The 72,089-nt window shown below is 32.8% G+C and overlaps 3 protein-coding genes across 5 annotated transcripts; 1 reads left to right on the top strand and 2 right to left on the bottom strand.

The window, feature by feature from the left end:
- Positions 1-3,456: 3,456 nt before the first annotated feature.
- LOC114395938 lies at positions 3,457-6,718 on the bottom strand. Its single transcript, XM_028357807.1, has 3 exons — positions 6,495-6,718; positions 5,412-5,610; positions 3,457-5,075 (listed from the first exon to the last, which is right to left on the bottom strand). The coding sequence occupies exons 1-3, from the start codon at positions 6,691-6,693 to the stop codon at positions 3,743-3,745; spliced, it is 1,731 nt and encodes a 576-aa protein (XP_028213608.1). The 5' UTR covers positions 6,694-6,718; the 3' UTR covers positions 3,457-3,742.
- A 3,140-nt stretch (positions 6,719-9,858) lies between these two features.
- Positions 9,859-11,039, top strand: LOC114395794 (NDR1/HIN1-like protein 2). Its single transcript, XM_028357637.1, has one exon. The coding sequence runs from the start codon at positions 10,088-10,090 to the stop codon at positions 10,862-10,864; it is 777 nt and encodes a 258-aa protein (XP_028213438.1). The 5' UTR covers positions 9,859-10,087; the 3' UTR covers positions 10,865-11,039.
- Positions 11,040-21,134: 10,095 nt separating this feature from the next.
- Positions 21,135-28,942, bottom strand: LOC114397557 (uridine kinase-like protein 4). Of its 3 annotated transcripts, XM_028359646.1 has the most exons (15): positions 28,789-28,942; positions 27,405-27,565; positions 26,840-26,931; positions 26,231-26,300; positions 25,812-25,927; positions 25,455-25,551; positions 24,282-24,361; positions 23,548-23,742; positions 23,362-23,445; positions 23,207-23,267; positions 22,442-22,502; positions 22,063-22,156; positions 21,906-21,978; positions 21,664-21,746; positions 21,147-21,533 (listed from the first exon to the last, which is right to left on the bottom strand). In XM_028359646.1, the coding sequence occupies exons 2-15, from the start codon at positions 27,553-27,555 to the stop codon at positions 21,357-21,359; spliced, it is 1,434 nt and encodes a 477-aa protein (XP_028215447.1). In that variant the 5' UTR covers positions 27,556-27,565; positions 28,789-28,942; the 3' UTR covers positions 21,147-21,356. The 3 variants fall into 3 exon arrangements, with proteins under 3 accessions (XP_028215446.1, XP_028215448.1, XP_028215447.1); XM_028359645.1 differs by having other exon boundaries at positions 21,135-21,533; positions 21,906-22,156; positions 28,789-28,916; XM_028359647.1 differs by lacking the exons at positions 27,405-27,565; positions 28,789-28,942 and adding an exon at positions 27,255-27,380 and having other exon boundaries at positions 21,135-21,533.
- Between the last annotated feature and the right edge of the window lie 43,147 nt (positions 28,943-72,089).

Consider the following 72,089-nt stretch of genomic DNA (forward strand, 5'->3'; position numbering starts at 1 on the left):
TTACACAACTTTGTTTTAGCTGAATACTGAATTTGTTGATTTAGGTGAACCATGAACATAAAATTTTATTAGCATTGACGTTTCTATAAATTATTATTTTTTTGACATTCAGAATTTTGCTTTCAGTCAGTATTTTTAAAAGCTACAAAATAATTAAAAGCTTTAAAAATAATAATCATACGATTTCATTTGCTAATGGACACGAATTCAAACATTACATTAACTTGAACATAGTGGAAACAAATAAAATTTGCATGAAAACCTACAATTAAGTAATACTAATTTTGTATTGAATCATGTTGCGACCGAGACACGTCGTCTTCCATTTTCATTACCTGTTAACTAAAAACAACTAAAATTTCTATTGGCCCAAATTATTTCCAGTATTTAGATTGTACTAAGACCTTTAGCATGTCATCGTTAGTTTTCAGCTCAATAATTTCAAATTTGATAACTTTATCTGAATACTCAGTGGTTCGGTTGTAAAAAAAACAACTGTCTTACCATTTGTGATTCATGAATACCATAAGGTGGAATCCCATAAGGTGCAACTTGCTTGATCAAATTCTTCAGTTCATTGATGGTACATCCAGAAGGAATGTCAAACTTTTTTGAATTTTTTTCTGTGAACAAATGACCGACAAAGTCATTTTGGCATGACATGTTCCACCTCCCGTTGTAATATAACAGAGCATCATGAGTAAATGTCATAGTGGCTTGAAGTAAGTTAAATTTGAGAAATCTAATCTAATCTTACTAGTCTAATCTTACTCTTAATTTGAGAAATCTAATCTAAACTTACTCTTCGTATGGGATATCTAATCTAATCTTACTAATCTAATCAAATGTAATGTTATATTACCAAACATAATTAAATAAAAAAAAAAACTAGCCAAATAATATAAAAAATGGAGACTAAAGAAAAATAATCAACAACACTAACCAAATGAGTCCATACATAATAAAATTTCAATAATGATTAAATTTCACAAATGACTACAATACTACAAAAAATAATTACACTAAATTTTATTAACAAAATCACTAAACTAAAAAACATTTCAAAATAAATACAACAAAATGCAAGAAAATTAAATTAAAAAAATGATTTTAAAATTAATTAATAAAAATTTCAAAAAATTCAGCCTTCTTTTTTAAATTTAAAAAAAAACCATACGGATCAGTGATCCCGTATGGTTCATACGGATTGACAATCCGTGTGAACCATTGATCTGTATGACAAAGTTTTTTTTAAAAACATTTACCTGTCATTTTTAAATTTATAAAAAAAAAACATATGAATCAGTGATCCGTATGAACCATATGGATCCGTATAACAAAGTTTTAAAAAAAAATCCAGCCTTCTTCTTTAAATTTTTTTTTAAAAAAATTAAAAATTATACGGATTGACAATCCGTATCAACCACCATGTGACAGTTTTTTTTAAAAAATTGACTGTCCTTTTTAAAATTTTTTAAAAAATTATAAAATATATCATACGGATTGTCAATCCGTATGAACTACTGATCTGTATGACAGTTTTTTTTACATAAAATTTTAGTGTATCTTTTAAATTTTAAAAAAACCATACAGAACAACTTTTACAAATAAAATTGCAACAAAAAATAATTCAAACAAAAATAAATTTCAAATAAATATTTTTAAAAAAACATACGATCAAGCGAATATTATAAAATTATTTTTTTTAAAAAATCAATTAACTTTAAATCCATATGGGTCATACGGATTACTGATCCGTATGGGATTTGACTTGCAAAATGCTTCCGACAAAGCTTAAAAAACAAAACACCACCACCAACGACCACCCAAAACCAATTACAAACAAGCATAATAGCAAAAAAAAAAAACATTGAACAACGGAAGAGGAACAAGCAAAAATATCATTGAACAACTTCAAAGGGAATGAACAACTTACCTAAAAGATGAAGAGGTGCACAACGGAAGACGAACAACAACAAAGGAGATGATAGAGGTTGTTTGAAGGTTGTTTAATGGTCAAGCGGAAGACGAACAACAACAACAGTGAAACCGGAAGAGGAAGACGAAGATGGCAGAGGAAGAGGAACACGAAGAAGCGACGTAGGAGGATACAATGGCACTGTACGAACAAAAAACCTATGCGTTTTTATAGTATTATGATGAAGGACAATTTTGTCATTTCATCATGGGTACTTGGTGCCCCAGCAAAAATGTTGGGTGCACCAAGTAACACCCAATTGTTAATCAATATTTGTCCATTTATTTATACAATTAGGAGCTATTTTGGGCTTCATCGTCACAACAGCCCATTAGGTTGCTAGTAGCATAGTTTTCACGTCAATGATAAAGGACTCTGCCAGTGTGCCCCATGTGGTGGAACTATCACATACCGATGAGGGTAGTTTGTAATTATTTTTTTTCCATCTTCAATAATAGGATTGTTTATGATTCTGGATTTACCCTGTCATCTAATCTGATTCAATTATATTAATTTATATTTTTTTAAGTGTTTGGATGTAACTCAACATAATCCAATTAAGATTGAATCATAAACAAGTTGAATAATAAGTTTTATCTTTTTAAGTCCAACTTACATATCATATAATTAAATTTTTTATAATATATAAATTAATTATTAAATACAAAATATATTAATTTGTAATTTAATTTATTAAATTAAACTATTCATGATTTTTATTCTTTTATAATTTTTTTTATCTATGTCTTGATTTTGTTCATATTTTCTCATATTAATACAATACTTTATTTCTATCTAAAATAAAAAATATCATTTAGCATTAAAATCACTAATTTTATTAGTCAAATATTATCACAATTTGATCTTTCTTAAATATATTTAGTTATTATATATTTACAAAACTTTAGGCAAAAATAATTTATTTTTCTAAAAAATGTTATCTTTACAAAATAAAAAATATTTTAAAAATATTCATCCAATTAACCAAATCCAACTCAATATTATCGAATTAGTTTGGATTGGTCTATAAAAAAATTACAGAGACCTGATCCATTAAAATTTGGTTAAGATTGGATGACAGATTTACTATCGAATTAGTTTGGATTGGTCTATAAAAAAATTACAGAGACCTGATCCATTAAAATTTGGTTAAGATTGGATGACAGATTTAACCAAACATGATCCATGAACACCCTTAAATAATAATAATACATTACATTGAAAAAAAAAATGGTTGCATTGCGCGCATATGATTACTAGATTTAACAATTTTTCTTGGTCTATATACTAGTTCTAACAATAATAAAACTGTAGACCACTAACGTATTCTTCGTAAAAGAAGGGCGAGAATAAAAATTATTATCCCCTATTATCATTTTACAAATGGAAAAAAGGAAAGGCTAGTATAAAGACGAAGATAAATTTCTATTGATTTAACAAAAGCATGCAGCAAAATATCAACATAAGCTAAATGTTGATGGTCACAAAATTATACCAGTTTCACAAGCTTTTGAATATAACAAACAGGCTTCAGAACAGAAGTTTGATTTCTATGTATTGTAAATGTAAAAAAGTTTACACACTTAACCCAAAAAAGCATGCTCTAGGTAAGACCATTTTTTTATGACAGTATGAAAAAACTTTTTCACAATGCCACCCCATATAGACTAATTATCCTAAGAAAGCCCAAAACCAAAACCAAAACATCAGTGTTCACTGGTATTAAAGTTCCTCTATTTCAGTTTCCATTCAAGGTATGAATGATCAGGACTCAACAAACACCCTTCTCTCTTGCATCAAAATATTCATTCGGTGAAGCTCACTCTGAACAAACAACCTCCCAGGCACTTGGGCAATGTATCTCTCAAAGTCAGACCTTACTCCTTCAAAAGAATAACTTGCCCTTGCCCTTGCCCTGAGAGCTGTTGTTCTACCAAGTTCTTCTTGCCAATAATTTGAGCTGCCACCATAGACATTGCTGAAATAGCCTTCATTTCTAGCACCAAGTGATGAAGGAGCAGTATCCATTGATCTAACATGATCTCTCATAGGATATCCAGCATTAGTTGATGTTGACCATTTCAGCAATGTATCTCTCAGATTGTGACCTTCCTCAAAAGGATAACTTGCTCTATGAGTTGTTGTTCTAGCAAGTTCTTCTTGAAAACAATTTGACCTGCCACCATAGACTAGATAACCTTCATTCCTAACACCAAGTGATAAGGGAACAGTTCGCATTGTTCCGCCAAGTTCTTCTTGCAAATATTTTGACCTGCCACCATAGACCTGATAGCCTTCATTTCTAGCACCAAGCGATAAGGGAACAGTATGCATTGTTCTGCCAAGTTCTTCTTGCAAATATTTTGACCTGCCCCCGTAGACCTGATAGCCTTCATTTCTAGCTTCAAGTGATATGGGAACAGTATTATCAATTGTTCTAACATAATCTGTCAGAGAGTATCTAACATTAGTTGATGTTGGCCATGGTTGCAAAGATTGCAATGGCTCCATTGGTTGAAATGTTCTTGTAGGGCCTAGACTCATACCAGGAGCAGAATAGCCACCAGAAGGAGTAACTCTTCCATGTACTTCAGCCATGGTACTTAAGGGACACCCAGTGATTGAAGTGCATCTATTTGTTAAGCCAAATATTGACGTTACTTCCTCTATTTTTGGAAAGTGACTTGTTTGAGGATAATAATTGAGATGAGCTGAAGTTGGTAATTGCTCCACAGCAACCTCAATCTCTTGTAATGGGAGACATGTTTGTTGTCTAGAAACCACCATTTGATTTCTCTTCACATGGTTTTGCCGTTTTGCTTTAGGATTGTAGATAAACTTGAATGTGCAGCACTTACCAAGTGGAAAGGGTTCATCACATCTATAGCTATCACCTCTCTTATTGTTGTAACCTGGGTAATCCTCTCTCTTGAAGTCAGCACACTCAATCAATTTCAAAAAGCATTGTGCAGCAAGTTTCTCTATGTTCCAGTTGTTAAAAGGAGCTGTAGTTTTATGACTAACATGAATTTCACCATTGGCTCGAAGCATGCCACTTGCATTCTTGAAGAATCCAAGTACAAGGGCTTTATGCTTCCTGTAAATTCATGAGGAAAAACAACAAATGTCACATACAATCACATAGAAGGTTGATAAGAATTTCATAATTAAAAACCTTGAGTATGATAAACATAAAAACTTAACATAATAGAATATACAAACTAGCAATTCTGTAAATACTAGCAATGTGCAGAATATAACGTGAGAGTCTTCCACAAACTCCGGAAGACAGAACCAAGTTAAACTTTTACTTCCTATTTTAGCCTAAGAGCATCAAAGCAAAATCAAGAACATTCCAAATTATATCTTTGTTCCTTATAAAGTACTGAAGACCTTAATCAGTCATCTAACTGATTTGTAAAAGAAAACTCACTTAATCAGTAATGTGTTATCTTCCTTCCCGTGAAAGCCGGCATGAGGAAAATTGAATATAACTTGGTCAAACCTCCGCATTTTTAAATCTGAATGAAGCTTCATTTTGGTTGCATCCACTCCATGTAATAAACATGCTCCAAGCTTGTGTAAGTCATCTAAATTTGACTTTGCATTCTTGTACATCTTGATAACATCATCTACATGTGAGAAAGCATTTGGATTTTGAACACAAGGAGCAATCAATGGAGGAAATAATTAAAAAATAATTTATGTGGAGTCATTGACACAGACTGTCCTGTGTATGCAGTAAAAAACACATCATAGTTAATCAGAATCATTTCTCCAAATTGTGGAAATCAGAACTAGGTCGAAAGCTACAAAAAAAAGCAGCTCAATTGTAAAGCTTAAAACAACTTAAAATACCAAAAAAAAGTATTTAAATCACGTTAACTAATCCAACACAAATTTGAAAGTTGCTACACATACCAAATAAAAGGCAAAATATTTACTTTTTACTAGAAACGTTAAAAGTTCACAAGTCACTGACTTCTCACTGATAAAAATTTAACAGTATATTCAGCTGCAACAGTTTTGTTTGATTGGTATGCTTAGAAAGTGTGGACAAAAAAGGTTTCAAAAAATGGTTCAAAACTACAATTTCTAGGGTTTTGGGATACTGTACTATTAAAGATCGCCACGAAAATGCTTCCAGTACCGCAAGGGCAATTTAACACATTGTTAAGAAATTTAAAATGTTCCAGCAAGAAGATACCTTTCATGATATTCAGAACAACCAAGTAAAAATAACAAAATTTTAGAAGAAAAATAAGGAAAACAAAAAAAACATTATTGGGGTTTTTTGTGAATAATAAATTAATCATACTGAAAGAAGAATCACACACATGATCAAACCCCAAAGAACATTATATTTTAACGATCAAAGCAAAAAAAGCAAGAACAATTTTCTCATGCACATTCTTTACCACCCCATGTACCAAGGTCGAAACTTTCAAGACGAAACGTGCTGCACAAGCCAAAATCACAATCACAAAGCTAAAGGGTAAGAGAGAGAGAGAGAGACCGTAGGAGTTGAGAGAAGAAGCGACCATGTTGGAAGCAGAGCCAAAAGATTTGGCTAGGGAAAGGGAGAAAGAGAAATCACCCTCTCCCACCAACAGTATTTGGTGATAACTAGAATAATGGGTCACCCATTTTGCATTGTCTTCTCGTTCTTGTTGCTGAATAGTGTGATATTGGTTCTTCTTGGTTTCTTCTTCCATGTTGAAATGAGTGTGTGAGAGAGCAACGACCACAATGCACCCTTTTTATTGCAAATGATTTGAACTTGATACCGTTGGGTAATACTGGAAGGATTAGAAAGGAATTGCAAGGGTCTCGCGTACCATAAATGTCATTTTAAGAGTCATTTTTATTCTTTTTTCACAAATGCACAATAATTTTTTTAATAAAAAAAATAAATGTAGCTTAGGGATATATATATATATATATATATATATATATATATATATATATATAGTATATTATTTTTACAGTGACGATAAGATTAAAATTTAAGATTTTGTGTAAATTATTCGAAGCTTTCACTACTAAGCGGGCTATAGACTATAGTAGGTTGGGGATATAAGTGTTCTAAAAAAATATACACAAGTTGAGAAAATTGTGAGTATGTATTCATGCAAAAGTTATGAGGATAAGTGTGGTTATATTTTACTACTCCACCCGTATTTATAATTGTAGATTATATAATTTAATATATTAATTTTAATGTTACACATATTATTATTATTATGTATAACTAATCACGTTATTTTAAAGAATATTCTTTAAAGTATTGTTCGGTATATATTTTTTTGTTTTTGTTTATAGATAATGAGTGTTTCCAAGGTTATATACTAATCTCACACGAGATTTGGGGACTATTGTTAGTTCAAGAAATTTCTTATACATAATAAAAATTGAACATAAGTTTTCCGTAAAACAAATTTTTTTACTCATGAAAATATAACGATTTTTTTAATGTATTATATATGACAAGTACTATTTAAATTATTATATACTAAAAAATGATTTGCATTATTGTGTGTTATTAGCTCATATATAACTGATCAGTATTCAATATTGATATTATTTTCATGTAAGCAATGGACTTTTATGTTTAGAAAAGTTACTTTATAAGTTTGTAACTTAAATTTAAATTATTTTATTTGTTATGAATATCAGATGTACATTATATTTTGTAATTAATTTAAAATAATTTTATTGATCAATAGCATAATATAAGTCTTAAATGTAATAACGACAAACTCTGGAAAGGAAAATCAGTTTCAGACTTGACTGTTATCCACCGTGGGGATTCATCTACCAGGATTAGGAGCATGATTCGGATTCAAATCATTCTCATATGCTTCCAGAATTTACTACACAGAGGCCTCCCGAATCAGGAAAGTGAAATTAATTGTTAGATTGTTAGTTTTTGTTAATGAGAGAATTGAACCTGTGATTGTTTTTAATCATTTAATTAATCTTATATCTCATACAAGGAAAATTAAAGTGCAATGTAAACACAGGTTTTTTTTATTTATTTTATTTTTGCACAAGTTTTGGTATGTGCATCAGAGATTATCGTGGAAATTTTATTGCTGCTGCAAGCACTGACTGGAAGCGTCCTTGCCTTGACACCACAGAAGGAGAAGCATTGGTCTCATCTCTTTGGCTTGAATGATGTTTCATTTTGAGATTCATAACAAACCAGTGGTTGATAAAATGAAGAGAGCTAGCGCTGATGAATCTGAACTAGGCGTTTTAATTTGGAATTGTCAACAAAAAGTTGATGTCTATTAATCAATTAATCCTTTAGGGGATGCTTATTTAGCTGATAATTTTTTTAATCTTGAATTGTGTTTGATTAACTAATAAAATTGGTTGAAATTATTTTTTATATTCCCACGGAATAATTAAATGGGTTTAGTTGAGTTATTTTTTCTTTAAAATATATATTATAATTATTAAAATATTCTTGTTACAAAAGCTTTCCTTATACCAATCATTGTTTAATTTCTTCCCATGTGTTCCATGAATATGATAATTGAAAGAGGAACAACAAAAATTACCTATTAAAAAAGGAACGTTAGAGGAAAAGGAAAAACTAACATATAAATTGTAGGAATGAAATTGACGGTAAATTAAATTTTGAGGACATTAATTAGAAAAAAATGAAATTTTTATGAGATTGGAAAAAATTGAAGTATCATGGAGTAACAATGAGAAAGTAATATGATAATGATTAATATAAATTTTTACTCATGACAAAGTATTCCATGTGAACAATTTTTTCCGCCTCCTCCGTGGACTAAATATTATTAAAACTTGAAGTTATGTCCTTCTTGGAAATAAAATATATCATATAATTAATTTTTTTATTATCTTATAATAAAATGTGGAATAATTTGTTCGGATCCTCTATTCTTCATAATAACTAAATAATTCATAAAACAAACACTCTTTTGTTATTAGTTTTACTAAGAAACAAATCAATGATGTTACTCATGCTCTTGTTAGAACCACTCCATCTTTTTTCTGGCCTCTAATTTTATCATCATGTTCCACCGTTAGTATCTGATTTTCTTATGAATGAAATAATATAAGTTTCTCTCCGTAAAAAAAAAAATGTAGTGTTAGGAATTTGGGGTGCTGCAAGTGCATTTTATTAAGGAAACTACTAACAATTCGAAAGTAATATTGGTAAGGAGAACAATGTATACATTCACTTAACATTTTATCCCACGTTTTGGCCACGGCTACAATATTAAAAAAGTACTATACTAGCTTTTATATAGTAAGTTAGCAATATCATAAAAGGCATTGCAAATTAGAAAATACCTGAGTGCAAAAATAATTCTGATTATATGTCAATTGTATATGATATTATTAGTCATAATGCTGTACATCTTGCCATTAGCTAAAAGTGCATTGAAAACTAATTAGAAAGGTTATTAATGTGAATGCAAACCAGCCCTTAAGCACTATATTTCAGCTACTGGATCATATATGTCATATTCTGTCATTGAAATCTATTTTAAAACAATGATAATGAAATCTATCAAACTTATTCAATAATTGAAAATATAAAAAAAAATGGAAGAAAAGTTTTACAACACCTGGTTTATATCTATTTTTTTAATAAAATCTTAAAGAAAAATAGGTAATTTTTTTCTCTTGAAAAATGAGGTCATCCATCCAAACATACTATGCAGTCTGACAATCATCATATCATACTACAGTTCTTACAGCCTTAAGGGTTAAACAAAGAATGTGTGGGCTCTGTTCAACTCATTCTTTAGAACTTTCTCAAACATTACCACGTACGAATACCACCAACATTCAAAATCCAAATCTCAATGTAGCTCAACTTTAGCTCCTCATATTCCTCCCTTTCGTCAATACCCAGAAAAAACATATTGTCCCCACTACTAAATTAAAAGCTTCTTTATCCCTTCTTCACTTTCCTTATCCCATCACTCCACTTAGAATAAATAAATAAATATCATTCATAATCTTAATCTCTACATACATATCTCCCTCATTGTTTTTTGTTTGAGTGAATTAAGTGTAACCTTTCTTCTAGCATCATCTACTCATCCTCAATTCTCAAACATGCTTACCCTTCCACCCCCACCTCCTCCCCGACTCCTAACCACAAGGCAAACCAAACAAGTCTCTCCTGACCAAATTGTCATATCAAAACTACCAATCAAACAACATTCTCAAGAATCTGATGCACCAAATTATGTTACAACAAAGTCAATTAGGCCGCCGCCACCGCCACCACCACCACCACCAATACTCAGGCAACCTCCATTTCAAAGGACTAATCCAATCATATGGTTTGCTGCAGTGTTGTGCCTCATATTCAGCCTTCTACTCATCTTCTTTGGAGTTATAACTTTGATCATCTTCCTAGGAATCAAGCCAAGAAACCCCTACTTTGACATCCCCAATGCAAACCTCAATGCAGTGTACTTCGACTCACCAGAATACTTCAATGGTGACTTCACCCTCGTTGCAAACATCACCAACCCCAACAAGAAGATTGATGTGAAGTTTGAATCTTTTGATGTCGAGCTTTTCTTCTCAGACAGGATCATATCAACACAGTCCATTGAACCCTTTACACAGAGGAGAAGGGAGAGCAGGTTGGAGTCCTTGCACTTCATATCCAGCTTGGTGTTTTTGCCTAAGGATCTTGGTGTGAACCTTAAAGGACAGATGCAAGGGAACAGGGTTAAGTACAATGTAAGAGGAACCTTTAAAGTGAGAGTAAGTATGGGGTTTTTCCATTTGTCTTACTGGTTGCATAGCAGATGCCAGATAGAGATGACTGGTCCACCAACTGGTGTCTTGGTGGCTAGGAAGTGTATCACAAAGAGATGAAGGTGAAGGGGGTAGAATTTTTCATACCTGTTTGTTGCTTTCTATGTTTGGATTAATATACAGCTTGTTTGTAGCAGCAGTGTAAAAGAATTCTGGAAACTACTTGATGCACCACACAGTCAATATGATGATGGTCAAAGAGCAAAAAAATAAAAATAGAAATCACTTTCCTTTATGATTTTTAAAGTAATTATTATAAAATTCAACAATCTAATTGTACATGTAATTTATTATTGGATTACAATGAAAATAAATTTGATTCGGTGAGATTGTAGATGAAGATAGAGAAAATGTTTTGGTGGATTCCTGTCTAGCCTCAGTAAAGCAAGAATTGAATTCACTCTACTGTTTTTGTTTTTTTGTTAATTGCATAGTGTTTCTTGAACGGCAATTAGATTTGGGAGACTTTTTGACTGTCTACAAAATAGTAAAAGTCAAAATGTATAAAAAACTGGGGAAAGATTAATGCGGTATCAACTAGGATTTCAAAATTATACATGCATAATTTATTGTATCTCGAAGTCATGATAGACAATCTTCAAAGCAGACACTCATATTATTTTAACCGCAGATATAGTATTAGCTGAATATCCTGGTCCTACTAGTGACCCAACAAATTGACTTTAGCCTTAGGTTACCTCCACTTACGGCTTAGACAAGTGAAAAGAACTCACAAAGATACAGGTATTTGCTTCAAATAAGCAATTCAATAATATCATCAACAGAGAGGAAAGATTAATATGCAGGAGCCTGGGTGGAAGGAGCAGAAGCAAGAACCTCAGGCTGAGGGGAAGAATCTTGAGAGGCACTAAGAACCTTCAAGAACTCATCTAACTCTTTTGTTCTCCGTGCTGAAGTCGTCGTCATTGCTGTAGCATGCAATCTCTGCGGCTGCTCACTCCTCCTCATCGTAGTAGAAAGAGTGATCATCATGGAACTCTGGCATTCTTTCTTTTTCCTTTGTGGTTTTCTGGACTTCTATTAGTGATCATCATCCACCTGACTCCAGCTTTGGACTTGACTAATACACTACAACACTTCTTAAAATAATTAACAGCAGTACACGCAGAAACTGTGTTTGAGGACAACACTTCTTAAAAAAGCATGGTAACGTTTGCATGTTCCCTTGGCAAATAAGTAAGCTTGATGAGCCATCACAAATTAATCAAAATTAACCACTTGTGTAACCCATTGAATAACTCTCACTCAATAATGCTGCAGTATATCATATTAGAATGTTCACTCATATTTCTAACACCACTACCCCCGAATGAACCTCTTGCCAATAGGTTAATCACCATGTAAAGCTAATCTTAAACAGAAGTGGAAAGGCTAACATAACCACAAGTCCACTCAGAAGACAAAAGTCAGAATGCCTTTTCAAAAAAGAATTGAATCAGGCTCTAAATATCAGAAGCTGCTGATTGAGGACTAAGGTCTACTATAGCCTCTGGATTACCTGCATCAGTGCTACTATCAACAGGTTGCTGCTCCTTTTGTTCAGTTCTCAAAAAGTCATTATTGTTTTAGAAAAAGGATGGGTGAGGAATCGAAATAAAGCTAAGCATCCCAAGTATGTTGGCACCCAAAGCCAATTTATCCCCTTCCACACCAATCCCAATTTATTGCCAAAAGACCAATAACAAAACGTCATGGGAGATTAGGCCAAAACCCATGTCAATTAAAAATGAACCTATTGATGAGAATCATGAAACAGGCCAAATACAGTCTAAAGGCCCAAGTGGAGAAGGACAAAGGCCCAAGTGGAGAAGGACAAAGCCCCCGAGTGGAGAAGGATGAAGGCCCAAGTGGAGAAGGATGAAGGCCCAGAGGCAGAGACACTATCAAGACTATTAATTGATGCTGAAGGTCAAGATTAATTTGAAGGCCCATAATAAATATGTTCTATTTAGTTATAATTTTTATTTATTGTAATTTTGGCCCAAACTGTTTAGAAGGTCCATGTCTATTTTTATCTTTTTGCTTAGCTACACTATAAGTATGGGTTTTTGTTTTGAATAAAAAAAAACTTTTGGCATTTGATAAAATTTGGTGAGAGTTTCTCTCCGGGTTCCTTGTTGAACCAATTATCAGACTTATCAAGGTAATCCTTGTGGCGTCTACCCTGACTTATCTTCCTTCATTGGAAGTGGCGTCTACCCTGACTTATCTTCCCTCTTTGGAAGTGGCGTCATCCAAATCTCTATAACCTGTATCAAACGATCCGCTCCTAGTCAGGTTCACATCATTTGGTATCAGAGCTTCGGCTCTTGATACAGGTTCTATCCTATCCTATTATTTTCTTTGTAATTTGTCCAGGTTCGTGTTTTGTCCTTGTTCTGTTATTTGCGTTTTTGTTTACGCCTTGTTTCGTTTTTGTTTGCGTCTTGTGTTCTGTTATTTGCGTTCTTGTTCTTGTCACGTCCTTGTTCTTGTTTCTTGTGTCTTTCACACTGTCAAAAAAAAATTGCAAAAAAAAATTTGAAAAAAAAAGTGGGTGTTTGATCTTTGAACACGAAATTGAGGCATTTAGAGGTGTTTTTTTTGAAAGAAAATCGTGGAACAAATCCCCTTATCTAGATTCTCCTCTGAATTCTGAGCGTTTTGATATATAGTGGGCCTCAAACAGACAACCGTAGCAAAAGTTATGAGCATTTGAAGTTTAGTTGTCATATCTGTTATCTATCTGTTATCCTATCTGTTATCTTATTTGTTATCATATCTGTTATCCAAATTAAATCTAATTTGTTATCCCAAATCTGATCTATTTATCCAAATCAAATCAAATCAAAATTTTTTATCCAAATCTAATCTGTTATCCAAATCAAATCCAATTTGCTATCCAAATCAAGTCCAAGTTGTTATCCCAAATCAAATCTGTTACTCTGATAATTATATTGTCTTTCCTTTTATTTTATATTACCTTGTGTGTCTAATTCGATCCATCCAGGAACTTAAGAGGGAGTGAGTGGTAAAAGGCAAGAGTGAAAACATCACACAAAAGCCTATATTGAGAGCATCAAACACGAGTGAACTACCATTAAAGAGAGAAACACGTGAGTAGAGTGTGGTGAGGTCCTGAATTTTTTTTTAATTTACTGCAAAATTCTTTGTTCCTTAATCATGGCAAGAGCTGGTGACAATGGTGGTGTATATCATCAACTGGATGAATCTCAACGCTTATTTCTGGACGCGTGGACTACACAAATGCAACGTTTGTTGACCAAATCTTGCCCCAAAAAATTATGGGCATAATGATGAGAGCAAAAAGAGGGAACATCTACATATATTGTACTGCTAGGTCTAAACAAAAAAAATCATTTCTTGTGCTCATTGTAGTGAGGTCAATCATTAGAATATTCATATCCGCCCATTTGATGAGGCATATTGTATAGAAACGGTTGCACAACAAGATCAAGCTCATTCAGGTGATGGTCCCGTTAAAATTTTTGAATCCACCCATTTGATGAGATGGGTTATACGAGTTGAATTGCTGCATATGTTGTGCTTGTTGCATTTCATGTAACTACACTGCCAAGTTTGGAAGAGGAGGGAGAATACAATTATGCTGATCAATGTGGGGAGTAACAATCATGTCAATGCCTTCTAAGGTTCTGTCATGATGCTTCTTCTTTTCCTTTCTGTGGGACATTCTTGCGTTTGAAGTATTTTTGAGTATGACTTGCAATTTGACTTGGAGTTTTTAATGGAACAAAATTCTTTGAAATGTTTATCCATTTGTTGTCACATTTCTCAAGCCCAAGGAGAAATGACTTATCACAAAAGAGCATATGTAATATGAATATGTTAAGCTTGATATACTAAGTTATGCATATGGAAATGAGAAAATCAAATTTTAAAAGTGCCATTGTTAAGCACTTGTGTTCTTCTTTTGTCCAACGCGTGTATTCGTTGTGACGAACTGACCAGGATGAATCTTGAGATTAAGGGAAAGAATCTTGAGAGGCAGTAATAATGTCCAAGAGCTCATCGTAGAAGGATGCAATCTTTCATCTTTGTCCTTCAACCACTCTTGTATCTCCTCATCGCAGTAGAAAGAGTGATCATCATGGAACTCTGACATTCTTTCTTTTCGTTTTGTGGCTTTCTGGAATTCTATTAGTGATCACTCCCAATACTCCTTCACATTGTTGTAGCTCTGTTTCCTTTTTCTCATTATTTTCTTTCTCTCTTCAAGATCACTATAATCCTTAGCAGTGGAAATGGCCATGTAAATTTAATTCTATCTAAATTTATTGACTTTAAGTAATAGTTTTTGGGAGTCATTTGAATAAAGAAAAAAAAAATAGAAACCTAAAGGAAATGGTTTGAAAATGGTATAGCTCAAGAGTAAAGAGACAAATTTACACCATCAAATAGACCCAACTAATTAACATTATTAGCATGGTGAATTTTTAAATTTATAATTTTATTTTTGAAAATTCTTAAAATTTTGAGAGAGAGAATGTCATTGTTTGAATTTTTATGATAAAAAGGATTTAGGTAATAAATCTTCATCAAATACCCTTTATTAAAATAAATGATTTTTTAAGGTGCACTTTGGTAAAAAAAAAAAAAAGAAGGATGGCTATTACAGTATTATGTGAGAGCTGAGTTTGAATGAACATGTCAATACGCTAGATAGATTTGTCTGTGATTATTGCTTGAACCTATTTACACACCCGTGTAATACTCCCTTATGATTCCAACAAATGTTGGAGGCAACAATTAGCATCTCCATTCAAACAAATAATTTTTTATTATTTTTAAATTGTAATTTTAGTCTCTTCTAATTTTTAGTTTATAATATATTAGTTTTCCTATTTTTAAATTTTGGTCTTTCAATTTTTTTAAAATTACACAATTTTAATCCCTCCACATGTTAACCATTAGTTGATCATCAAATGAGATTAGAACCCAAGTTCCTTGCTTTCTTTTTCACCACCCAAATTACTAAACCAATTTTCTTACATGAGTTACAATGTAGAAACCATATATATATATATATATATATATATATATATAAAATAAGTTTTGTCTTTCGTATTTGTTATCATTTTTTTTATCACATCACTAATTTATATAACTTACCTTAATATTATGATATTCATTTAATAAATTTCAAAAATTATAACATTTACAGATATAGAACTATATTATTAATAATATTATAATTTTATATGCTTAAATGTATAAGAATATTATAAAATTATAATTTAAATTTTCAGATTTTATAATTTATATTTGAAATATTATAACATTAAATTTTAGAAATTAATAACATAAATATTATAATATTGAAATGAATTGTATAAATTACTGATGTAGTTAAAAAATGAAAAAAAAAACATGAAAGTCAAAATTGATTGTATGAAAAATATAATAAATAATATAGTTTTTTTCCATAGAGAAATTTATTGTTTATAAACTAGGTTTATCTTAAAAGAAATTGATTTAACATTTAAATAAATATTTTTTAAAAAATTAACACATATGGTAATGTATATATTATATAGTGTTTACAATATAATTCAAGTAAGCGAAATATTTAGTGTTTTAGGTGATCAACTTAAAATAAAGGAACTTCGATTCCGGTCCCATATCTACCTTTATGATTGTTTATTATTGTTCTCTTTGTGTTCCCTCATATGTGTGATTCCATTATCAATGGCCTTTTTCCTAAAATATATCTCATGCCTTGAATTTTTTTTTGTCACAAGTTTATATTTGAAACTTTAATTTAAACTTCCCGTGCGTGTAGTTTATGCTTCACACTAAACTAGGATTAGTTTTCCTTTTAATGCAATGCACGGGTTTGGAGGTATCTAAATGTATTGGCATTTCATTTCATGGAGGTATCTAAATGTATTCGCCTTTTACTGTGATGTGATGTAAGTTCTAACCTTGTTTTGTGGACATTAATTCTATCATAATGGCCTATTTCCATGATTCTGGCAAAGCATTGCAACATATAGGTGCTTCTGGCAACAATTTTCTCCAAGTGGTCGACAAGAACTTTGATGTTCTTGCTCTGTATTGTTGGGGCCATGTATTTAGACCTTGTACAATGGCATGAATTTAACTCTTGTTTAGAAATAAAATTCATTGGATTCCACCTTCTTGCCTCTTTTGTAATGAATTTTACTTTTGCTTTTAAAAAAATATTTTTTCTATGATTATTTTGTTTGTATAACAATTTTGTAACTAATTTATTATTAATTCTTTTTACTAGAGATTAGCTACAAATTAGATACTTATTTTGTGTCAACTAATTTAAAAAATCTTTTAGCAAAGGTTAAAAAATCTTCAACTAGTCAATCAATTAGATAGTTACCGGATGGTCAAGTATGTTGATGGTGGTGGTGCAGGTGCAATGCTTATAGTGTGATGTTGATCTCAATGGTAATGGTGTTGTCAATAATAGTGGTGATAGTGTTGGTGGCAATAATAATGTTAGTGATGGTGTGTGCTAATGGTCACAGTGATGATGTAGTGATAGTGATAACCGTGTCAGGAGTGCAATGTTAGCGGTGGTGTCAATATCAATGCAGTTGATGATGGTTGATTGGTATTGGTGATCGATTGTGGTGCTAATGATGATAGCATACGAGTTATTGTCAAATGTAAGGAGAATGTTTTATAAAACTAAAAAAATCAAATTCCAATTTTTAAATTTTTTTGAAAATGAATATAAAAATATTTTAAAATTGAGTTAAAAATCATTTTTGCTCAATTTTTATGATATATGTTTTTTTAAATAATACATTTGAAAACCAAAAATAAAAAACTTTAAATAACATTAAGCGACCCTTAATTAATGGGAATATTTTAAAAATGTCATTGACTAAGAGTAAAGACTCAAACTTACAATAAATAAATAAAAAAGTTCAGGTAAAAAAGAAAAACTTACATTATAAAATAGACTAAAAGAATTAACATAATTAATTTGATGAATTTTTAAATTTACAATTTTAATATAAAAACATTAAAGGTTTGGAAAAATCATGTCATGGTGTAAACTTTTGTGAAAAGAAGAAAACATATCCTTAGTAAAAAAGTTCAGGTAAAAAAGAAAAACTTACATTATAAAATAGACTAAAAGAATTAACATGATTAATTTGGTAAAATTTTAAATTTATAATTTTAATATAAAAACATTAAAATTTTGGAAAAATCATGTCATGGTGTAAACTTTTGTGAAAAGAAGAAAACAAATCCTAAGTAAATATTTTGGTGAAAAAAATATTGCAATCAACCATTTTGATAAAACTTGTTAATTAAGTTCTTTTATAATTTTTTTAAATTTAAAAATGTGAAAATTATAAATGATGTAACAACAAGAAATAATGTGTTATCATTGTTATGCATGGAAGTAGCTTGTAGGCATCACTATTTTACAGCAAGAGCTAAAAAGTAATGCATCCGTTTGAGCTCAGATAGCCAAAGAGACGTATGTCTTCTGATTAGAACTTAGGAGGACATGGTCGCTGATATGAATTATAAAATATGAACATGTTATTATAAAGTATCCTAATCCAATTCATGAATCATGTGATCACATTGTTTGGTGGTTAAACTCCAACATATATTGTCTAGAAAATAAACCAGTTCTTGTGCTCAATATGATGAGGGCCATTAGAATATCTAAGTCTGCCCATTTAATATTGATGAGACATATTGTTGAGGAGGTCGAATTGCAACATATTATGTGCATGTTGCATTTCATGTGACTGCATTGCAAAATTTTGAGCATCAGAAACCCAATTATGTTGATCAACCTAGAGAGGAATCATGTCATGGATGCTTCTTCTCCTCCTTCCTTTCTCTGGAACATTCTTGCGTAGGAAGTATTTTTGAACATGACTTACAATTTGGGTCAGAGTTTTTGATGTAAGAAAATATGTTGAAATTTTTTTCCATTTTTCCTCTCCTTGGCCACATTTCTCAAGCCCAAGGAGAAAAGACCTGTTGTCACAAAAGAGCACATGTAATATGAACATGTTAAGCTTGATATACAAAATTAAGAACATGTAAACAGAAAAATCAAATATAAAAAGTTTCATTGAAAAGAACATGTGGTGTTCTTTAGTCCAATGGGTGTATTTCTGGCAACAAAGGGACACTGATGAGTCATCAGAGCCACCAGATAACATGATGCAATTGGCCTCTTCTATATTCTGCGACGGCAAGTGGTGTGGGTAGCTGTTCGACACCTGGACCTGATCAAATGCAATGTTGTTGAATAGTCACACGTTTGAGCCATCTATAGTAGGGGTCAAAACTCCTAGGCTAGGTTCCCAAATTGGAAGGCATAGATAGGCATGGCAACGGGGCGGGTCGGGGTCGGGTTTTGCTTACTCTACCCCCGCCCTCGACTCCCCAATTCCCTCCCCGCCCCCGAAATTCAATGGGGGTGTATATTTACTCCATTCTCGTCCTTGATGGGATCAGATTTTTTTCGTTCCGCCCTGGCCCCGACATATTTATAAAATTTTATTAGAAAATATAATTTTTCATACAATGAAAAATATAATTTTAAATAACAACCCTAACATATTTTTAGATTGTACATGATAACATAAAATTCAATCCAACACTAGCCTAAAATTCAATCTAATAGTTTCATGTTTTAATGTGTTATATATATGTAATGATATTTTTGTAAATGAATTATTAACGGGACAGGTCAATTCGGGTTTTCCTAGACAAAATTGGGGCAAGTCCGGGACGGAACCCACAGGTTCGGGCCCGTTGCCATGTCTAGGCATAGAGCTAATTCAACATCAAGACTTAATTGGAATTACATAGCTGTCATGTGTCTTAAGAGGATTGGAGAAGCCACCAGGGACTAAGGGTTCTTCTTGGTCTTCTTGGTTATTAGAAAAGCTAGGGGTAGAAGAGGATGACTCATCATTGGAGCCATTATCGTATTTGGGGGCCTCCATTGGAAAGTGTTAGTGGTAGACATGGTGAAATCAGAGAAAAGATTATCAAAGGTAAAGAAAACAAGGATTAGGATAAATGGGATGACTTAGCAAACAGTGAAGTAAATCTATTTAAAGTGAAGACCCCATAATCTAGAAGATGGTTTAAGAAAAATCTAAACGTCGGAAGCATGTTTTTCAAGTGTATGTACCTTTAATATAAAAAACAACCAATATATGTAATTATATTTTCAATTATCTTTCAGTTCCCTTACGAATTTATTATTTTTCTTCTGAATCTAGCTTTTGCTTTGCTTCTTTAATATTCTGTTAAAAATCATCCCAAATCAAGTGTTTTCTGATGTAACTTGGGAGCCCACACCCAAGTCAAAGGAGAGATTTCCCTCTCAAGAACCAAATCAGTTGAGTTACTTTTAAAATTTTAGAATCCTGTTGGAACAATCATAGCCAAATACATTTTAATTATTCGCTAAAATTTCTCACAACAACAATTACCATTAAATGCTTTAATAATCTTTTAGCTCTCCTACCATATAACAATAACAATATATAAATAAATTAATTCACTTTTAACCATTTATAAAATTAAATTAATCATATTTATCTTTTTTTTTCCTTATAACAAACAGCAAAATACAACCAGAAGAATAAATTATCCATGTCAACCGATATAAAATTATTAAAAATAAAACTACAACCGAATTTCAATGATTTTCTACTCTTTTAAAACAGAATATCAGCAACCAGCTATCAACCAAAATCATTGAGAGGCCAAAGAACCTTACTATCCAATAAAAATGAAAAACTAAGCCACAGAGTGCCCTTAAAAAGTTATCATCCTTTTCAAACCAAATTTCAAAACCATTTTGTTAAAACTAACCAGCAAAGTTTACCAAAATCCTTAAATGATGCTTACAAGATCAAAGCTAGACTCTTAATGTTTTTAGAATTTTACTAATAAGGTTATGATCCTTAATATTATAAATGAATAGCCTTAGTCGTTGCTTACAAGATCAGAACTAGTTCCTAGTGTTTTTAAACTTTTATTATTAATATGGACATAATGCCTTCTTTCACTTATTATCAAAACAGATACATAACTCTTAACAATGTTATGTATTCATTTATTTTTCCACATATCAAGCGGGTCCTTATTTAATATATTCCTAACTGAGAGTGCAGTATAATTTTAGAAACTTAGCCAAACCAGATTTGGGCATCCAAAGATGCAATCTACCAAATAAACCTATACTTAATTTTATGCATGGTAGGTTTGCACTATGTACCTTCATAGGCAATGTATCCAGAAAAGAAATCAACACAAGTTTAAAGAAAAATTATGTAATTTAGTATAAGGTAATATAAATTTTCATAAACATAAGGATAATGTAATGGTGATTTAAGGTCCAATATAGTCAAAATTGATTTAAAACTAAATTCAGACCCCAACACGTAGTGATAGAACAAATTTCAACCTATTTTCCAGAGGAAGTCTCACTAGTAACGATGAACAACTGAAAATTATTTTGGATTCTGCCGTAGTATAACTACTGGGAAGAAACTACCACTTGCTCATCATCATCATCTGTTCCAAAGTACCGATCTCCAAACTCGCCCATGCCAGGTATGACACGGAAATCTTCATTCAAACCAATCTCAATCTCAGATGTTACTATCTTTATTCTTGGAAAACTTTTGCATACCACATGCACACCTTTAGGTGCCTGAAAAGGTGCAAAAATCAAATGAAAATCATAAACAACATAATAAAAAGAAAGAAGCAAGAGAGAATTAATCACATTGCAAAGGAAAAAGAGCAAGAAATATAGAGGAACCAAGACAATAGTCACTTACAGATATGAGATTAAGAAATATAATGTTGGACTCAGGTACACCCTTTTTTATGAGTAAAGAAATTGCTTGAACAGCCGAATTCCCTAAGGATGAAAATGTTCCAAGGTTAATTCAAATGAAAACCAGCAAAACCAAATATCAATTTCTTTCAAATCCACTCTTATTATTATTATGTGAGGTACTCTGTAACGGCAATTAGGCTACACAGACTTGCAACTTCAAAACAAAAAAAAATGACAAACCTGTGCCAAGTATAGGGTCCAACAGTAACACATGCCTATCAGAGATATCATTTGGCAACTTTTCATATATTAGCTGATCATTAATCAAAGCATAAGATGTCAGTATCACCAAATGAAACAGAGATTTGTACCAAACCATAGATGCAGATGAACTAACCTGCTGACCATTGTCACCTTCTCTGTGAATTAAAATTTTCCCAATCTTGATACCTTTACAGCATGCTCTCAAAGCATTCTCCATACTCTCCCCACTGAAATTAGCATATATTAATTTTTTAATTATGATAATAGTAAATGAATTTCTAAACAATAAATTATAGACTGCAAAGATACACACAAGGTTTCTTAAGGCATGCCACCAAATGCAATCTAGTGTATTTGATACTTCTAAAACTCAAATCAACAAACGATTTGTTTTTATATTTATTGAACTATTTGTGATTGATTAAGAAGACATTTTAGTCAATTCTTCGAGGCAAGGATGAAAATATTCCATGAAATGCCCAACCAACTCCAGCTTTGAATTAGACTAATACCTTCTGATAACAGAGACACCACACAACCTTTTACAAAAATCAACACCAGTGTATACAGAACCTGCATTTGAGGACAAGAATCAACCGTTACCAGAAGAAGGTTAAAAAATAAACAGACTTTTTTTAGTAAATAGAAGAACAAGAATGACAACCACAAGGAAAATATATACCAAAGCTTTTAATTCAGCATGACAATGGTTGCAATTAACATCATGGAAAACAGAATACATCTCTCAAGTACTACAACATGACAAACATTTGTTTCACAGAAAAATTCCCTCACATGGAAGCCTCCTTTCGATATGGATTCGTATACTATAATATCATGACATGATTTCATATCATGTGAAGGCATTAAAAATTGAAATTCGTGGAGGGCATATAAGAATGCTGACATTATTGTATCAACTTCAATAGCTATTGGTAGAACCTCTACCAAGACTAGAGCGTTTAACGCCAAAAAAAGAAAATAAACCAAAACTATAGCCATAGACATTTGTAAAATACAGTTTTGTAGTTTATGTACTCCTCATTTGTGACAATATGCCAGCACATAAGAAACTAGGCATCCAATATATTAACCACAATACTCTTCAATGAAAGGAGAAGAAGAATGGAGCATCTGCAATGGAAGATACAATGCAAGCTAAGGTAGTAAACATATTCAGCTAAATCCTTTAGCCGCAAGGATAAAAAAATCAAAAAATAGCACATAAAACTAGTACATCAAAGTCATCTTACAAGAAAAGTGTTGAAAAATGTTACCAGTAGGAGTGATTACTTGCTTTTCTGTAAATGGCAGATGCCCCAAACCATGTTCCACAACCTGGTCAAGTGCAGATATTATGATCAGTTATAATTAAAAGAAACTTCCATGTCAGAACCAAGTTTAGAAACAAAAAAGAAACCTGTTTACTCACCAATCGAATCAATCGATCAGAGTAAAATACAAAATCATGCTTTGTTGTCTTGGCATCACGTATCAGGGTATGCATACCCCGTATCTGCATAGTAGCAATTATCAAGATGGCTTAACTTTTATGACAAAATCAAAAGTTTGGAGTTCTCAGTGAGATAATTGAAAAGGTCCATAAATTGCAGGGTACCTGAAAAGTTGACTGAATGACATACAAATTAGGATATATTTTACACAGGTCATGCTGACCAAGCTTTGTGCGAATATGCTGTACAATCAAATCAATGGCCACATGATTATCTCCTCCACGGGGTATAATTATATCAGCATACTTCTTTGTTGGAAGAATAAAGTCATCAAAAGCTGGCTTCACAAATTTTGAATACTGCAACAAGTATTACATAAGAATCAGCCACAAAAATCCATTGAATGGTAGCTATTAACATCAAACTCTGATAAAGAATATGATAGCTTGATTAATATTACTATAAACGCAAAAAAAAATCCTTAATAACTTAATTCCATAAAAAAAATGAACGATCGTAAGTTTAAATATTAAGGACAGTGGCGGAACCAAGACCCTAAGTCAGTGGGGACAAATTATAAAAAATACAATCAGTGGGTTCAACTATATAAATATAGATGAAATAAAATACAAAAATATAAGATTTTATTTATAATTTTCAGTTTAAAAGAAAATTTATTGGTGAATTTTAAAAAATGAGGGGGTGCAAGTGCACCCCTAGCCACAATGTAGGTCCGCCAGTGATTAAGGTATTTGTATAGTAGCCAACCAGTAACATGAATCTAAAATAAGATTTCCCAAGTCTTGCAATGAAGTAAATATAACCAAGGGGAAAAAGATGCTAGAAATAGTTAAAATATGCTGACAGTAGGACAAATGGTGTAGCAGAATTTTACTACCTGATCAAGAACTGCTCCAATATCCCGACCCTTCTCAGTAGTGTCACGCCTAATCCTTCTTGCCAAACGAACATCAGCATCTGCACTGAACATTTTAAATATAAAGTGACAGCTTAACTTAACAAAGACATATAGGTAACAATTTGACCAATAGAAGTACAAATAATAATCTAAAATCAATTGAACAATTTAATAACAATTTAAAATGTAAAGTTTATATACAGGTTTATGAAATAATTAGAAGATACCCATAGGTAACAACTTAATAAAATAATAAAGAACCAACAATTATGAGGATGGATCAAAGTGTGATACACTCGTATTCAAGGTTGTTAAACTCAAGTGTTAACTCGTAAAATCGTCTGAGTTTAAAATCCAGAAATGCGCATAAGATATAATCTGCATTGTGTTATGTGTGCACTGAGTTGTAAATTATGATTAATCTCTTTTCTTTTTTAGGAAAAGAATTATGATGTAATCTCTGTCTGATATTAATTGTGATATAAATTATAAAATATGATGTGTTATGTGTGTATGAAACCATATAATTATGATAGGACCTTTGTGTGATATAATTTCTATAATTAATAGATTTTTAATATTATTTTTTGTTGACAGCTGTATGTTTATTATTGGAATTAGTAATCTAGAAGATTGGATAATTAGGATCAGGATCAGATTATTCTGATTTGATCTGATTTTAGTCACAATCAAATCTCTCTGATTTGAAAATCCTTTTTTATTTACTTTCCATTTTACATTTATTATCTAATCAGGCAGCCCTGCCTATATATGTATCCTTATTATTTCTGAAATAAAGAGTGAAAGTATATCTTCCTCTTCTAGTCTCCTATAATTTTTCCCTAGCAATCCCTAAAATCACATTTTTTATATTAGGTAAAGTTTTACGAGTTTACAAATCGTCAAGTTTATGAAATTTACATAAACTCTCCAGTTTAACAACCTTGCTCATAGTACCCCTAACCCTCAAAATTCTTAAACGATATGGAACAATATGGAGAACATGAATTTTCCTATATCATGAGGTGGATTATTGAGTACCAATTCCATGAGATAAAAGATGGACCATTTCCCTTATAAATTAACAAATACAACAACAAACTTACAATAAATAAATTCTGAGTTAAAGATGGAATAACAATAATAAAGGACCTGTGTCAACAAATATCTTCATATTCATCAACTCCCGAACACGTGGATCATGGAAAACAAGGATGCCTTCTAAAATTATAACATCTGAAGGGTTCACCTGAAAACATGATAAAGCAACACAAAATGAAATGAGAATGACAGCAACTTCATAAAACTAAGCTAAAATATGCATTTGGAATATCATGATTCTATGCTTGATTACACTATGGTATACTTGTTATTTGCACTGAAAGAAGAACGATTTTCTTTTGCAAGATATTCGCAACTTCAGAAACAGTATGTCAATCTTAAGCCATTTAGCATTTTAGGAAAGAGGGGTAAAACTGCTAATAAAATATGAAAGTTCCTGAGACGTACCCTTCTTAACATGTCATCACTCTTGTAACTCTTAAAATCATACTTTGGAATATCTACAGCTTCGCCATGCTTCAACTTGTCCATAACGCGTAGCAATTGCTCAGTATCAAAAGCATCTGATTAAACATCACAACATAAGTACAAGAACTGCCACATATTTTCATTAAGAAAATTAAAATGTCATATTTTCCCTTATCTTGCTAGCCTATCAATTTTCAGAATTTTTTTAATTTACTTAAATGTAGCTTTAGGTAATGAATTCATAACTAGTTTAATAGAATGACTAAAAAATAAGAATGGATTAAGGTTTTGGAACCTCATTCTCAAAGTGCATTTTAATAAAAACAGACAAGACAATAGAATATTTCATCTTATAAAGTCAGTAATATTGAGAGACAAAGAAGTATAATAGTACTGACCAGGATGGTCAAAGTTGTAATCTTGTACTCTTGTAAGTTCCTCCTCCGTCAAGTTATTGTAAAAAGAATCCTGTCACAAATAGTTTATATATTAATCTCGATGTATCAATATAAGTACAATAAGAAACTTGAAGCAAATTTTGAAACATGTCACTGAAAAAGAAAAACAAGACAAAAGGAAAAAAAGGAACAATTAATAGAATAAATAAATAGAGATAATCAATGGCATATCCAGAGTATATTTTGACTATACTACCCAAATAATTGAATATAATATCTTCATATTATGACATGTTGCAGGGAAGTTTAAGAAAAAAGAGGCATGCGATCTTAATACGAGAGATGGTCGGGAAGAAGCTTAGAAGAATACTAAAACTAATAAAATAAACAGAGGGTAATGTATTATGTTGTTATAAATGAGGTCAAATTTACAATAATGATAACAAAAGCTTTCATTAAAAGTCTCTGAATAGCCTGAGGAAAATAGAACCCAAGGGGATTTAGGTAATGGAGAGAATAGGATACATATGGGGCCCAAATCACAAATAGTAAATCTTAATGTAATTTCAACTTGATCATTGAGAAGTATACAAAGAAAGAATTCAGTGCCTGATTAACAAGTACAACTCGTTGATCATGAAGCTGCTGAATAATCATATCACAAACTGTTGTCTTGCCAGATGCTGCACCCCCAGCAACACCTGCATCATATGACAAAAAATAAGTGAGTAAGAATCATTAAGATAAAAGAAAAGTTGTAAGAATTGAAAACAAGGTAACCAAACTTAGGACCTCATGAAGTATGAAGTAAGCTCTACTCTATTAATATAACATGCTATTTTAATTGACAGAATTTGCAAAGCATAAAATGATCGTGTAAATTTCATATTAGGTGAAATGATATTTTGATGCTAGAACACAGATCCATACATAAGACTTTATGCAATTTAATTTCATGTTAATTTTTAATAACTCAAGCAAGATGAATTTGTGATTTCTTTTCACAGCAGACATGAATTCTGACCTGACACATATGTAGCACCCATGCGAAATTCTATTACTTCAACTAACACAAAATTTTGCTTTAACAGTAGTGATTTTATTCATGTACTCTGTAACGCAACTTGAAGGCCTCATGTGAACTTATTTGGCAGTTTGTCATAAGAAAACACACCTATGACAAAAGGTTGTTTATACATGTCAGTTTCTGAGGTTGTTGGTTGTTCTATGCTAGCCTTTCTTTGCTCAAAACCATCCATGTGAAATCCAGAAAAATGAACCTCTGCGGAAGACTCCATTAATTCTACAGCCGACTTAGTATCCATTGGCAAAGACCTGGAAAAAATAATAGTTAGCAATTACAGATAGAGAAATGAAAAATAAAAATAAAAGTCACCAAGACTAATCTGAATCTACTATGATTCTAGTACATATAGTCATCAGAACTTAGAATACTAACTAACTACCTAACTAACTTATGCCAGTGGCAGTTAGTTATGTAGCAGATTAACCACCTTTTAACCTACTTTAGAGTGTAGGTATTCGGATATACACTAATATAAATGTATTAAAGATAGGGAGAGTTTATATAGTTTCCCATCATCTAGAAAGGCATTAGTTTTAACAGCTTGTAAAAGTGTTTGATTGGATCAAGTCAACCATTTTAGCCTTTGATACTTTTGGTCACTATCCATTTCTAATAAAAAACTAGAAAAGCTTTTTATTCTTTTGCATATCATGACCTTGCATTGACTAAATTAGACTTAGTACGTGCTTGGATAACTTGTTGAATTGATTCCAACTCCAAAATACATGGTGGAGAATTTAAAGTTTGGAAGCAACAAAGAATTACTTCACTAAGAACTTGGAAAAATAATCAATTTCTCACCAACGCACCACGTATCCAACCAAGACTATTCAAACCATACTGAGGGAATACAAAGGATTCTTTCTCAAACTTCCCTGGGACCATTTTCTTAAATCCACCCAAAACCCTACAAATAGACTAAGCATCCCCAATTCCTCAAGCATAACACAAAACTATACATCCCACTTTTGTTTTGCCCTTGTCTATTATGGACAGATAAGAGTAAACAGTAAACAACAAAACACATCATATCATGTAAATTTTCCAGCATATGCATCAAACACACATTATGCTCATCCACTCATGACAACCCTTTCAACATAGTAGCCAACAGTGATTCAAGTTTCACTTACCAAGTTAACAAAACATCAATACACAGAAATCAAACAAGAAGAAGCTCTCTCCAATGCAACTAGCCACCCAGTAAAATTAAATTCTAATAAATATAATTAAAAAAGCTGACTTTAAGCTCACCCACTTCACCACTGTGCAAAAAACACACACACCAGTAACCACAGCCCAATTTCTCAACTGGGTTTTCCACAACCAAATCCAGATCCAAGAAAAAGAAATAAAAGGCAAAGATTGCAGTTGCAGATTTCATCAAAATTGAACCCCAAACAGAAACCAAGCAATGCATAGAAGGAAGAATAGTTGTAACAAATAGCCAAATGCTGATTCCAAAACACACCTGTTGAACAGAAGAATTTGACAAAAGGAGAAAGAGGTGCACAGCAATGGTAGAAAGGTGAGAGTTATATATTGCAAACAGACACAGCTGAGTAAGCATCAAATGTTTTTGTGAAATCCCTTTGTTTTGGTTTGGTTTATATACAGTCGTTGTTGGTAAATGGACCCCATTTTTTCTACAAAATTACCACCTTCACCTACCGTGAAATTTTTTATTTTATATTCTCATTCTGATTCGAATTCTCCATGAAATTCAAAACTTTTGGAATTGACAAATAATAGTACTAATTAAATATTCACTTTTTAATTTATCTTGGTCTTACCAAAATTATTTTGTAGTTGTTGAATGTTCACGTTTTCAAAAGATTCGGTACAGAGTATATACACACATTGGTGTAAAGTTTTTTTTTCCTCCGGATATGTGCTGAAATTTATCTAATCATCCTTTCTTGTTTTATCTTCGTCTATTTTTTCTTTATTTATTTTGTGTTTGAAAAAATAATTTTAAATAAATTAATTCTATAAAATTAAATTTGAAACAAAATAACCAATGTTTATATATTTTATTTTATTTGGTTAAAAAAGATATTTATTTTAAAATTAAATAAGTATTAAAACTAAATATAAATTTTTATTTAATACTAAATTTATCTTGAATGATTTTTTGACATGAGGCAAAATAATTTATCATTAAGAAACATTATAACCATCTATCCAAAACAAGTTATAACCATTTAGTTTTTTTTCGATACAGATAAAGAAAATACAGTTTTTTCCAATAATTATAAAGTTTATGTAATGTTAATATTTTTTAGATATATAATTTTTTGGATAGCGGATATAAAATCAATCAAAACTAACTATCTAGCTTTTTAATAAATATGGAGTAATTAATAAGTATTACTAAATGATAAATATTTTTTCATGTCCGGTATAACAAAACATTTTTAGTAAGTATTTAGAACTTGATAGTTGCTGCAACATTTCTTTTATTATTATTATTATTGACTTGTAACTGTATGCTGAAATGTCACTGTACTGATTACTGACGGTGTGTGCCCCAAAGCTGATCAGATCTTTTAGAATCCACGTTTGCATTGAATCAGATGTGGGTCCCACTTGCCTTTATTATCAATTTTTTTAAAGAAAAATTATATTCATAGTTCATAGTTACTGTGTATGCATATAGGCTATGTTCGTACGACTTTGGAGAAGATTATAACATTAGTTTATAAGTTATTTTTATTAAAATAAATTTGTTTGGTATATAAGTTTATTTTTTCGTATGCTATTTTAGGCACTTTCACTTTAGCATTTGTTTTGTTTTTTGCTAACGTACATTCCTATTCTTATTGTTGTTTTTATATTTTGTTTGAGTTTGTCTACCTTTTATTTTAACCTGTTCTTGCCCTTGTTGGTTCAGATTAAGGACCCAACAGATTTAGGTCTGGTGGGAGTGGGACAAACAACAAATCTAGTCAACTGATATATTGCTCTTGATTGTATAATTAATGATAAATTGGAGGGTGGGGGCTTTTGATGATAAATTGATAATTAGGGGGGAGTGGAAACATTCTCTAGCTGTTTTAGTTTTCTATAAGAAAAAGGTATTATGGGAGAAAAAATATGAAAAGGAAAGTGCACAAGCAATTAATAAGGAGAGTGCATATAACAATTTTCTATTTCATGTTTATGTTTTTTCTCTTTAACAAGTGCATATGCTACAAATACTTTTATAAACTAAATTTTTTTTGAATAAAGAGTAATTAAGTACCTCAAGTGTGACACTTTCTACCACACCCATATATATTAATAATAAAAAAAATAAAAATGTAGAATCAATTAAAAATTTTAAAACATCTAAATAAAAAAATTTAAAAAGAGTAAAAAATTCACATTAGTTTCATAAAATCATAATAGAACTTGTTTAAATAATGATAAAATCATTTTAACTCAAAACAAGGTCGTCCATTTTGAATGAAAAGAAGTCACACTAAAGCGAAAAATATGAAACAACTATATTATTATTGGAATTATAACATATGAAATAAAACCCTATACCCCGATATCATATTTATTAGAGCATTTCCCTGGCACAGACTAAGTCTCTCCATCTCTAGCATGAAACTCGTCATATGCTGGCTCATCTGAACAAAATGACATTCAGCCCAAACACAAACACACACTAGGAATGAATTATCGCATTCATATATAATAAAAAAGCATGTGAAACATATAATACTTAGAACTGAATTTACACAAACAACATCATTTCACAAAATCACACACATTATTAACACTCATTCAAGTTCACACACTCCAGAAAATAACATCAAACCGTAATTGTTAACTCAATGAAAGTCAAACAAAAGTATTATGCAACAGATACACTAGATTCAAGCTTACATGCAATGTGGTACCATTTTTCAGTGAAAAATCTCGTCGGGCGCCTAGGAGTACATGACAAGACATGTCTTATAATGGGTAAGTCAGGTCACTCTTACTAAGTAAAATTATAGAGAGACCAGTCAGGGCCACTTTGTTTTGCAAGAATCCTCCAACTATGTGGGATCAGCACAAGCTTAAAGGAGCACTTCAAACCGGGTGTATTTACCTCTAAGACCTAGACTCCAAGAAGTCTATCAGGGTTTCTCCATCCAGATTCAAGTCTAACCTATAAAATATTTTAACACACAGGCTCTATCTATGAACTATGTAATACACACAACTACTCAATTGTTTTCAAAATCTCAATTATTTTTCAAAATTATTTCAACTCATTGTGTCTCAAGTGATTAAACTCGTCGGGTTCTCACCGTAGAGTCCATCACAAACTCGTCGCGCATTAACCCGTCACCCTTAAAGGATCTTAAAATTATGTGATTGCAGAGTTCGTAACTCATAACTTAATATGTACAACATTTGAGGACACAATCTCATTAAATAATAATATTTTCTAATTCCAACATAACAATAATCGAGGTCATGTCATAATAACACTACAAAATTATAAACATCGATCATAATAGAAAACCATACTCATATAAGTATTTAATTATATGTATAATAATACTAATAATAAAATATACTAACTTCAAAGCTTCTAAACATATGAAAATTATATAGTGATTACATTTTACACATATATACTATAATAATGAGTATATTTTTAAATATAAAGATTCTAGGTTCATGAATCGCAAACAGATTCCTAAAGTATACTTAAGTAAATATATATCATATACAAAATTATAATCTAAAATGAGTTGTCGTAGTTGCATCATTAAATAAATTTATAAATTTATACTACAAATCAGGATCTTATCTATATATTCAAAACATGAATGAATATACACTAATTATATTGAAAATGCAAACTACAAGGCATTCAAAGCACAATTTAATTCAATATTTATATCACAATACACCAAAATTCAACCAAAAATTACTGCATAATAGTTTCAATAATTTGGACCAAAATTAGAGTGAAGCCCTTGAAGTTTTGAAACCATTCTCTATGGCATGCACATTCATTAAACTCAATGAGTCAAATACTAATAAAAAAACTAAGCTTGTGGAAATTTAGATTTCCTATCATATAATTAAGGCAAGGGTTATATTCCTCTGTTTATCTATATGATTGACGTGAAGGGCCACGGTACAGCGTTCCATAACCATTCACTAAATAAGCAAAAGCCAATAGAATAAAAAAAGCAAGGAAAGCAAGGCACGCGCAGTTCATAATTCAAAGGAGAAAAGAAAACAATTATATAAAGGTAGAACACCAATTTCAATTCGCTGCATATATAGACTCGAAATTGTCATGACTCAACATCGTTGCAATTTGGAAAATTCTCAAAAGCATGGATGGATTGTCACAGAAATTCATATATATATGTGTAGTTGAAACAATTTATTAAAATTTATTTGATAATAATTTTAAATCGAAACATCAATTGATCAATTAATCTGCGATTAAAAACATAAAAATTAAATTAAATTTCATAAAATAATTCAAAATAATTTAAAATTAGTCTTCTAGGAATCCCTACACATGTTTATATTAATCTACCACCTTAAATAACTCATCTCTTATGTAGATATGATCGCTCAAGAGTTCTCCTTAGTAATGATAATGTTTTTTGTGTTCTCTAAAGCTCTTCCTTCGATTGTTTTATTAAGATTGTTGTATATAAGATAAAAAAAATAAAAAATATTTCGTAAAAACTGCTGTGAATTAAAAAAGATTATATAGTGAGGGAACTGATCTAATTCTTTTATTTTTATTTATTTAAATGAAAAATCAAAGCACGCCTGTTACATCAAGCACTCAAGTTACATAAGTAAAAGTATGATTATCACATAGAAGACAAATACATGCTAATAACCACTGACCGAACCCCTGTTGCCAAGGTTCACAAAAATATTCAATCCCAAGCACCTCTGCCGCATAAAAGCTATCATTTAAGCAAATAATTTTGAAATGGAGGAGAATTAAAATGGAGGAGAAACTTTACAAGTAAAATCCCACATGATAACCCAACCCAATAGGTTGGCATAATGGTTAGGCACCATGCACTCAAATATTATGGGAATGCAAAATTGATCTCTAATTTAATAAGGCAAATTTTCTGCTTGGGGTTACTTTTAGAAACATATTCTCGAAATGGGTCTGTTTCTAAAGTAATTTCTGCATGGTGTCCTTTTTTACGTGGAACACATGCAAGTCGCAGGAGTCATTGGCGCGTTTGGCGACGAGGTGACACCTGGCACTGGTCTCGCCAGTGGTGTTAGCTCTTTCAGGCAGGTTGGACTCGTCAGTCAAACTGGCGAGTTGAGAGTAGGGGAGTTCCGAGGGTTGCAGGCAGCAGAGGCCATTTCCGAGGGTGTAGTCCGCAACGCGCAGAGGTTGCAGGGTGTCGCTAGGCTCAATGGCGAGTTGGTTGGGCAAAAGCGCCATCCCCTGCAGCGATTTCAGTTGCTTGAGGTGCTTAAATCCCCCCTCCCCCGTAGACCATTCACGCGGAAAAAAAAACGCAGAAAAGAAGAAGCTTTTGTTGCTGCCTTCGTGTTCCACACAGGAGAAAGAAGAAGGGCTGTTGCTAGTATTTGTGTTTGAGCAAGCTTTGCTTCATTTGTAATTTTTTCAGTAAGTTTGTTTAATTATTTTTTTATTTTATTTGTATTCTGATGATAATTAGTAATATATCTTATTAGTTTTTTATCTTAAGTTAGTTTTAGTTAGAAATGATAAATTTAATTTAATTTGATAATTATAGTTTTATACAGTACATTTATTTTTAGATTTAGTTTTAAATAATATTAGGTTTAGTTTTAGTATGTTATTATTTGTGTTATAAGAAACATTAGATTTAGTTGATTTGTTAATATTATTAGTTTGAGTTCTTAATTTTATATAGTAGATTAGAATTAGTTTAAATTTTTTATATGGTAGATTAAGAATAGTTTTAGTTTTAGGAAATGTAAGTTATTAATTTTATATGATAGATTAGGAATACTTTAAATTTTTAAATGGTAAGTTAGGTTTAGTTAAAAAAAAATTTATATAGTAGATTAAGAATAGTTTGACGTTTCGTAACTTATTAATTTTAGATTAGGTTTAGTTTAAATTTTGTTATGCTACATTACATTTAGTTTAAATATTTGATATGATAAATTTGGAATAGTTTAAATTTTTATATGGTAGATTAGGTTTAGTTAATTTTTTTTATATAATACATTAAAAATAGTTTTAGGTTCCATAAGTTATTAATTTTAGATTAGGATTAGTTTAAATTTTTTATATGGTACATTATATTTAGTTTAAATATTTAATATGATAAATTAGAAATAATTTTAATTTTTTTATGATAGATTAGGTTTAATTAAAAAAATTTATATAGTAGATTAAAAATAGTTTTAGGTTCCATAACTTATTAATTTTAGATTAGGTTTAGTTTAAATTTTTTATATGCTACGTTACACTTAGTTTAAATATTTTATATAAAAAATTAGGAATAGTTTTAGATACTGTAAATTATAAATTTTAAATTAGATAACAATTAAATTTTTTATATTACGTAAGTTGTAGTTATTATGAGTTTCATATAATATGTTAAAATTAGAATAATTTAACGTATTTGAAATAATTAATTTTGTATGCTAAATTATTTTACTTGTAAGTATTTTAAGTTATTAATTTTGTATATATATATTGTTTTAATTTTTAGCCACAAATATAAAAATTATGTTATATATTAAAATTTATATTTGTATGTAATTTAATTTATTTGTAGAATATATATGAATTAGGTTATTTGTATAATATATTTTGTTATTAAAATTAAAAAAATAATTTGTTATTTATGTAAAGTTGTGTTTGGATGTGTGATTTAATTTATTTGTAGAATATATTTAAATTTCGTTGATTGTGTAATATATTTTGTTATTGAAATATTTGAAATTTGAAATATGAAAAATATTATTTGTTATTTATTTGAAATTTGGAGAGTATGTGTAAATTTTATTATTCATTTTATTGTGCAGGATCAATGGCATCTTCGTCGTCATGCTCATCAAGTATACAAACGAGGTCTGGTCCAATTGAGGGTGACGTTTTGTGGATGCAACCCAAGCATGTTTCAGAACATGTTTGGAATGGGGAACCAGACAGAAAGCAACACATCAGACGAGCAGTCCCGACATATCAAGGTGAAGAACAAATACCAGAGGAAATTGTTCCTCTGCTTCAGCAATGTGTGTTTTATTGGATAATTAAGATGGGATACCTAAAGATAAATGCAGCCTTAATTAGTGCGTTCATTGAAAGATGGAGGTCCGAAACCCACACGTTTCACCTGAGATGCGGAGAGGCTACCATTACTCTCCAAGATGTGTCAGTTTTATTAGGTCTTCGTACTAACAGGGCACCACTAATTGGTTCAACAAATCTTGATTGGGCCGACTTATGTGAAGAATTATTAGGAGTCAGACCACAGGAAGGCGAACTTGAAGGCAGTGTGATCAAATTAAGTTGGCTGGCTCACCATTTTTCTCACATAAATATTGATGAGGGTAACGTTGAACAATTACAAAGGTTTACCCGTGCGTGGATCCTTCGATTCATAGGAGGTGTCCTCTTTGTTAACAAAAGTAGTAGCAGAGTTTCCTTAAGGTACCTACAATTTTTACGTGACTTTGAACAGTGCAGTACGTATGTGTGGGGACCTGCCGTGCTTGCGTATTTATATAGAGAGATGTGCAGCGTCACCGATTACAAAGTTAAATCAATCGGAGGTATGTGCATCTTAATCCAAATGTGGGCATGGGAACGATGCACGACTTTAGCTCCAAAGAGGACGCCTCCCGTCATAGAAAATAAACCACTCGGACACAGGTTTGTCGTTTAAAAAATTAGATTTGAATTAAAAATATTTAATGATGGAACGTGTTGACAATGATGATTTCATTTTTATTGTAGGTGGCTGTGACGTGAAAATCAGCATATTGACAATGATGATCTTAGAGTTTTTCATCGCAAATTGGATCTGATGAAACGACATGAGGTAAGAACATCGTAATGTAATGGTTAAATAAAATTTTAATATGTTATGTTTGACTGAAAATTGACAAGTGTGTTGTTATATGCAGTTTGTCTGGGAGCCATACACAGCAATTGTGATGGCAGCGTTGCCTCCAATTTGTGTGGTTGGAAGTGTAGCCTGGTTCGCGGTGGTGCCACTGATTTGTTTCCATGTTGTTGAGTGGCACCAACCCGATAGAGTTTTACGACAATTTGGATTGCAACAACCTATTCCCGGGTTTCCTTCGCAATCGCAGAATCTCCATGGCATAACGCTCAAAGGCAAACAAGATGAGAATTGGTTCCACCTGTTGGCCCCAATCATTAGTCAGTGGAACAATGCAGCTGAGTTTACGGTCGACGTTTATCCTCGACAGGAGGGCCTACTGGGTTTTAACTCGGACTACATGGTGTGGTATAGGCGTAAAACAAAGATGTTTGTCGACCTAAACAATGCAAACACAAATGCATTGGTATTTATCTGTTTTTCAATGTTTAACTTCTAATTAATTTCTTAAGCATGAGCATTAATTTCTTGACGCTGATAATTGTAGGGTAAAGTTGTGGAGACTTTACAGTATATGGTGTCACCACAAGGGAGGAACACATAGACAGTTGATGATCTCGTGCCTTACGTGGATAAGTTAGCGATTATATCAGAAGAGCAAGAGAGAATCACTGAGCCAGTGTCACATGGTCCAGCATCTGAGCGTGAATTCCCAGCACAAGAGTTTCACATTCTTCAGTCAAATGTTGAAACTCGGGGCATAGGCAGACGAAGGGAGCCTGTTGAAGCGGAACAATATTCCCAACAAATGATGGAGCGTGGTCATGGAATGCATTACACGCCAACAATATTTTCCGAATATCCTTCACATATGTATCAGTATCCTTTTGCAGGTCATCATACTGATACTTCTGAGACCTCACATTCGTTCGGTGGTGTTGCGGAAACACAGACTCATTTTTCATGGCCCACTATGACTCCTTCACAACAGCACGATGCCCCCATGGCAACACCTAACGCCCCATTTGCTCCGCAATGGAATGTACCCGGAGCAATACCTGATATGGGCGACTTATTAGGTGTTGATTTGCGTCAGGAGTTTTCTGCAGAGGCTGAGCAAGCAGAAACGGGGAGACAACGCGACGGCAGAAGAAATCTTGATCGTCAAGCGCGAAGAAGGGATCGACCATGTGGCACATCCTCACGACATCACAGACACCATATTGACTGATTTTGATGTCTCTGTGTAATTTTGTTGTTGTTTGTAAGACATTTGATTTTGACAATTAATCTATCGCATCTCATTTATTATGCCTTACTAATGTATAGAGTTTATGTGGCACATCAAACTATAATAATAAATTAAGTTTACAAATAAAACTAAAGTAGACAAACGAAAAATAAGTAGTTTTAGTAACTAAAGCCGAACACCAACGCCATATGTTCTCCTTTACGATTAGGGGTTTAGGGATTAGGCTTATGGGTTACGATTTAGGGATTAGGGATGTGGCTTAGGGCTTGGGGTTAGGGTTTAGGGGTTTGGGGTAGGCTTAGGGTTTAAGGCTTAGAGTTTTGGATTAGGGGTAACGGTAAGGTTTTAGGGTTATGGTTGGTGCTTAGGTTTGGATTAGGGGTTGGGGTTAGGTTTTATGGATTAGGGTTTGGTTGTAGGGTTAGGTTTTATGGATTAGGGTTATGTTTTAGTGTTAGTGTGGCCTAGGGCTTGGGGTTAGGTGTTTGGGGAGGGTTAGGGTTAGGTTTTATGGATTATGATTTAGTTGTAGGGTTATGTTTTATGGATTAGGGTTAGGTTTTATGGATTTGGGTTAGGGTTTATGGTTAGGTTTTATGGATTAGGGTTTGGTTGTATGGATTAGGGTTAGGTTTTAGGGTTAGTGTGGCCTAGGGCTTGGGGTTAGGGTTATGTGTTTGGGGGAGGGTTAGGGGTAGGTTTTAGGGTTAGGTTTTATGGATTAGGGATGTGGCCTAGGGCTTGGGGTTAGGGTTTATGTGTTTGGGGGAGGGTTAGGGTTAGGGCTTAGGGTTTAAGGCTTGGGGTTAGGGTGGATGTGTTTGGGGTAGTGTGAGGGTTAGGGTTAGGGCTAAAGGGTTTAGGGGTTAGGATTAGGGTTAGAGCTTAGGGGTTTAGGGATTAAGATTAGGGGTTAGTGTTAGGATTAGGATTAGGGATGTGGCTTAGGGCTTGGGGTTAACGGTTAGGGGTTTGGGTTAGGATTAGGGTTAGGGTTAGGGCTTAGGGCTTAGGGGTTTAAGGCCTGGGGTTTTGGATTAGGGGTTATGAGTAGGGTTTATGGTTATGTTTTTAACTAATGAATTTATGGAACCCCACAAATAGCTAATGTACACAAACCAAAATAAGTAATGTTTTTAACCAACAAATTGATTCAACCCCAGAAATTTAATACATTCAAGAGAACTTAAACAAATACAAGTCACTCGACTAACATACATAAATCAATGATTTGAACAACTCTCACGCTCAGATTGCATTGGACAGCGATGCCAGTTATGCCCTTCGGCTCCACATCTACTGCATTTTTGTCGGTACTCAGATGGTTCGACCCAATCCATCTCATTCCTTATCCTTGTTGATTTTGGCCAACCTTTTGCACGAATTGTAGTTGGGTCAGGGATAAGTGTCCATGCGTCATTAGAAGGAGGAATAGCCGCTTCATTCCCAAGAGGCCACCATTGTGGGGAGTAAGCTTTTAAGATGTGCTCATTTGTATAAACAACATCTATATATTGGTAGTAGTTCAGGCTCACGTAACCACAAGCTGCAATAATATGTGAACATGGATAGTGAAGCGCAGAATACCTTCCGCATTGACAATAATGACCATTCAAGTTAACTGCTCACTTTTGTTCGCCACGTTGCGTAATAGGATTGAAGGTCTCCTCTACTTCAAACCTTGTGGAGTGGATGTCATACACGCGAACGATGTGCGAACAAGCTTGTTCTTTATTTTTTTCTAAGTTCTTTAACAAGAGCAATATACTTGCCCTTCATTTAACTGTCTCTGGGCTTGGCGGCCACGCTCAACAAAGTACTTTCGACACCTACTGTACGTTGATTTGACCAATGTTGTTATGGGAATGTTGCGACAATCCTTCAAAACCTTATTGATACATTCTGAGAGGTTGGTTATCATGTGGTCATATCGACGTCCTTCTCTATCATAAGCCATCATCCATTTTTCCTTTGAAATGCGATCAATCCATGTTGCTATGGCTGGACTCAGTTCACGAAATTTTTCTAAATTTTGATAAAAAATGTGCTTGCAAGGAGTGTAGGCTGCATAAAATTAGTTATGAATAACAATTTTAAGTATATATGAAAGTTAAATAAACGTGACCATCAAATATGAAATCTTACCCAATTTCTTCAACATTTCTTTTTGTTTTGCATTATTGAATTTCCGATTGAAGTTGCTTGTTATGTGCCGCATGCAGTAGACATGATAACCATGGGAAGGTTGTCAACCAAGTGCTTCGTTAGCGACAACGGACTTTATACTCACGTGTCGATCAGATATCAGACAAATACCATTTTTATCTGTGACGTGTTCATGCAAGTGTGCCAAAAACCATGACCACGCTGTCAACGTCTCACCTTCAACCACCGCGAATGCTAGAGGAAGGACACCACCATTTCCATCTTGTGATGTGGCCATTAAGAGGGTCCCACGGTACTTGCCGTACAAATGTGTGCCGTCAACTTGTATGATTGGCTTACAGTACTTGAAAGCCTCTTTACATTGGCCAAAAGTCCAAAAAACTCTATGAAACTGACAGTGTTCGCGACTAATCATATTCCCAACGATAAAATCGTCATGTAGTACTTGAAAATATGATCCAGGAGAATGATTTTGCATGTGTGTTAGCCACGACGAAAGTTTCGCATATGACTTATCCCAATCGCCATATTCAATTGCAATGGCTTTCTATTTCGCCAACCACGCTTTTTTGTACGACACCTTGTACGCAAATTCACTGTTAATCCTCTCTTGAATCAAAGAAATTTTTATTGATGGATCTTCTCTGACCATGCCTGTCAATAACATAACAAAATTTAAATGACAATTAACAAAAAATGAACATAATATGAACATAAAATGCGTACCTACTACACAAGTGGCAATTAAATCTGAATCAAATTTCTCGTGATCTTGTGTTATGGTCATATTCAGACATGTGTGTGGTCCACCCCATTGTGTGACTTTCCACGTATTTGTTTTTTTGGATAAAATTGCCCTCATATAGAAAGGGCAAGGACACTCTGCATTTTTATTCAAGCAACAAACCACCTACTTGTTCGATTTGCTTTCAACAACTTTGAAACTTTGATGCACCTTCATAACATATTGTTTAACTGCATTTTTGACTGCATCTTTACTATCAAATTCCATGCCAACATATAATTCTTGGCCAACATTAAAGGTCGACGGCATCTCCAAACAGCAAATGTCTTCCTCATCAGGATAACTCCAGTTGATATTGTTATAATGTAAAGCATCATTCCAAAATGGATTTTCAATTCGTTGTGCACCTAACAGTTCAAAATAAAAATTCAAATAATACTTATTTAGCATTAAATTCAATTGTCATCAAATAATAAATGTATTGTCTAATTTTTTAATTCAGCAAATTATACCTTCTGCTGGGTGAACAATTCTTACTGGTTGAGGAATGTCGGTGACTTCATCGTTTGTATCAGATATACCGTCAACACTGTCATCTTCGTCTAAAGACTCTTCAACGTATGAGTTAGACACAAGATAATCATCATCATCATCATCATTGTCTTCATCAATATTTAAATTGCTCATATGTGTTGGCGGTTGTGTCTCATCATTAGATAAATAATTTCCACATGATGTAAGCGAATTTGCAGAATGAAACATTGAACCACCACCCACATCCTTTTCTATGTACAATTCCAGAACTGACATTTGATCTTGTTGTTTAAAACTTTCCAGCATCGTTTCAACGTCTTCGTCATCACAAATTTGCAAGACAATATATTTTCCTGACACTAAAAATCTATAGCTGATAGCAGAAATAATTTCATTATTTTGTAACTTTACCTTATCTCCAATTTTTTTCTTCAAAGCATTGAAACTAATTCCACGTTTAATCTGAATCGCTTTTTTATTGCCTTCAAATATTACACCATCATTATCTTCATATACCCTTCTATTGAAATACAACACTGTTATAACCGAATTCATCGTGTACCTACAAAAACAATATTTTTACACGTCAAATAAATTATAAAATGGGTATCACAAAAAGTCATTACTGGAGCTTCAAAATAAAACTTTATTTTAAAAAAATAATAACTTCAAATCAATTTCACATTAAGACACTTTAAAAAAAATTTAACGATTTCAATGTAATAATTTTAAACTAATCAAGATGTAATCAAAATTATTAACTTTAAATAAATTTCACATCAATACACTTAAATAACACAAACAATTTTATAAAACTTTAAATCCAAATTAATAAAATCTAATCACAAAAGGTCCCTTTATTGGAACTTCACATTCAATTTTTCTTTTAAAATAATTTAATTAACTTCAAATTAATTTCATGGGACACACTTAAAAAAATGAATAATTTCAAGATAGTAATTTTAAAGACAAAATAAAAAAAATTCATGAACGAAGTTAATAATATAAATAACTAATCTTAACAATAATAACTTCAAAATGAAAATAGGTAATTACAAAATTACTACAAATATATTAAAATAAATATGATACGAGAAACAACAAAGCATCATCAAATAAGTTATTATGGTGTATTTCGTTATATGATTTGACGGAAAAAAATATAACAAAAAATTAGACGTATTGTTATGGTGTCTGTAATTTGTAAGTGTCTAAATATCAATAACATCAATCATTTGTACAATATCTCAATTAGGCGGGCATATAAATAATTAATCTTCACAATAATAACGTCAAAATGAAAATAGGTAATTACAAAATTACTACAAATATATTACTACAAATATATTAAAATAAATAACACTTTCAACTTGAACGCTTATAAATTTTTAACACACCAACAAATGAACCTAATCTAATTAAAAAAATACTATAACTTCATATTAAAAAAAACATCAACATAAACACACTTCAAAGAAGACTCGTAAAAATTTTAAGACAGTAATACAACATAAACACCAACACCAACTTAATATAATTATAAAATAACTATAAACTTCATATTCAAAACAATTTTTTTACTCTACATATTTTCTTCAAATAAATATGATGATATAATTGTTTTTTTAAAACAAACTTTTATTTTAACCCTCACAAATTTAATTAAAAAAAATACAACTTAATTACAAAAAATTATAATAAACATTTCACATTCATACTTTTTTCCGACATCAAAAAAATTACTTCATAAAAATAACTTTCATGCAATACACATTTGAACTTTTATACCTTAAAGTTGTACCTTAAACCTGGCTTCAACAACATTTTTAGGAATGAACACAAAATAGGATAGTAAGCAATTTGAAACTCAGTATTTTTAACGCACATAAAATATCAACGGAGCTGCACTTTATAAAGAGATCAACTCACAAACTCAGTATTTTTTAAAAAACGCACACCAAATATCGACAGAGTTGCGATTTATAAAGGAGATCAACTCGGCATTGGGAATGGCTACTTCAAGCTCAACTCACCAGTGCTACTGGCTACTCCAACTGCAGCGCAAATCGCCAGTAGCACTGGCGTTTTCAACTGCTTAAAGTTGCCACCCTTCCTGCAACGCTTCCTGCAACCTACTCTGAGCAAATAGGAACCCTAGCTCAACTCGCCAGTTTGACTGGCGAGTCCAACCTGCCTAAAAGCGCTAACACCACTGACGAGACCAGTCCCAGGTGTCACCTCGTTGCCAAATGCACCAATGACTCCTGCGACTTGCATGTGTTCCAAGTAAAAAAGAACACCATGCAGGAATTACTTTAGAAACAGACCCATTTCGGGAATATGTTTCTAAAAGTAACCCCATGCAGAAAATTTGCCGACTCCTACGACTTGCATGTGTTCCACGTAAAAAAGAACACCATGCAGGAATTATTTTAGAAACAGACCCATTTCGAGAATATGTTTCTATAAGTAACTCCATGTAGAAAATTTGCCTAAATTAAAAAATACCATGAAGAGACCAAAACAAAATCTCACAAAATTATCCTCATGTTCTTCCCAAGCCTAACTCCGTCTAACAGTCACTTACTCACTCTCAATGGCCAATTTTCATAAAAGAGTAAAAGATAACCTCACACTCGGTTCCAATTTTCTATTTATAATGAAACTACATGGCTAAGTCATGGAAACCAACATGGTCGTGCTGTGAGAGCGGACCAATTTGAAATTCAGAAGTCTTGATGCCTTCAACAACTAGCACGACCATGCTATGAGTTAGCATAATTGTGCTTGAAGTGAAAACTCTGACATTGATTCAAATTTTGTGAAAAACGCAGCATGACCATGCTAAATGCCCAACACGGTCATGCCCTTCAGGAATGCTTTTTTAGTCTTCAATTGGTCACCTTTTAAGCTCTTTTCACTTTTATCATCTTGAGCACTTGCAAACTTAGCCAAAAACATGAGTAATAGACGAGTGCTCAATGAAAAAGATTTACTATTGCATATAAAAACAAGTATCATTCATAACATTTTTGTTTTTTTTTTTCCAATATTATACTCTCATAATAATGTATAAAACTTCTAACTCATTGGAATCGTCCAAAAGAATTTGAATAATTTGCACACTTGAATAAAACTTCTTTCAATATTATACTTTCATTACCAAGTTGTACACTTGTATATGACTTTTTGTCGGTTTCTTCGAAAATAAATTATATCTTTGTTTTTTCGTTTTCGAATCTAGAAAGAATTATGCTTGCAGTAATTATTGTTATAATAATAATTTAATTTAAAATGTTTGTACAATGTTTATTTTAATTAAACAACTCATCATAAAATATTTAAAGGCAATGATTCTTTGCAACTTTTTTAAAACTGAAAAAGGGTCACAATTCTTCTTTTCTCTGTTTTTGTCTTCTCTTAATCTGATCTATGATCTACCTATTTTTGTCTTTTTATTAGGCTTAAGTGATAACGAGCATGTAATTTTCATCATGGGTGGTTTCTTAAGCATTCTACCAAATACCGTGGTGAAAGAGTCGTACTATTTTGTAGTATATTTCATATTTATTTCTTTTTTCTCTTTCCATTTTATTATTATAAAATTTGTTTTATATATACAAATAACATTATTCAAATCGATATTCAACTTTCTCTTATCTGCAAAGTAGCAAAATTCGAAGAAGGTTTGTTTGATCACGGAATTAGCATATTTTTGTATCAAATACTTGAATATAAGAAAGCTTAGACTATAGAGAGATATGTTGGGATTGTTATTGTGTGTTTGTGCAGAAAAAGAATGGTGTACAGTGTGCTCGTTAACATCTTTGTGTGGTTTGTTGATTTGGTCCTTTCACAATTCAATGTACGGGTGAGGCAAAATCACCATTTTAGGTCACTTTTACAAAAAATTTATCAAAATGGGTCTGTTCCATTCTTATTTACCTTGGGGTACTGTTCTGGTGGTTGAAGGCGCTTACCTGAGGAACGCAACACGTGGCGTTCGTTGCAGGTGGTGGCAGGGGCTGGTCGCGCCCTGCATGTAGGCGCTAAGGGTCGCGCCCTGCACGCAGGCGCGTTGACTCGTGCCCTGCCCGAGGCGCCTCGGTTCGCGCCCTGGCCCCAGGCGCATCCAGGCGCCTTAAATGGCCCCCCCCTCCCCCAAACCCCACCACCACCCAGGCTTCCCCCCCCCCCAAGCATCCTTCGTGTGCTTCCCCCCCCCCCTAAGCAGTCCCCTTCTTCCCCTGAAGTTCCCCCCTCCCTAACAGGTTTTGTTTTTTTTTTTGTTTATTTAAATTATATAAATTTTTATATTTTAATATTTATATATATATATATATATATATATATATATATATATATATATATTTTTTGCAGCAAGGCTTCTCCCCCTGTTTGCAGGTTCCCCTTCCCCTGTTTGGTTGGTTAGTTTTTATTTTGTGTTTTTAATTTATTTAATGTATATAAATTGTTATATTTTAATTTTATTTTTTTGCAAATAGGCAGTTTATATTTTTTAGTAGATTTATTTGTAGAGGTAATTATTATTAGTTTGATAGTGTGTTACATTTTTAGTGGTTTGTTATATATTTTTTTATAGGTAGATAAGTAGTTTAAATTGATATATATTTTTAGTGCTTTGTTTTTTATTTTATAATAATATATAATTGTTAATTATTGTTGAAGATAATTATAGATAATAATATTGTTATTTAAATACTATATAAATTGTTATATTTTAATATATATATATATATATATATATATATATATATATATATATATATATATTTTGCATATAGGCAATTTATATTTTTTAGTGGATTTATTTGTAGAGATAATTATTATTAGTTTGATAGTGTGTTATATTTGTAATGCTTTGTTATATATTTTTTTATGATAGATAGGCAGTTTAAATTGATATATATTTTTAGTGCTTTTTGATTTTATAATAATATAAAATTGTTAATTATTGTTGAAGATAATTATAGATAATAATATTGTTATTTATGATTTGTTGTGTGTGTGTGTGTGTGTGTGTGTGTGTGTGTGTGTGTGTGTGTGTGTGTGTGTGTGTGTGTGTGTGTGTGTGTGTGTGTGTGTGTGTGTGTGTGTGTGTGTGTGTGTGTGTGTGTGTGTGTGTGTGTGTGTGTGTGTGTGTGTGTGTGTGTGTGTGTGTGTGTGTGTGTGTGTGTGTGTGTGTGTGTGTGTGTGTGTGTGTGTGTGTGTGTGTGTGTCATTATAATTCATTTACTTAAATTATGTGTTCATTTCTAAAATTTAAATTATGTATTTTTTTAGAATATTGTTTACGTACGTATTTAAAATGTATTTAAATATATTGTAATTTATTATTAATTATTTATGATATGTGTGATTATTAATTTTTTTTCTTGTTATACAGAAGTTTTAATATGGCAAGTTCGTCATCATCTAATCATTATGACGTGGCATCTGGACCATTAGAGGATGATTTACTGTGGATGCAAAAAAGCCATATATCACAACATATTTGGAATGGTGCTAATCAAAGGACGTTAAAAATTTGACGAGCTACACCACTGTACAATCATAGAGAAGCACCGCCCGAGGAAATTATTCCTTTATTACAAGTTTCGGGTTTGTACCCGATAATGAAATTGGCGCAATTGAAGATAAATGGAGCATTAGTTAATGCTTTTATTGAAAGGTGGAGGCCAGAAACACATACATTTCATTTGAAGTGTGGCGAGGCGACTATTACACTTCAAGATGTTTCTGTGCTACTTGGTATTTCTGTGGATGGAAGACCTTTGTTTAGGTCCCTTATGCTGGACATGTGGAAATGAATTTGAGTCAAGTTTGTTTTATTGGGTCTGTATTATGGACATGTATCGTACCACTTATTTGTTTTCAAAAAGTGGAATGGCACCAGCCGGATAGAGTCATGCGACAGTTTGGAATGCAACAACCTATTCCGGGCCCAGTAATGCAACCCGAAAACATACATGACTTGACCTTAAAGGGAAAAGAAGGAAGAAATTGGATGCGACTAATGCAACCCGCGCTTAATGAATGGAATAGTCGCTATGAAAGGAGAGTAGAACAAACGCCGCCACAAACAGGGACCCTTAGTCTGAACTCTGAATATATGAGGTGGTACAGGCGTAAGACAAAAGTTTATGTCGACCCAAAATATGCAAGAAGAGGACTATTGGTATAAATTGTTCATTATAATTTAGAAAACAATGTTGCGTTGAAGATTATTTTAATAACTATTCCTTTATTTTTTTATGCAGGGTGAAATCGCGGAAACACTACATTTTATGGTGTCGCCTGTTGGGAGAAGGGTGTACTTTTGACGATTTACTGCCATGTATCGAGAAGATCACTCTTATATCTGAAGAAGAGGATAGGATACTTGAGGCACATCAAGATGCTCCCCCTTCTCAGCCACAATTTGAACATCAGGAGTTTAATATACTACAGCGAAGTGTGGAGACTCGAGGCTTAGGGCGACGTCGGCAAACTGTGGATGCAGCACCGTACAGTTTGCCTCCGATGCCAGAACGAGAACATAGAATGTATTACACACCGCCGATATTCACCCAAGAACCATCGCAGATGGCGCCGATGTATTCATACCCACATGATTTCCAACCAGGGTACAGTATGACAGGCATATTTGGATCCTCTCCTCCTTCAGGGGGGACTCCTTCATTCACCCGAAATAATGAACTACCGACCCCAAATGCCCCACTTGGTGGTCCGTGGAATGTACCTGGAAATATACCTGACATGAATGACTTATTGGGGGTCGATTTACGTCATGATTTCTCTGCCGAGGCTGACGAAGTGGATGAAAGGGGGAATCTTAGAAGAAGAAACCCTGATAGGGCAGCTAGGAATTGGGATCGGCCATGTGGGACATCGTCGCGGCATCACAGACATAGTCATGATTGATTAATAATGGGTTTACATTGTATTGTTTTTTTCCATGTACTTTGTATTGTTTTTTTTTCATGTTTTAACAATGTCATGTACTTTGTATGGTTGTTTCCATGTTAATTTTATATTATTGTTACTTTAACGTTCAATCTTATCGTGCAATGCTTTTAAAATAAATTACGATAATGTCACTGACACATAAATGTGTTTAAGAATAACAAAAAAAGAAGTAAACATTTCATTATCATATGATCTAATACATGACATCAACAACTGCCTTGTTGAGATTGCAATGGACAATTACGCCGGTTGTGTCCTACTGTCCCACATCTGCCACACTTGTATCGACTTTGCGATGGCTCCCTCCAATCCATTTCATTTCTTAATCGTGTTGATCTTGGCCTTCCTTTTTGTCACGAATAAAACTTGGATCAGGCACAAGTGTCCACGGGTCATCAGATGGGACAATCGCATCGTCATTCCCAAGAGGCCACCATTGTGCGGAGTAAGCACGTAATATGTAGTCATTTATGTACACAACATCTATATATTGATAGAAGTTGATGCTAACAGTACCACACGCAGCAATGATATGAGAGCACGGATAGTGGTAAGTAGTAAATTGTCCACATTGACAGTAGCGCTCATTCAAGTTAACTGTCCATTTATGTCCACCTCGTTGAGTCATAGGGTCGAAAGCCTCCTCAACCTCAAATATTGTTCTCTGAATATCATATGTCCGAACAATGTGAGAACAAGCCTTTTCTTGATTTTCCCGAAGTTTTTTCATGACGTGTGAGCAATATATTTGACCATCGCATATTTCCCTTTGTGCTTGACGACCATGATCAACAAAATACTTTCGACACTTGCTGTATGTTGACTTCACAAGGGCAGTTATTGGTACATTGCGACATCCCTTAAAAACTTTATTTACACATTCCGATAGATTGGTTGTCATATGACCGTATCTACGGCCTTCTTTGTCATATGCCATTGTCCATTTTTCTTTTGAGATCTTCCCAATCCATGCTTTTACTGGGGGACTCAGCTCACAAAATTTATCAAAATTTCTATCAAAAATATGCTTACACGGGGTGTATCCTGCACATAATAAATTATCCACATTAGTCAAATTTGCATAACAAATAACATATGTTATATATGAAATAATATATGTTAGATATGAAATGTTACCTAATTTTTTTAACATTTCTTTTTGTTTCCCATTCTTAAATTTGTGATTAAAATTGCTTGCAATGTGGCGCACGCAATACACATGATACGCATGAGGAGGTTGCCACCCAAGTGCTTCATTCGCAACAGCTGACTTTATACTTGCATGACGATCAGAAATGAGACAGATACCATCTTTATCTGTGACATGTTCACGCAAGTGTGCCAAAAACCATGACCACGCTGTTAATGTTTCCCCCTCAACCACAGCGAATGCAAGCGGAAGAACATGACTATTTCCATCTTGTGTTGTTGCAATTAACAGCGTACCGCGATACTTCCCATACATGAATGTACCATCAACTTGTATGACTGGTTTGCAATATTTAAAAGCCTCTTTGCATTGACCGAAGGTCCAAAAGACTCGATGGAACTGTCGGTGTTCACGGCTGACAGTATTGCCAACAACAAAATCATCATCACAAATTTGATAATACGATCCTGACGAATGATTTTGCATGTGTTTCAGCCATGACGGAAGAACGACATAAGACTCATCCCAGTCGCCATATTCAATTGTTATTGCCTTTTGCTTTGCCTTCCACTCTTTCCTGTACGAAATGTTGTAATTAAACATTCCATTGATCCTCTCTTGAATCAAAGAAATCTTGAGTGACAGATCTTCTTTGATCATCCCTATAAAAATAAGTACGAAAAATTATTGTACACCACACCAACAAACACAAAAAAAGGATAAATAAGAATGAAAATTTATAATCATACCTAGTACACAAGTGGCAATCAAATCAGAATCCAATTTATCATGGTCTTGAGTTATACTCATATTCAAGCAACTGTGTGGTCCTCCCCATTGCGTAACTTTCCATGTATCAGTTTTTTTGGATAAAATTGCCCTCATATAAAAAGGGCATGGGATGTCATCGCTTCTATTTCCACAACAGACGACATATTTCTGCGATTTAGATTCAACAACTTTGAAACTTCGATGCACTTTCATTACATATTGTTGTAATGCATTTTTTACTGCGCTTTTGGTATCAAATTCCATACCAACATATAATTCTTGACCCATATTAAAATTTGATTTCATATCTAAACCGCAAATTTCTTCTTGGTCAGGATAACTCCAATTAATATTACTATAGTGAGAAGCAGAATCCCAAAATGGAGTCTGACTTCCACCTACAAAAACAATATACCAAAAATTTAAAATTCAAGGGTAGAGAATTATTTAAATATTATAATATTTATTTATATATAACAATAAATATACCTTCTCCCGATTGCACAACTGTAAGTGGCTCGATCAAACGGGCAGCTTCATCATCTGTGTCAGACATTTCATTAATATCCTCATCCTCATCTAATGAGTCCTCAGCGTATGAATTAGATATTAAATAATCATCATCATCAAAATCTTCTTCTGAATTTGTTCCAACTATTGCACTACCCGATTCATTGTGAGATATATTATTTCCGCATGATAACAATGAATTTGTCAAATTAATTGCAGAAGCACCCGCAACATCAACTTCAACACATAATTCTATGACAGACATTTCTTGTTGTTGTTCAAAACTTTGAATCATTGTTTCAACATCTTCATCGTCACAAATTTGCAGTGCAATATATTTACCTGCAACTAAAAATCTACAAGTGATAATAGATATACTTTCATGTTTTTGTAATTTTACCTTGTCGTGTATCCTTTTTTTTAAACTCTCAAAACTAATAACACGCTTTATTTGAATAGCTTTTTTAGGGCCTTCAAATGTGATACCATCATCAGTTTTGTACATCTTACCATTTAAATAGACGAGTGTAATAATTGAATTCATTTTTCAAAAATATACCTACAATAAATAATTAATGTCGTCAACAAACAATAATATAAAAAATATATTAACATAACATAAATTATTAACCTAAAATAAATTAACAACAACAAATTACTCTAAATAAATTAAATTACTGTCACAACAATTTCCTACTTCGCAAACTCATGACGCAAAACAATCGGCATTTATTTTTAATGTCTATGTATAAATTTTGGCTATTAAAAAAATATACCAACAACATCAATAATTATGAGCTTAACTAATAATAATAATAATGTGCTAGACATAAAAACTACTACAATAAATAATTATTGTCATCAACAAACAAATATAACATAATTATAACCAAAAAATAAATTATTAAGTTACCAAAAATTACTAATTATCACACAAAAAATATAAACAAAATTACTATTTCATTTTATAGTTCGTGTCAATTTGTTTATGCACCTACAAAATATAATCATTATTATCATCAACAAAATAAATATTAATTAATGTTATACTGTATTGAAGATAAAAAATATTTACTAGTTTTGAACAAAATTTCTAACCGGTATAAAGCGCTTCAACACGTTTCAACCCAGCTTCAACGTTTCCAAATCAGCTTCAAGATTTTTGTGAGAAAATGAAACGGAGGGCAGATGATTTTATAGAGAACAGGGACGCGCCAGGGGCCCCACCACTAGTGGAAGTGCCTGCCAGGCTACCACTAGTGGTCGCGCCTGGGCCCCACCACTACTGGTCGTGCCTGGGGCCCTACCACTACTGGTAGCGCCTGACAGGCAGGCACGATCACCCCTGTCACATCGTCCTGTCCAGTCACGCCACGTGTCGCGTTCTGGTGGAACGCTCTCCTCAGGTAGGCGCTTTGTAGTAAAAAAACAGACCCTCTTGATAAATAAAAATGAAACAGACCCATTTTAGTAATTAATTTGTAAAAATGACCTAAAATGGTGATTTTGCCGTACGGGTGAAGTCGTGAAGCCGATGATAAAGCTGTTTCTTTCGATTAACCAAATTCAGTTCAGAATTGAATTTCTTTGATTTGACCATCGATCACTTTTCATAAATGAAGAAAGATTTACATCATTTTTTTCTTACAAAATATTAAAAATTATAAAGACTAGGAAAAATTAGTTCATGCATATTCTTCTCACGAGATTCTGCTCGAGTAAGTTTATTTTCCAATACTAGATGAAATATCTGAAAAGAGACTTCAATATTAAAATTGGTATATATTTTAAATGAGTATAATGAATAAAATATAACTTACCTAGGTATACTAAAGTTTACCTCCTTTTAAGAGGGACAATATCTCATGTGCCTAGGTGAGTGATAGTGAGGTAGTGAGTATTCATCATCCATACTTACTAATTGATTACCACTTATTTATACTAAAGTTCTCATGTAAGACATGCGTTGTATAATTTTAATATATGAGATATATTTATTTTTTATTTATAATAGATTATGACTAATTATTATAATTTAGATAAATTTGTAACAATTAATACATTGTTATCATGTTTATTTTGATAAACTAATAGAATATTTATTTTGAATAATTTATATTGTGATAAACAAATTATAGTTGTTAATCAATATTATAGTTATTATTATGTTTGTCAAAATATTTTTTAAGTAATTATTGTAATGTAATGCTTGTAACGAGAAAAAAATTTACCTTAAAATTATATTTTACGTTTAAATGGATCGAAATTTGGAGTCTAACAAATTAATTCAATAGAAACATATTAATATTTAGGTCCAATAAAAATGACTGACATTTTGGTATAATGAAAAATTACTGATTTGATCCAATAATGATAACTTACTAACATTTTGGTCCAATACAAATATGATTAAAAAAAATTAATGACATTTTCCTCTAAAAAAGATTATTGACATTTTCGTTCAACAAAAAATTATTAACATTTAGGTCTAATAATAATAATTTATTGACATTGCTGTCCAATTTATTTGATATGACAATATTAACAATCAATTTTGTGACAAATTCGTTCATATATGTCACGCAGACTAATTTATTAACGATAACGGACGGATAAATTTATCGCACTTTACACTTTCTGAGAACTAAATTTTGAATTTTAATCTTTTAAAAATGAATTTTTCAGTAAATTAGAACGAAAATAAGTATTTATCCAATTTTTTTATAAAGCCCCAAGAGTATCAGTTAAAAAGCTAATTCTTGCAATTTTTAATATATTTAAAGAGTGTCAGTTAAATTACTACTACTTTGTTTTTATATATATTAAAAAATTAAAAATATATATAATATAATTAAATACGATTAATTAATAATCTATATTCTAATATTACATAATTATTTATTATTATAAATTATTTTATTACATGATATGATTAAATTATTAAAAAAAATTATTATTTTTTGATTAAGTACAAAAATTATCAAATGATCATAAACAAATTTGATAAAGATGCATAAAATACAATCATATCAAAATCAAGATAATAATTATTAATTATTATATATTGTTATCAACATCAAAATAATATTATAAAAAAATATTATATGTTAGTATTCAATAATTAATTATTGATAATTTAACATGTTTTAGGAATTGTAAAAAAATTTGTAAAAACATAAAAGGAATAACAAAAAAAATATTAAAAGACCGGATCAAACTGTGTTGATTCAGATTGATTGTGTTTTTGAATGATAACTTAATACAACTGAATAAGATATCAATTCTCAGTTCGACCGATCCAATTTTCATATATATGAGTAGATGTGTTGTTGAAATTTAGAATAAAATTAAATATGAATACTATCATATTTAATTGAATTGTTTTTGTTTCTAAGTTTTAAAAATATTTTTAAGAAATGCAAGCTCAAATTACTAAAATTATATTGATTTACTCTCATTTACCCAAATACGACAAAAGAAATTACAATTGCACTTTCTAAGTTTTAAAAATATTATTCTTTTTTATGTTCACAGTTTCAAATTACAATTTCACTTTGAATTGTTGAATTTATTAGGTTTGTTTAATATTTTGAATACCCACTTGTTTAATATTTTGAATACCCACACACAAAAGAAAAACTGTTATTATCATAATAATTTATATAATATTTTCTACGACGACATTTTTTGTGTCTATTACAAAATTATGTTATTTTTAATAAATTTTAACTAATAAAATAAAATGTATTAAAAAAATTATTTTCAGAAAACATGTTTTTAGGATTTCTCTTGTATAAATTATGGTATAAATTGTTATATATGTCTCCTAAAAATAGTGTTAGGTGTAAATATCGGGAAAAGGAAAAAATAGAGCTGTTTCATTTGTGAGTGTACAACTGATCGTTGGGCCTGAACCCGTGCATGCCCACGACAAAACATAGGGTTGTGTTCCTTTTATGGGTTGACCCAAAGCAAAAGAAAGAGATTAGGGTTTTTTTTCGTGCACTTAGCCTTTTTCTTTTACACCTAGGAGATTTTGGATAATTTTAATATTGTTCTTCCCTAAAGCTCATAGGGATAATTTGTATGGGCCCATATGGATTTTAAAAAAAAAAAAATGTTTTAAGTATTAATTTAAAATTAATGGCCTATGCAGTTCACATGATATTCTAACCAACTGAACTAATAGACTAATTATATTATTAAATAATTAATGTTGTTATATATAATACAAATTTTTTTAATGCATATTTAATACACATATAAGTTTACATAATAAATTTTGTAACAATTAATTTTGATCTAATAATGTATTTTTTACATATATATAAATGGTAAATAAAAATCATGGATTTAATAAAAATTTGTATATTTAAAAAATACATTATTAAACCTATGATTTTTATTTAAAATTTATATATGTAAAAAGTAAATTATTAGATCAAAATTAATTGTTACAAAATTTATTATGTAAACTTATATATGTATTAAATATACATTAGAAATTTTAGTGTTATATATAGCGATATTAATTATTTTATAATATAATTGACTTATTAGTTCAGTTGGTTAAAGTGTCATGTCAATAACGCGAAAGTTATAGGTTCAAGTCCTGAAAAAAAAATCCATATGGACTATACATCCTGTTATGAGCTTTACAGAAGGACAATATTAAAATTATTCAAAATCTGTTGGATATACAAGAAAAAGGTTGGATGCACGAAGAAAAAGCCAAAGATTATCCAAGTTGGTACAGTGAATCCAATAACAAAAATTGATTTTCCTAATTACATTTTTTTATTTATCAAATTCTCCAAATTACAATGATGCAAAAACGAAAACCGAGTCTAAAGTTGGATGATAGATCAATGAAAATGTGTGTATCCAATGGTATGTGTGTGTTGCAAATGAAAAGGGGATGTACTCGAATCAAGCAATTTATTACCCATGTTTGGAAGACTCCATTCTCAACTAGAAATAGGGGTGGGAATAGGTCAGACCGGTCTACAGGGGCCTACGACCTGGCCTACATAAAGTCTGACCTGAACTGACCTATTTAATTAAAAGGTTAGGCATAGACTTTTTTAAAAGCATATTAAATTAAATAGACCAGACTTAGGCTTATTAAAAAGCTAAGCCTGATAGGCCGACCTATATATATGTATATATACTTATATTATTTTTTGGGTACCAATATATACTTATAATTATTTTTTTGGTACAATTAATTTTTTTTAAAACTAGCAGACTTTGATTACACATTACTGCTCTATAACTTCAATTTCTATAATCAAGTAAGACTTTAATTACAATTTAGGTGTGAGTCATGTGCCCCTTTATATTCCTCATTATTTTTATTGGCTTTCTTATTTCTGTTAACGTTTCCTTTTACTTTAACTTTCCTATTAGATTCCTACTCTAGAGCAAAGGAATATTAAAGATTTAATGTGAAGAAGGCTTTTAAAAAGGCTATCAGGCCAGGCTAGGCCGAGCCAAAATAAAAGTCTTTGATAGGCCTTAGGCTAGGCTCAGACCTCAAAAATTCATCGTAGGCTAGACTCAGGCCTTTTAAAGCCTGACCTGGCCTGGTCTATTCCCACCCCTAACTAGAAAGTAGAAACCAAGTAAAGCCTCAATCTAAATAGGGAAAAGTTGATATATAAATAATAATTATTAACCCACGTATAACAATTAGCAATTACCTATCAATTGTGGACCACTGGCAGAAAACAATAGACTTGTGGTGCTATATATATAAAGGAAACTCACTTATTTTAAGAATGAGTTTTAAATGTTATTCTTGATCTAGGTCCTTTATTTCTTCTTAAATTCAAAGGCTCGTATTTATTTAGTTAAAAGGTCACTGATAACTGCTAAATAATTGTGAATTAATAGTAGAGAATTAGTCAAATTTTGGCTTAAAATTTATTATTTAGCAATTATTTGTTATTAAAAGTTAGAAAATTAATTAAAGTTGAATTTTTGGCTGCAGACATGAAAACTGAAGGTACAACAAGCAAAAGGCAGCAGAAATTGAAGAAAATCTGAAGCAGGCCCAGCCCAACACGCGCGCTAAGAGCGCATCACGAGCTAAGCATGCAAAGTAGCACAGGCGCTAAGCGAGGCATTAAGCTTGAAGATGCAGGATTCGTTACGCGCGCTAAGCGCGAGCCACATGCTAAGTGCGCGATCCAACAGAAGCACACGCTAAGCCTGTGACAGGCGCTAAGCGCATGATCTGAACGCGCTAAGTGTGCGGTGTCGAGCTAAGCGCGCCTTTGAAGGCCCAAAGCCCATTTCTGCGCCTATAAATAGAGATCCAAGCCAAGGGAGAACGTACACCTCGCCTCAAAGCACTTCTCTCAGCATTCCAAGCCTAAGCTCTCCCCTTTCTCTTCACATTCTTTGTTTTTATTACCCATTCTTTCTTTCACCCCCAGTTGTAAAGCCCTCAATGGCCATGAGTGGCTAATCCCCTAGCTAGGGCCTGGCAGGCCTAAAAAGTTAACGATGTATGGTGTACTTCAAGAGTTATCAATGCAAAGAGGATTCATTACAGGTTTTACGTTCTAATTCTTTTCTTTTTATCTTGCATTTATGTCTTGAATTTCTTTTGGGATTTATTCGCTCGGGAGAGGATATTTCCTAATAAGGGTTTAAGAATTAATGCATGCACCAGTTTTAGGGGTTATATGCTTGGGAAAGGGTAACACCTAATAGAACGCATTAAGAAAAGGATCGTCGGGTTAGCATTGCTAGGCATAGAATGATGGCCCAATGCTCATGCATTTAGCAACATCTAGAATTTAACCTTAATGCATTTTAATTATTGAATCTTCACAAAGGAATTTGGGAGATAGGTAGTTAAAATAGGCTTGTCATCGTGAGGCATCAGGGGCAAGTACAATTAATAGATGTGGGTAGAACTAATACAATTGCATTAGTAATGAACATCATGCATCGTAGGCCAATTGGGTTTGTCCGGTCTTGACATTTCCATTAATTCTTTCAAAACTATTTGATCTAGTAGTAGAAATCTACTCTTACACTTATTCTTGTTTTTACTATTCATTTCTTACTTGCAAATTGAGGAGTATCCAATAAAGTGCAATAAAATCCATGTGGAAATGATACTCAGACTTCCGAGAATTACTACTTAGAGCAATTTGGTACACTTGCCAAACACCTCAACAAGTTTTTGGCGTCGTTGTCGGGGACTTTATTTTTGCACTTAATTGTCATACTATATCAGTTTGTAAGCCCAACTCTTCTTTTCTTGGCTCATTCTTTTAGTATTCTTCACTTTCTCTTATCTTCTTTCTTTCTTCTCCCATAAATTGCACGGGTAGTGCCTTTTTGTTTTTATGCGAGGTAGAACTGCATCTGGAGACATTGTCCCTATTAACTTAGAAATTGAAGCTACTTGTCAGCGTAACAACGCTGCAAGAAGAAGAAGGGAGCAAGACACAAAAGGAAGCAGTTACACCTCACCTCCTCTTTCTCCAAATCACACTGAGATGGACGGGGAACCGGCACAAAGAGTCATACTAGAGGACTTCTCTAATACTGCCACTCCTCAGTTCTTCACATGTATTGCAAGGCCGGAGGTTCAAGCAGTCAACATCTCTTACCCGCACTCTCTTATTCAGTTAATTCAAGGGAACCTCTTCCATGGTCTTCCAAGCGAAGATCCATATACGCATTTAGCCTCATACATAGAGATATGCAACACCGTTAAAATCGGCGAAGTTCTAGAAGATGCGATGCGCCTTAACCTCTTCTCCTTTTCCCTAGCAGGAGAGGCAAAAAGATGGTTGCACTCCTTTAAAGGCAACATCTTAAGGACATGGGAAGAAGTAGTGGGAAAATTCTTAAAAAAGTACTTTCCAGAGTCAAAGACCGCCGAAGGAAAGATGGAGATTTCTTCTTTCCATCAATTTTCGGATGAATCCCTTAGCGAAGCACTAGACCGTTTCCACGAATTGCTAAGAAACACACCAACACACGGATACAGCGAGCCAGTACAGCTAAACATATTCATCGATGGCTTGCGACCTCAATCGAAACAGCTACTAGATGCAGCCGCAGGAGGGAAGATCAAGCTGAAGACTCCCGAAGAAGCGATGGAGGTCATCGAGAACATGGCGGCTAACGATCAAGCAATCCTTCGCGATCGCACCTATATTCCCACAAAAAGAAGCCTCTTGGAGCTCAGCACGCACGACACAAATTTGGCACAAAACAAGCTGTTGACGAGGCAGATAGAAGCCCTCACTGAAACCCTCAGCAAGCTGCCTCAACAATTATAAGCGGTAAGTTCTTCTCACTCTTCTGTTTTGCAGGTAGAAGGATGCCCCACATGCGGAGGAACCCATGAGCTTGGACAATGTGTAAGCCAACAAGACTCCTCTCAAGAAGTAAATTATATAGGTCTTACTTTTTGCACCCCCGTTATTACTAACCACACTCCCTTTTGGATTTCTTTTTGCACCCCCATCTTTACTGACTGCACCTCTATTTTGATTTCTTTTTGCACCCCCTCTGTTTACTAATTGTAGTCTATTTCTGTTGTTTCTTGTTTTCGTTTCAGATGGCTTCCCGCAAACGCCGAGTCGTGCCCACACCTGGGGAAGCATCAGGCTAGGACTCTTCCCGCTTCACTTCGGAGATCGCATGGCACAGATATCAGGACAACATTCAACTCCGGAACATCCTTCCAGAGAGGAATGTAGAGCTTGCACCAGGGATGTTTGATGAGTTCCTCCAGGAGCTCCAGAGGCGCAGATGGGACCTGGTGTTGACCCGACTTCCAGAGAAGAGGATTGATGTCGCTCTGGTGAAGGAGTTTTACTCCAACTTATATGATCCAGAGGACCACAGTCCGAAGTTCTGCAGGGTTCGAGGACAGGTCGTGCGGTTTGATGCAGAGACGATTAACGACTTCCTCGACACCCCGGTCATCCTGGCAGATGGAGAGGAGTATCCAGGCTACTCTTAGTACCTCCACACTTCTCCAGATCATGACACCATCCTCTCCGCTTTGTGTACTCCAGGGGGACGATTTGTTCTGAATGTTGATGGTGCCCCCTGGAAGCTGTTGCGGAAGGATCTGACGACACTCGCTCAGACATGGAGTGTCCTTTCTTATTTTAACCTTGTTCCTACTTCTCACACTTCTGATATTCATGTTGACAGGGGCTGACTCATATATGGCTTGGTGATGAAGATGGACCTGGACGTGGGCAACCTCATTTCTCTTCAGATCAGTCAGATCGCCTAGTCCAGTACTTCCAAACTCGGGTTCCCAGCGTTGATCACAGCGCTATGTGAGATTCAGGGGGTTGTCTCTGATACCCTGATTTTTGAGTCACTCAGTCCTGTGATCAACCTTGCTTACATTAAGAAGAACTGCTGGAATCCCGTTGATCCATCTATCACATTTCTAGGGACTCGTCCCACACACACCAGAGCTTCAGTGTCGACATTAGAGGCTTCTCTTCCTTCCCAGCCTCTTTCTCAGCCTTCTTCCCAGAGACTGTGCCCTTCACTTGCATCCACCTCAGCACCCCTGGACATGCATGGACAGATGCTCAGGTCCCTGTACCAGGGTCAGCAGATCATCATTCAGGACCTGTATCGATTGTCCCTACATCTGCAGATGGATCCGCTTCTCACGACTCCAGAGGCTTATCGTCAGCAGGTCGCCTGGCTAGGAGACCAGCCCTCCACTGACAGGGGGGAGAAGCCTTCTGGAGCCGCTACTGAGGATCCTACAGTTGATGAAGACCTCATTGCTGACTTGGCTAGAGTTGATTGGGGCCCATGGGCAGACTAGGGCGGAGGCAGCACATGATCTTATTTTATGTTTTGATGTTTTATGTCTTTATGTTTTTTTTTTTTTTATGTTTTTATGTTTTAATGTAGTCTGTCGGTAATTAAAAAGAAGTAGTAGTAATAATATTAGTATTTCAGTATGTGTTTTCTGAGTAATAATTGCATGATAACTTGAGCAATCATAATTCTTTAGCTTGTTCTGAAAGGCTTAACACTTGAGATGCTACTGATCCTTGGAGAAACACTGGTTCTGGAAGCACAAGTCAGGTCAAGGAATGAAACATGAATAACACAAAGTGGAAAAGGTTAGCTTGATGGAACAAGGTCATAACTGGTACGCCGAATACTTACTTAGTCCCGGTGAGAGTGTGAACTTAATTGTGAGAGAAAAACGCCTATTTTTAAGTTCCTAGTTTTGCATCATTCTTAAACTGTTAGATTAGTTACTTAAGGTGGATATGATCAAGGCCATGTTTATTTTATTTACCTACTTAGCCAAAAAGCCAACCCAACATAATTTTATGCCTTGCACCCATGATCGAGCCAACAGATTATTTTGAATTAACCCTTGAGCCAATAAAACGAGAATCCTGACCCTTTAGGATTTTAAGAGAGCAAACTGGGTTATAAAGGTCTTAATTTGGGGGATTTTGGGAATAAGTGGCCAAGACAATAGTACAACACACAGTAAGACACCTTTTACAAATTGTAGGCCCAATTTTTTTTTTAAAAAAAAAAGAAAAAAAAGAGAATTTTTAAATAAAGGACAGAAAAAAAAGAGCAAGAGAGGTGTCAAAAGAAAAGTGCTGTGGGGAAATAAAAGGGCTAAGTAAAAGGCCTAGGCAGGATTGATTTTATGTACCTATAAGGTTGATTTTATGTACCTATAAGCCTGGACAATGTGTAAGCCAACAAGACTTCTCGGTTTTTCCTAAGCTTAGAAGGTGTTAGGAGAGGTTAGAGACTTGGGGAAGGTTGATTTTATGTACCTAAAAGGTGTATAATAACAAGGGAAACACTCTCAAGTCACAGTTCAAACATTACCTAACTCAAATTAATGTAAGCACTATCTATACACAAATTTGTCCTACACCTTGACAATTTTGACATGCTTTACGAAAATATTCATACCATGTTCGACGAGATTTTAAAAATTATAGGACCAATTAGGTTGTAAAGATATCATCTAAAATTAGACAACTGTAAAATGTCTAGGTCTCCTTCTACCATGTCTGTTTACACGGATTGAGTAAAGACAACAAAAACAATACTAAAATCTAGCAAGCACTCAAAATTGATTTTGTGTAGAGTTTAAGAACCTTGAAGTAGTACCAGAATAAGAAACATAAGATCAAAATTTAAACCTTACATTTTTTTGGCTTCCTAGAAGTTATTGTATCTCTCATCAAATGTGTCATATCCTTTATTGCTATTGCTATCTCCCTAAAGTGGAAAAGTATCTATAATTCTTATTGTTAGTGCTATATTTAGTTTGTCCTATTTAACTTAAAAAGCAAGATCTTTACACTCTTTCATCCATACGCCGAATCATGTAATAGGCAGATAAATGGCTCCATATATTAGTAGCGCTTAATAATGTCATATTTAGTTAGTGGTAATACAAAACTTGTCTAGAGATTTTGTGAAAGAAAGAAAAAATAGATAAAGATGCTAGGTCAAACTAGAACAATATCAGATTTTATATAAAGCTAAAATCGATGCTTGGTAATGGTTCAAAGGTTTAAGTAATGATTATAATTTTTTTTGCAAATTAGTGTATACTATCAGATAAAGGGTTGGACACTTGTCAAAACACAAAACATAAAGTATATATATATATATATATATATATATATATATATATATATATATATATATATATATAAAGAAACTCGCATTGTAATAGTCTTTATATTATCTTTTTTTTTCTTAACTTCAACACTCTCCTTCAATAAATGCATTCAACAGCCTCTACACCAAGTTTCAACAAGTTGAAAGCAATTCATTAAAATGAGACTCATAGATTGTAAAAATGCAAAAAAAACTTGAAAGTAGCAAAGACCTGCCAGAGAGACAAAAGATGATGACATTCTTCTGTGAGATAAATGAACATAGGCAAATTTAAATATAGTCTAAGCAAATGGTAGTTGATAACCTATTAATTGCAACAAAAATATTCTAGTTAGATTCAAATCATTTGGAACAAAATAGCCAACTCCTTTTTCTCTCCCAAATGTAACGAAAAAAAGGTTGCACTAGTTGAGATGTGGTTGCAATCCATACTACAAAAGGAATTATCAACATTAATTGCAACAAGTTTGTCCAACATTGTCCAAAACGAAAGAAACTAAATTAAAAAATTGAATGCCCATCAAATGAGCAGATCTGCAATGGCGACAAAACATAGACACACAACATCAAATGCCTATCAACATTAATCGATGAGTGAAGAAAGTTTAATTTGAAGGAAATTAAAGACCCAATTGTAAAACTCGTTGGGTGATAGAGATCAGATTTGAGTGAAGGACAAATAAGAAAAATCAAAGACCCAAAAGTAAAAATCAATTTTAACCGTATATGGAAGCTACCTTGACCCTACTTTGCTTTAAAATTAATTATGATGGAGTGAATCATATCTAACAGAGAAGCCAAACATTACGATCAAATGAGTTTTTCACGTTTGACCACAGAATACGCGCGTTCAGGGGGTTTCGATACAGTCCCAAACACGTAATTAATAGTTGAATCTCAGTCATTAGTTTAAAATAAAACAAACGTTTAAGAGAATCTTAGTGAATCTCCCCTCTCTCTCCCTATATATATATATATATATATATATATATATATATATATATATATATATATATATATATATATTAGTATGAATGTATTAATAAATACACAAATGATGTATTTTAAGAAAATTTTTAGTTATAATTTATTAACACACTCATACTAAAAATGACAAATATGTACATTTGTAAATTTCTCTGTGTATATATTAGAAATCAAGGACCATTTGTTTTGAAAAATAGTTTATTTTTATTTCTAAAAAATATCATCTTATTTTTTTAATTTATATTCTATAGTTAAAATGTGTTTATAAAATAATAAAAAGTTAGCTTTACAATATTCTATATAAATATAATTTCAGAATAATAAAATAAAGTAAAAATAACAAATATTTTCTAAAAGTAAATAAAAACTAATATTTCCTTCTAACCATATCAATAGCATGACCCTCTTTTGACCTGGTAATCTTAATACCAAGGATTACACTTGCTTTTCCGAGGTCTTTCATATCAAAGTTGTTACACAACAATGATTTCACATCGTTCACTACATGAATATTTGAACCAAATATGAGAAGGCCATCGACATATACACATATGATAGTGCAAATATTATTTACAAATTTGTAGTAAATGCATTTGTCACTTTCATTCACCTTAAACCCATTCGAGACTATTAAGTTATCAAACTTTTCATGCCACTGCTTAGGTGCTTGTTTTAGACCATACAAAGATTTATCTAACTTGCAGACTTTATCTTCTTGTCCATGAATCACAAACCCTTTAGGTTGCTCCATATAGATTTCCTCTTCCAATTCACCATTTAAAAAAGCAGTTTTAACATCCATTTGGTGTATCACTAGACTGTGAATAGCAACAAGAGATATTAGCATCCAAATAGATGTTATTCTAGTGATTGGTGAAAAGGTGTCGAAGAAATCCACATTCTCTCTTTGCCTAAAACCCTTGGCTACAAGGCGAGCCATGTATTTATCCACAGTACCATCAGGTTTTAGTTTCTTTTTCAAGATCCATTTACAACCAATTGGTTTGAAACCAAGAGGCAAGTCTACTAAATGCCAGGTCTTGTTAGATTCTAAAGAATCCATCTCATCATTAATGGCTTCTTGCCACAAGTCAGCATCCAAAGAAGACACAACTTCTTGGAGGTTTGATGGATCCTCCTCTAATGTATAGGCCATATAATCGGGCCCATAGTCTTTAGCAATTCTTGCTCTCTTACCTCTTCGAGGCTCTATTTCTGGTTCTGGTTGTGCAAGATTTTTACTACTAATAGCAGGAAGATGACTGGATGAAGTACCCCCACTATTCCTTAATTTAAAAGGAAATTTATTTTCATAAAAATCAGCATCATTTGACTCTATGATCACTTTTGCATTTAGGTCATAAAACCTATACGCTTTGCTATTAATAGCATAACCAATGAACACACATTCATAGGCTCTACTTGCGAGTTTAACCCTCTTGGGGTCTGGGATCCTTACATAGGCCAGACATCCCTAAGTTCTCAAATAGGACAAATTTGGTTGTCTTTTCTTTAATATCTCATAGGGAGATTTCTTGCTTTTTGATTTGGGGATTCTATTTAGCACATAACAAATAGTTAATAAAATTTCGCCCCACCAAAAAGATGTTGCACTTGAACTCAACATAGTAGCTACAACTAATTCTGTAAAAATTCTGTTCTTTCTTTCAGTTTTATCGTTCATTTCAAGTGAATATGGAGTAGTCGTCTCATGTATGATTCCATGCAAATTATAATACTCATTAAACAAACTAGAATCATACTTTGTGCCTTTATCACTTCGAAGTTTCTTAATTTTCTTATTGAATTGATTTTCAATTTCTGTTACATATAACTTAAACATGTCAAGCGCTTCACTTTTATTTTTCATAAGATATACATATGTATAATCAGAGCAGTCATCAATAAAAGTGATAAAATATCGTTTTCCATTTCTGGTCAACGTTCCATCAAATTCACATATACCAGAATGTAGTAAATCCAATGGCTCAGATTCTTTAACTACTGATTTATGTGATTTCTTAGTTATTTTAGATTGACTGCAAAAAACACATTTTTCAAAGTGATTTGAAGATAGCTTTGGAATAAAACCTAAGTTACTCATGTTAGATATGCAACGACTATTTATATGACAAAGTCTAGAATGCCAGATATTAAAATCACACAGCAAGTAAGCAGAAGAAAAAACTTTATTAATATCAAGATTCAATTTGAACATGCCATCAGTGGCGTACCCTTTCCCTACAAATACCCCATTCTTGGTCAAAGTAAATAAATATGCACCTATGGTCTGAGTAAACCCAGCCTTGTTTAAAAGAAAACCATAAATCAGATTCTTTCTCATCTCTGGAGTATGCATCACATCTTTGAGGATCAAAGTCTTTCCAGAGGTAAATTTCAGGTCAACATCTCCAGTTCCAGCAACAGTAGTGGTGTGGGAATGACCCAACAACACTTTCTTATTTTCAACATTCGTGTATGTTTTAAACATAGCACGATCATAGCAGACATGGCGGGAGGTGCCAGTGTCTACCCACCATCCATCTGATCCTCCAATCATATTGATCTCAGTTATCACAACTATGTATGGCTCTTGAGTCATGTTAGCCTGGAGAGCACCTCCCATCGAAGGATTTCTGCATTTACGTGCCATATGTCCTGGTTTGCCATAATTGTAGCAGAAGAATGGTTCACCAGGATTATTCTTGGCAGGTGGATGTTGTTTAGCATGTTGGACCCCTTGGGGGGTTCTTGTTGCGGTTGGAGGTATTGTTCACATTGTGGTTCTGATTCTTAAAGTTTTTGCCAGTAGGCTTCAGAACTGTACCTGTGTTCTTCCTTTTAGTGTTGTTGTGAGACACAACCAACACTTCATCTTTCTGATCTTGTCTGCGTGCCTCTTCCTCAATGCGCAGACGTGTGATTAGAGACTCCAAAGAGAATTCTTTGGTCTTGTGTCTGAGAAGGTTTTTGAAATCCTTCCAACCAGGAGGCTGCTTGTCTATGATGACAGCAACCTGAAATTGCTCATCCAAAGCCATACCCTCTGATATGATATCATGAATAATTTTCTGTATCTCATGGGATTAAGACTTTACTGATTTATCATCAGTCATTTGATACTTGAGGTAGCGGCTAACAATATACTTTTTAGTCCCAGCTTCCTCAGTATCATACTTCTTTTCCAGAGCCAGCCAAACTAATTTGGTAGACTTATATGGGCTATAATAATCATAGAGATCATCAGCTAACCCATTCAGAATGAAATTCTTGCATAGGTAATCATTTTCATTCCAGAGAGCTAATTCCATAGTCATTTTATCCTTCACTTCCTTCTCAGCATCTTCAGGTATCACTGGAATATCAATGTTCAAAACATAGGCAACTTTCCTTATAGTTAAAGAAAACATCATCTTTTGTTGCCAACATTTGAAATGATACCCTTCAAACCTAAAAGGTTTGTTGAGGTCATTGTTGTTCAAGCCAGTAATATCTACGGTAGCCATGGCAGAACCGAAACACGTCTTAAAATTGTTGTAAAAATAATTTATGGCAAACCGAAAAAATTACTGGTTGAGTCGCAGACAATGTCGCTTTCTTTAAGACGTTTCATGGCACTGCCAAAAATTGTGCAAGTAGACTATCAACCACGAAATCCCCAAGATAAAACAACCCAGATCACTGTATAAGATTCCCATTGCATTGAGGGAACCTTTCTAGAATTACACCATCTTGTATGACTTAAAAAGTCACTTTAAAGCCACCTGGAAATATGACTTGAAAAGTCACTCTAATAAAAAACTTCGTACCCCATTGCCCGGAGGCTCTTCGCTATGCGAAGGTATGGAGGAGGGATGTTGTACGCAGCCTTACCCTTGCATATGCAAAGAGGCTGTTTCCGGATTCGAACCCATGACCAACAAGTCACCAAGGCACAACTTTACCGCTGCACCAGGGCTCGCCCTCTGAAAAGTCACTCTAATAGCCAACCGAAAAATATGACTTGAAAAGTCACTCTAATAGCCAACCAAAAATTTAGTGCGACAGAAAGAAAGAGGGAGAAGTTTGCCGAAAATGCATCGACTGAAATATGGGAGGGAGAAAGAAAAGTTGAGGAAATGCTTCTCAATTGGAACAAGAAAAAATGAAGAAAGAGACTCTTTATATATAGATAGTGAAACACTATTCAAGTGTTTATTCTGAGCGATGTGGGACTTGAAGTTTTTTTTTTCTTTTCTTTTTCAAACTTTCACCCATTGTCTCATTTGTTCTAACAAGATGAGAATTATTATTTTCTTCCTTACCTCCATGAGATTGTAAGAAGCAAAATTCTGTGAGCAGAAAAAGACACGGCGTTCATGAGATGGAATGGAAAAGTGGGTAACAAAGTGATGAGTGAAAGAAGTGCAATGCATGCATAGGTTGAGAAATATGAAAAGAGGCACGCAAATATGAAATGTTTAGCAATAGAATAGCAGATTCATTAGCATGCGTGAATGAATGATCATAATATGTGAATGCATCCCAGTGTGCAATTGCAATGGCAATGGACCCCCTATCAATTATGAGCAACAACAATTTCTATTTCACTCATGCATATCAAAGGAAATAAAGAATGCCACACTTTTTCTTTTTTCTATCAACAAAGGTTTGAGGTTGTTTATTTGCAACTACAGAACTCTTTGGCAGTTTGGCATTACATGAGAGATGAGATTGTGTGCTCTATTTTTTAGTCCACCTTTTCTCCACTCATCAAGGTAAGGGTCAAGTTCAATATATACATAAACGCTCTTCAACTAATATAATTGATCCATTTTTTTTTTACTTGACACAACTAGTCTATAAACAGCATACCTAATTTACCCTCTCATTGACGCTTAGTATGCAACTCTCTAGCATGTCAATTGATTTTAAGATTAAATTTAGGTTTAAATATTTTTTTTCTTTACAATTTAGTATTTTTTATTTTTTGTTATTGTAAAAATAATTTTTTATTTTTAGTCCTTACAAATTATATTTATTTTATTTTAATTTTAGATCACATTAGATAACGTTTTAAACAAGTAAAAAATTATTTAAAGTATTATAAAGCCAAAAAAAATATAATTTATAAGGACTAAGAAAAATAAAATATTTTACAAGAATAAAAAGTAAAAAAAATACTAAATTACAAGAACTAAAAAATATTTAAACCTTAATGATAGTATCAAAATTTAGAACTCATTTCTACCTATCACCTATTCTGATATTATTTTGATAAACATTTGTGTTAAGCTAAATTAATGAATAGTATTTTGGCGATTCATTAAATTGCAACAATTAAATATTTCTTACCAATATTTTACAAATGCATGCAGTAAAAAAATTACAAATATGCAATATATGATGTTTGGTATATGTGAAATATTTTAATATTTTAAAAATGACGTGAGAATTTTTGTTTATATTGGATAAAACAGAATAGAAATATTTCTTATATTATAAGAGGTTCGCAAGAATGTTAACGAATATAGGAAAACCAAACTTTCTCACTTTCTCACTTTCTCGTTATAAGAGTAAAACTACTAAATTATTTTGCAGTATTTGTTTATATAATTCTTAGGAAAATCGAGTAATAACTATTAACAAACATATTTTATATAAAACTTTCTAAAAATCCTAATGGCAAGAAACTCATTTTTCAAAAGAAAGTGATTTAAGAGGGAGAGAGACGGCGCCTAAATAATAATAATAATAATAATAATAATAATAATAATATGTAACTGCGGGGTATACCCCGTTTATTGTTTTATCATTTTGGTTTAATATAATTTACATTTTTTCCAAAATAATAATAATAATAATATGTTTCCCTTCTACCCTATAGTAATGAACAAAACAAAAATATGTATGTAACTGACTAATTGGCCAAGTCGAAGACACGAGAGAATGATAAACCATATGCAGAAATATAATATACGAGGGTTGGCAAATTTACTGTATAGGGTTTTTTTTAAAAACAATTTACGAAACAGGGTCTGTTTCGAAACTAATTGCAACGGGGGTCTAATATTTATGTTGATTCCGCCATTCCTACTGGCGGCAAGCATGTATCGCCATTGCCATCAGCGATACACATGTGTACCGCCATTGCCAAAAGCGGAACCAAAGCTGACTGGGTTGGTGTCGCCATTCGTATTGGCGGAACCAAAGCTGACTCACCTCGTGTCGCCATTCGTATTGGCGGGACATGCCAACGTGGGCAGTCCCGCCATTGGCACCTGCGGAACGCGTAGGAGATGCTTTTTGCAGCGTTTCAGTCTGAAAAAAAAATGGGTATAGGCTTGCAGTGTTTCAGTGTGAAAAAAAAGATGCTTGCAGGGGGTTGCAGTGTATAGTCTAAAAAAGATAGGCTTAGGGTTTGTAGAAAACGTTGCATGTGAACGTTAAAAATTTGAACGTTGGTGGGTAAGTTTTCAGCTATAAAAAAAATGCTTCAACCTTATTTACGCTTGCATTGAGTGTGAGCTTGTGCTTTCGTGTGTGCTTCTTCTTGCTTTGCTGTGTGCTTCTTGCTTTGTGCTCCTTGGTTCAAATTTGGTGCGTGGCTTCCTTTCCTTCAAGTGTGTGCCCACCCTTACTTGGTAAGTGTTTTTGAAAGTAAATAAAATTTATATATTCTGTTAATAAGTATGTAAATAGTAGGTTAGTTAGTGTTAATAAAAATTTTTAGTTTAAATTAGTTAGGATCAGTAGGTATTGTATTGGTTTTTTTTTATGTATTAATAGATATATTTTATTTAGTTTAAATTCTAAGTTTGTTTAAATATTATATTAGTTAGTATGAGTTTGTTTAAATTCTAAGTTAATTAGTGTGTGCTCTTACCATTTAGATATATTTTTTACGTAATAAAAATTCTAAGTTTAAATTAGTTTAAATATTTTATTTAGTTATTGTATGTATTGTTATATATATATATATATATATATATATATATATATATATATATATATATATATATATATATATGAAAATAATATTTGGTTGAAAATAATATTTGGCTTAAAATATTATTTGGTTACTTATGAAAATATTATATATTTGTTTAGTTAGTATAAAAATATTAGGTGTATATATATTTAGTTGTTGTATATATTCTTAAATTTTATATATGTGATATTAGGTTTTGTAGTATTAAGTATATATTTACATGCATTTTGATACTTTAGCCTAATAAATATATATACATGCATGATACACTTTAGGAAGGCATACGTAATATTAGGTTTTGTAGTATTAGGCAGTTGTTAATATTAGCTTTAGGTATATATTTGTAAATTTTAGACACACCTAAATTTTTAGTTTTTGTAATATTAGTTAGCTTTAGAAATTTAAGCATTTTATAGGTAAATAAATAATTATAATATTAAATAGAAGTAAATTTGCCTTTTTAGTGTCTTAATTTTGTATGTTATATATAGATAGTATAGATAAATGAATTGATTTTTTACAAATTTATTGTTATATATTTAATAATGTTTTTATAAATGTGCGTAGTTTAATTTATATTATTTACAAATAATGTATAAATTGATTTATTCATTTTTTGTATTATATTTGATTTTGCAGTAACAATGACATCTTCATCATCATCTTCATCACATATTAACATTAAGTCTGGCCCCATCGATGCTGATGTATTATGGATGCAACCTAAGCATGTTTCAGAACATGTTTGGAATGGGGAACAAGATAAAAAATTACATATAAGACGAGTTGTCCCCACGTATCAAGGGGAAGAACAAATTCCAGAGCAAATTTTTCCTTTTCTTCAACAATCTGATTTCGGCTAGATTATAAAGATGGGATACTTAAAAATAAATGCCTCATTAATTAGTGCTCTGATAGAAAGATGGAGGCCGGAAACACATACGTTTCACATGAGATGCGGAGAGTGTACTATTACTCTCCAAGACGTCTCTGTATTGTTAGGTATAAGTGTGGATGGTTTACCATTAATCGGTCCAACAAATCTTGATTGGGCTGATTTATGTGAGGAATTATTGGGAGTCAGACCACATGAAGGTGAAATTAAAGGTAGCATGGTTAAATTAAGTTGGCTGACTCATCATTTTGCACAAATAAATAACGACGACGACGAAGAACAAGTACGAAGGTTTGCCCGTGCATGGATACTGAGATTCATTGGAGGTGTCTTGTTCGTTGACAAAAGCAGTAACAAAGTTTCGCTAAGGTACCTTCAATTTTTACGTGACTTTGAAGAATGTGGCACATATGCATGGGGAGCTGCCGTACTTGGTTTTCTATATAGAGAGATGTGCAGTGCCACCGATTATAATACTAAATCAATCGGAGGTATGTGCATCTTACTACAACTGTGGGCATGGGAGCGATGTCCAACCTTGGCTCCAAAGAGGACTCCTTCCCAAGTAGAAAATACACCATTGGGACACATGTTAGTCATTTTTAACAGCGTCTTTCATTTCAATAGAATAAATGGTTTTAGACATGTGTTAAATTTTAATCTTTGTAGGTGGCTGCGACGTGGAAACTAACATATCGACAATGATGATGTGAGAGTTTTTCGTCGCAAGCTGGATATTATGAAACGTCATGAGGTAAGAACATGGTATTATATTTGTAAAATAAAAAATTATGTGTTATTTTACTACAATGTTCACAACTATGTTGTTATATGCAGTTTGTGTGGGAGCTTTACCCATCAACCGTTTTATCATTGTTGCCTCCCGTTTGTTTAATCGGAAGTCTCGCGTGGTACGCGGTGGTGCCACTAATTTGTTTCCAAGTTATTGAGTGGCACCAACCGGACAGAGTCTTGAGACAATTTGGGATGCAGCAACCAGTTCCAGAGTCTCCTTCACAACCCCTAAACATTCATGGCATAACATTAAAGGGGAAACA

Source organism: Glycine soja, chromosome 18 (genome assembly GCF_004193775.1).
Source record: "Glycine soja cultivar W05 chromosome 18, ASM419377v2, whole genome shotgun sequence".
Classification (NCBI taxonomy): Eukaryota; Viridiplantae; Streptophyta; class Magnoliopsida; order Fabales; family Fabaceae; genus Glycine; species Glycine soja.

Bases quoted from the DNA above. Each gene is read 5' to 3' on its own strand.
- LOC114395794 (XM_028357637.1), top strand. From the start codon at position 10,088: ATGCTTACCCTTCCACCCCCACCTCCTCCCCGACTCCTAACCACAAGG.
- LOC114395938 (XM_028357807.1), bottom strand. From the start codon at position 6,693: ATGGAAGAAGAAACCAAGAAGAACCAATATCACACTATTCAGCAACAA. The intron at 5,611-6,494 runs GTCTCTCTCTCT...TCTCACATGTAG, and splicing joins TTCTTCTCTCAACTCCTACG to ATGATGTTATCAAGATGTAC. The intron at 5,076-5,411 runs GTGAGTTTTCTT...ATGAATTTACAG, and splicing joins GATAACACATTACTGATTAA to GAAGCATAAAGCCCTTGTAC.
- LOC114397557 (XM_028359645.1), bottom strand. From the start codon at position 27,555: ATGGATACTAAGTCGGCTGTAGAATTAATGGAGTCTTCCGCAGAGGTT. The intron at 25,928-26,230 runs GTCAGTACTATT...ATGTTTAATCAG, and splicing joins TTACAACTTTGACCATCCTG to ATGCTTTTGATACTGAGCAA. The intron at 24,362-25,454 runs GTCCTTTATTAT...TGTTCAGTGCAG, and splicing joins GAAGATATTTGTTGACACAG to ATGCTGATGTTCGTTTGGCA.